Below are 72,089 nucleotides of genomic sequence, written 5' to 3'. Positions count from 1 at the left end.
ACATCTTAAGGTAGGTTTGGAAGTGGAGGAGGAAAATCTGGTTGTTCTAGTCTATATTGACCAAACATATGCCATCTACATGGAGATGATCCTGCTGAGGGAGTATCAGTTGCTATTAAATTTAAAGGCGGGGTCTCAAGTTTAATAATCTCTGGATTATTGCCCAAAGCAGGTATGAATTGGTATACAGACAGACGGTAAGATAACAGATGCCTCAAGGGCTAGTATGGGAAAGGCATGTTCTTTTTCATGGAACATCAGCAGCAGCACTAGGGCAGGAATAAACAATACCAATGGGATGGGGTGTACAGTACTTAGGGTAGGAGCAGACTCCAAGTGGAAACGGTAAATAGGGAAGACACAAAGATTTTTTTAATTTTCAGGTTTTCAACTTATTCTTTTGACAAGGTCAGATTGTCCTTGGTTTTTTTCAGAGAGGTTTGAAACGACACAAGGCTCCAACAAGCCTGGGTTTGAAAGATTTAGTGGGGCCGTTTTTGGTTACCCCAAACAGGTAATGTCTCTGGCCTAAGCCTTTCATCTCTTAAAAAACTGTCTAATCTGAGGGGAGAGGCCAGCTAGCTGTGTAGCCAGCCTTTGTTTTGATTAGAGTTAGTTGCAGCAAGAGATGTGTGAAAAAGGCTGTTGAACTCTCTCCTCTGATTTGAACCTGTAACCTTTTGTGTCATTTTTAATCTTTGTGCTAAGGGGTCTGTTTAAGGGGATTGTTGCAAGTATCTTTGGAACAGCATCATTAAGTTGGATAGTCTGTCAGGTCTGGATAGGTTAAGTTATCCGGTATTCTATTTTCTGTTCTTTGTGTTTTATTCCGTAATTTTGTAAATAACTTCTGCTTGTTTAAAACTTAGCAGTCCGACCAGCTTATTCACACCGGGAATATTCACTATAAAGTTATCAAAAACTAATAGCAAAGATACAGTCTGGGCTACCTACTTAAAAATGCTTTGAGGGGTTGGGCCTGGTCCATAACATATGCAATTAAAATGATATCTTGAACAAACCTAGATTACTGTTAAGTCTTTCATCTTTTAGAATGGGCTGCAAGTTTCTGTTCATAAATATGTAAACCCTAGAACTTCTTTCAAGTCACATTCTCGAGATAACTGAAGGTTTTATATAAAAAAAAGGTAACATCTCGGCTCAGACAATGTATTAAAGGTATGAAGTTAGAGTCTGTCTGTATCCCAATTTTAAGTCAGACTGGTTCTAAAGTTATAAAATGTTACATGGAATGACTGCCTGCATTGACTGTCTGCAGGTTATGTGCTTTTTGAGCAAAAATAGAATATATCTGCAAATACAATTCTGAAACTGCACATTCACCCCATAGGTTTATATGTGTGTGTTTGTGTGTGTGCATGTGAGGGAGGGTGAGTGAGTGTGTGTGTGTGTGCATGTGAGTGTGTGTAGGTGTGAGTGCGCATGAGAGAATGTGTGTTTGCGTGTCTGCATGCTTGGTGGAGTGTGTGCGTGAGTGTGATGGAGTATAAGCCTTTGAGAGGGTGTGTGCATGAGTGTGAGTGTGGGAGGTGTAAATGTATGTGTCAGAGACAGCGTGTGTATGAGAGAGTGTCTGCGTGAGTGTGTGCGTATGTAAGAGTGTGTGTGAGAGTGTATAGTGTAATGGCATTACCTGTATTGTGACATGGACCCAAGGTCCTGGTTGAGGCCATCCTTGGCTATCAGCCTCTGCTTGGCCACTCTGCATTGTTGCATGTCCCGAAATCCGCCTTGGAGGATGATCACCCGAAGATCCGAGGCCGAATGTCCCTGACGGTTGAAGTGTTCCTCAACTGGGAGGGTACATCCCTGCCTGGCGCTGATTATTTATTTTTGTGTCATCCATAAACTTGGCTTTTTACATGACTTCTGTCATCCAAGGCATTTAATATATTTCATAAATAATTGTGGCCCAGGTGCATCACTCCATTAGTTACATGCTGTCATCCTGAAATACCCCATTATCCCAACTCTGCCTTCTATCTGTTAGTCAAAAATCTCTTCATGCCAATATTCTTGCCAGACACCCTGCATTCTTACCTGATTAAGTGCACTGCCTTAACCTCTTGGAAATCTTTACTCTTTTGGAAATCCAAATATATTACATCTTCTGGTTCCCCTTAATCTATCCTGTTTATTTCATCCCCAAAGAACTGTAAAAAAATTTGTTAGGCATGCTTTCTCCTTCATGATGCTGTGCTGATTCTACTCAATTTTATTACTTATTTCTAAATTCTCTGCTATTACATCATTTATAATAGACTTCCAATGATAGATGTTAAGCTAACTGGTCTACAATTAGCTGTTTGTTGTCTCCCTCTCTGTCTGAATAAGGGTGTTGCATTGACAGTTTTCCAATCCCTGGGACTTTTGCTAAATATAGGGATTCTTGGAAGATTACTACTAGTGCTACCATTATCACTCGAGCTACTTTCTTTAAAATCTTAGAATGCAACCTATCAGGTAAAAGGGACATATCAACCAGACTATTTTTATATGACTTACTTAGTTTTTCGTAAAATAGTTTTTTTTCTTCTTCTTAGTTTTTTGGGGAGAATATTTCATTGGCTTTTTATGTTTCTCAATCCTTTGCTTTACCACTAATCTTCGCTATATTGTATTTTTTTTCTTTCAGATATATACCATCCATAACTTCCTTAGTTAACCATGGTCAGTTTTTCCATTCCTTAAGATTTCTTCCTCAGTGAAATATGTCTTTGCTGTGAGTCATGAACTATTTTCCTAAATATGTGCCATTGTTTCTCAACTATCCTTCCTCTTAAACTCCTTTACCAGTCAATTGCAACCAACTCGGCACTCATCCATGCGTAATTATCTTTACTTAAGTTTAGCTTATTGTTTCTGACATACATTTCTTCTCAAACTGAATACTAAATTTTGCCATATATATGGCCATTGTTCACTTGGGGATCTCCTCTTTGAAAACCTGCTTTTTTTTTTAACACACTGTGAGCTGCAAAATAGCCTGATCCCCAGTTGAATCCACAACATACTGTTCCAATAAACTGTTTTGAATATACTTTATAAATTCTTCCTCATGCCTACTTTTTCCAATTTGATTTTACCAATCCACATGAAGATTAAAGTTAACCTAATATCCTAAGCACAATCTAGTTCTCAAACAACATCACGAAACAGAAATTCCTGGATTCAAAACATTAATTCTGATTTTCAATCCTCAGATATTGCTAGACCTTTAGCACACTTCCTGCTGTTATTTCAGATGTTAAGCATTTATAATACTTGCTTTTGTGTCAGGAAAGCATGTATTTAGTGACAATTAACTCATTGTTTCTGGGAGCTTTCTGTGTGCAAATTGAGCTCCGAATTTGCTGTATTACAATTACATATCATTAATTGTAAAGAGGTGTATCACCTCATGAAGTCATTAAAAGCACCATGTAAATATTACTTTCTCTTTCTTGAGACATGGGTGATGGAGAATATCTGGAAGAAATAAATCAATATTCAACATAATTGAGAAAGGATACAGGAGCATGGAACAAACCAAACTTAGGGACAACATAAATGGCTATGGAATAATTAGAGTTATCAGATACAAAAAGATGGTTAAAAATAAATTAAAGAGAACTACAAACGAAACTGGATTAAGATAATCTGTACAGTTAAACATTGTAATAAAACTAGTGAACTGAAGATAACACTCCTATGTCTGGGCTCATTGCGTTCCAAATTGGTTAATGTGCAGGTGATTCTTTCATTTCTAATACATATGCAAATTAAATAGCATACAGATTTGACTATCATACCGTTCCAAAATGTTAATTTTGGCTCAGGTTGTCTTTTTTTTGTCTCACCTTGGTTTCATGTAATTGGGCCAACAATGGGTGGTCAGCTGATCACTGTGCACATTTAATTTTTTTACTTTTTAAAACCATTTCGGCCCATGATGGTGCATGGTATTAAAATCAGCTGATGGTTTTCAAAAAGTAATATTTTATCATGATGATGGCAACCACCATGTCCAGCAACATGGCTCCTCTTCACTGGGGAAATGCCAGTAGTTCCAGCAGCAGCCATCACTCCCAATGGTGCTGCTGGCTCTAAAACGTTGCTGGCCATTGGCTGGACATTCTGCCTTGAGCCAGTTTCTGGCCTGACAGCTTCTAAACCACTACAGGGCAAACCTGGCCTCGCAGCTTTGGACTCATCTCCAAAATTTCAACTATAAGTTTGTGTTCATCATCTGTGTATAAATTTCTGGCCAATGTTTCTACATATGGAGAAAAGCAAAAGTAGAGGACATCCATAGAAGATAGTCACCAAGAAACCCAGTAGGGAATTCAGAAAATTTCTTTTTCCAGAAAGTGATGAGAATATGGAGCCTTCTACCACTGCAAGTAATTGAGGTAGAAAGAATAGTGGTATTTCAGGGGATGGTAGATGAGCATATGAGGGTGAAAAGGATATAAGATTTGGCCACTTACATTAAATGACTAAGGAAGGTCAAGTGGAGTATAAACACTTACTTGGATTGGTTCCACCAAGCTGCCTTTTTCTGCATTATATATTGTATGTAATTCTATGCAAAATGAAATGTTGAGCACGAGATTGAGTTATTTAACCTGATGTATTCTATTTTAAACTACAGACAGATTTTCACTCTGTACAGATGCTAGATATATGAAGCCCAATTGAAAGAAACACTAACGATATTATAAAATTACGTACAACAGAATGAATTAATATTATAAAACTGTCTCTTTAATTTTAACAATTATGAATTATAACTTCAAAAATCAGCCTGCATTTCATTTTGGGAAATAATTTTAAAGATTTATTTCTTCATGGTCTGAAATGACATTTATTTTGTGTAAGTGAAAAAGAAGTGACACTGGTCTTATGTATGACTCCTGAAGGACTTGAACATATTGAGTATGTGAACAGGCGTTGAGACAAAAATGCAATTAAGTATATCTCTAAACCCCAAAAATACAGAGTCAATATACCATCACTGCCTCTCTGGTGTAAAACCTTAACAAATTTATTGCAATGTGTAATGCATGCTTGTATAGCATAGTTACTTCTTCTGCTTTACAAAAGCTGCTCCTATATTACAGTCCATCATCGCCTTCAGTCTAGAGCCATGGAATCTTCAGTGCAGAAGGAGTGCATTCTGTTCATTCATTTTCCTAGTGCTAACCATCTGCTCCCATTTCCTTGGTGTTCTACCAACACATTTCCAAGCTTCTATTTTCAAACACTACTCCAATCCTTTTAAAAGGTACAAATAGAACTCCCAACAAGTGTGCATTAAGTAACAGAGCCAACTGCAAACTTTCGGCCTTGAAATGTTAGGGGGAAGAAAGCAGCTGATAATTGGACAAGTGGCCATCAAATTTATTTGTCATCTTGAAGTAATCTATTCTGTCACTTTCGCTTGGTTTTAGAATACTGTCAATAGTTGAGCAGGAAAACCCTACAGCGAATCAGGCAAGCGGCAAGTACAGTTAGTTGGAACATAAGTTTCTTGGTAGACCAGGAATAGATGTGAAGCTGAAAATTGCAATGTCTCCATTGATGTGAAAGTGTTACAGAATCATAGTTTCCATAGATGGCCTCCGTTATAAATACGGATATAGAAATGTATACTGGAATTTTTTAAAAGGTTTATAAGATCCTTTTGCTTTGGCAATTTATTCAGTTCAAGGCAAAATGAAGGCGGCAATGTTGTCTGTCTTGACATCCACCTGGCAACAAGCCAGGGTTGTTGATTATTGGAGATGAAATGGAGCCCAGATTGTTTCAGTGGGAAGAAGGTAAAAACAAAGCAAAACAATTTTTCTTGTGTTTATTTGATGCATGCTACATATTTATGCCATTTAGCATTGTTTCAATAGGCAAATTAATTTTTCCTCTTTACTTTATCAAGTCAACATAATTTAAAAATATAAGATAGGGAGAGAACAACCTGAGAAACAGTGAGAAAAGTCATTAAATAAAAAGGACATCTACTAAAAGAAGTGTTTTCTCTGTGTTAGTGTATATTACCACTGTTGCCAAAGTGGGTAGACCATCTGCTGTGGCTCTCAAGTTAAAAAGATTAGGTGAAGAAAAAACAGACCTATATGATTTCTAGCACCCAAACTGATTCACAGATTAAGAAAATCCTTCACACACCATTCTTTGCTTTATCAAGCTGATAGAACAGTTAGCAATTAACCACTGTAATAGTACATTCTACAAAACTTCAAAACACTTTGAACTAAAATGGAAAGTTAAACTCAATGCACCAGTTCATATGAGTATGTAACCCTCTCCACAAAGCATACAGATGTTTTGCTCAGCAGTACCCAGTGTGTAATTAGCCACATCTTGTTGTGCAGTGCAACTGTCTAAGTGTTTTACATTTAATCTACGCAAAGAAAATCTTTAGCTCAGTTTGTTCAGAACTGGGTAATCTCAGGCATCCAAGACAGCAGTCAAGAATCCTCACGCATTCCGGACTGGTCACCAACCACAAATGTCATTCATGATTCCCTTCCAGGAGCTGTTGGTACAATTTGCAGAAGGGTTGGAGGTCGAGTAAACTTTCTTGCGGTACATGGGTGTTGGCAGTACAAAGAGGTTTGCCGACAACACCCTTATCAAATAATGCACCAATACTCTCAAACATATGTAACAACTTCTCACTTGACTGAGCTGGGTACCAGGATGTTTCTTGCTCCTGTGGGATTGTACCCTCATCATGCTCCCACCTCTTTGACAAGATTTTGATCATTCTTCCTCATGTCCCCTGCTTTGGTTTGACATCCAGGCCTCCCTCAAACTTCTAGGAGAAAGTGAGGGCTGCAGATGCTGGAGATCAGAGCTGGAAAAGCGCAGCAGGTCAGGCAGCATCCAAGGAACAGGAGAATCGACGTTTCAGGCATAAGTCCTTCTTCAGGAAGAGGGGCTTATGGCCAAAACGTCGATTCTCCTGTTCCTTGGATGCTGCCTGACCTGCTGCGCTTTTCCAGCAACACATTTTCAGCACCCTCAAACTTCTGCCATAAACATTGGAATTTCATTGTGTTACCATGAATATAAGTACAGGTTATTTTTGTTGTGCTATTTTACATGAAGAAAAGAAGAACAGAACAAGGAAGGGAGACAACCTTGATAATCCCCTTACGGCCTGATCTGTCCGTGGAAAACCCATCCAACTGTGATTCCAATTTGGCCTTCAGCAACAGTCACAAATTGTCACTTCCTTGTGTCACTGAACATTGCAGCTTTTGCTTGGTCACAAAATCCAGCACAAAATAAGCATATGAGAAAGTGAGGACTGCAGATGCTGGAGATCAGAGTCAAAACATGTGGTGCTGGAAAAGCACAGCTGGTCAGGCAGCATCTGAGGAGCAGTAGAGTCAACATTTCAAGCATAAGCTCTTTATTAGGAGATACCAAGCTAAATGTTTAAATCAAATTATATTATTTTGGATACGAAAGTTAGCTAATTACCCTTGTTGATTTCCTTAGTGTCCGTTCTCCACATATGTTTCCTAATGCCCGTACATGCAGTTAGTCTGTGTGAACTCCCGTTATGGTGCTGTGTCCTCATCACCACTCTCTTTTTATTCTGAGTTTAGGTCATTACTTTTTTTTTATTCCCTTGCTCCACTTAGATATCCAACATTAAAACCTCGTGGCCTGCTCCTTCCCTTGTTCTAATACTTCTCACTATCCCAGACCAGATTGTCCTCTGCATGGCTTCCAGCATCTGCTCCAGCCATAAAGCACCTTTCCTGAAAGCACACCAATTAACGTCAAGCAAAGCTAGACACTCATAATACTGGCCTCCTACTGGTACATCCGGCCAATGAACAGCAGTTAGTGCTGGCTAGAAGCAGAATATGAAGGTAGCATGAAGTAAGCATGTTGTATACGTTCCAATCAACAGGCACAATTTAAATCATGTCATGCAATACTCACTCTGTTTATTGTGGACGTCAACCTATTTAGCTCTTTATATATTTTCGTTCACCTTGAATAAGTCAGTAGTTCTGATGAAAACCTCCATAATGTCGATGAAGTATACTTGCAGTTAGCTCAACTATTCCACTTGATGGCATAGCTGTCACTCACATAAATGCTAATTTTATAATCTACATATTTTAAAACTCTATTGTTGACCAGTCTAATTTATTTCATTATTTGTCAGTGTTCCAATATTTTTAACCTTGCAATATTTCCTGGCCCTTTTCTAATAACCATTTCTCTCAAGAACACAGTCAACAGCAATGTTGGCATGGTTGTGTTTATTACCTGTTTGTAGGTGCCCTGAGAAGCTCCTGATGAACTCTTCTTATGATTATTTGTATCAACGAGTGTCCTCTTCAAAGGGTATTTGTGGTACGGGAGGGTTTGAGATATAAAAATAGACTGGAAAGACTGGGACATTTTTCACTGGAGCGAAGGAGGTTCAGTGGTAACCTTCTAGAGGTTTATAAAATCATGACGGGTATGGATAAGGTGAATAACAAGAGTCTTTTCCCCAGGGTGGGTAAGTTCAAAACCAGTTTTTAAGGTGAGAGGAGAAAATTTTCAAAAGGACATGATAGGCAATTATTTTACTCAGAAAGTGGTTCATGTGTGGAATGGACTGCCAGAGGAAGTGGTGGATACAGATAAAGTTACAGTGTTTAAGAGACATTCGGATAAGGGAAGGTTTGGAGGGATATGGGCCAAGTGCAGGCAAGTGAGACTAGTTTAGTTTGGGAACATGGTTAGCGTGGACTGGTTGGACTGAAGGGTCTGTTTCCTTGCTGTATGTCTCTCTGGCTCTGTGCATAATCAGACTGGGCAAAAGCTAAAGCTTCACGTCTTTAAGAAGTGTTCGTGTGCCAGCTGGTTTTTGGCAATCTGGCAACGTTGTCATTTTTATGAGGTTAACCTACAAGTAGCAAGGTTCTTTAAAATTAATTTCAAACTGTTCATGACATCTGGCTTGCTTCCCAAAGCCATAACCACTGGATAACATTTCTCTCTCTCTCTCTCATTTATTTTGTATTTAAACATGGTTTATTTTATGTACCCATGCTCAGTGTTTATAGGGATCGCATAGAGGAATTAACATGGCTCTTCGTCTTAAATCAATGAGCTTTGACAAAAGATGAATGAAGTTATTCTGCAACTAGCAATGAAAAATAATCCAAGGGAAAACTGCAGAGCATGATAGATCCTAGAAATTCTTTTTGGATATAACTGGGAAATGAGGAAATAAAGATTTGACAGATCACATAAGAACACCACCACACAAACATGACGAGGAATCACTTTCCAATTCAGTCTAGTGCAGAACAAAGTTTGAACTGGCATGTGCAAATTTCATTAAATAATTTCAAAAGTAAGTTTGACAAAATCCCAATTCAGCAACAAGTATGCAATACGAAACCTAATGGCAAAAAAGATGAAAATGTTCTGCATGAGTCCACGGGACAACATCAAATGAGAGGACGGGTTGTGACCAAATGATGTTTTTCTCATGGTTTAAACATTTTGTATTCGTGGGCATCAATACTACCCTCAGAACAGCCTCTTCTTTGAATAACAAGAGTCGCAAGTATTGGACATATGGAAAAATTCAATAATCCTGCTTTATTTCAAACCTGTGGTACCTCTGAGCATGACCTCCTCACTGATTTCCAGAAATACTAAGTTAAAATGATAGCATATATATATATATATAGAAACACGCTAACATTTTACAGCAGGGGTGTGACTTAAAACTCAGTTGCAGCTGAACCCTCGCCAATGACTATATTTTTCCACACTGTGAAGCTGCTACTGCTGAAAGATGCCCCAAAGTCAGAGGAAACAATTTGCTACTTTCTGTATTCTTATAGAGTAATGTTCAGGTTGCAGCAAGATTAGATTAGATTAGATTACTTACAGTGTGGAAACAGGCCCTTCGGCCCAACAAGTCCACACCGACCTGCCGAAGCACAACCCACCCAGACCCATTCCCTTACATTTACCCCTTCACCTAACACTACGGGCAATTTAGCATGGCCAATTCACCTAACTTGCACATTTTTTGGATTGTGGGAGGAAACCGAAGCACCCGGAGGAAACCCACGCAGACACGGGGAGAATGTGCAAACTCCACACAGTCAGTCGCCTGAGGCGGGAATTGGACCCGGGTCTCTGGCGCTGTGAGGCAACAGTGCTAACCACTGTGCCACCGTGCCGCCCACAGGCAAGATGCAGGCAAGATGCCCCCATGCAGATAAAAGGTTTAAAGTCTGCCATTAGCTTCTTGCTGAGATATCTCATTGACATTGCCATTGTTGGCGCACACACATGAGATTGAGGGCTCCTCAAGCAGTCAACCTGGGCACTGGCTGCTTTATGGGATTGGAGTCTGTCAACAACTACATCTCATTTATCCATTAAATTGGACTAGCATTTTGCAAATTACACCTAATTCTGACTGCATTTTCAACAAAAGAATCCTTGTCAAGAGGGTTCATCCAAAAATGATGAATAATCTTAATGAATATTATCAAACCAAACCGTTTATTCAAACCTTATCTAACTAGTCTGACTTTAACATCCATTCAGTGGGTATTTCACTTTGATGCTATACCTAGTAAATTGATAGTTTTCTATTTTGTTTTCAATCAGTTCTGAATTAATTGATGAAAAAGGATCAATTCCTATCCCAGCCCATTTATGGGTAACCCAGCTTTTGTTGATTTGTGTGTTTGGAAAAAAAAGCTAGTTGTGGAATTTCTGACATCTAGTCAAACATCTGCTCATATGAAGACAGCAGCCCGAGCAACTAATACCTCCTTCCAGTGAAACTGAAACAATTAGTGTGGTGAGAAACAGGGGAAGAAAACTGTAAAATGAAATTAAAGTTTAGAAAATCCAGTCAGTCAGGGTGGCCAGAGAAAGGGAGCATGCAGGTCCTATTGCTTTTTCTTGACAACTTCCACAACACATAAATTAGAAACAGAAGGATGCCATGTGGCCTATTATGCCTACTCTACTGTTGGATAATTCATGACTGATCTGGTTCTGGCCTCAATCCACTTTTCTGGCTACTCTTCGTAATCTCCAACTCCCTCGTCAATCAATAATCTAGCTACCTCTTCCGTAAAAATATTTAAGGACGCCTCCTCTATTACTTTCTTGGAAGAGAGTACTATGGCCTCAGACCATCTAATGAAAAACTATTCTCCTTCTCTCTGTCTTAAACGGCAGGCTACCTTTTTCAGTCTCTCCTACAGGGGAAAACAGCAGCATTTTCCCGACCAAGCTCACCATTTATTTTTCTAAGTTCTAAACATTACAGATCCAACCTCTCCAATTCTTCTTCATATAACAACCCCTCGTTCCAGCCGTGTGAGCCTTCTCTCAACTGCTTCTAATGCAATAATGCGCTTTCATAAATAGGAGATCAAAATGGTCAATAGCATTCTGTGTGTGGTCTCGCAAGAGCCCATACGGAAGTAGTGGAATGTACAAATAAAATCAAAATACTGCAGATGCTGGAAATGTGATACAAACACAGAGAATGCTGGAAATACTCAACAATTTTGGCAGTATCTACAGAGAGAGAAATTGGATTAACATTTTGAATCCAGTATCACTCTTTTTCAGAACAATGAAATAATGAAGTCCCATTAGCTACATGGTTAGAGAGAACTTGCTGGCACAAAGGCAAAGGATTTAGAAAATGGAAATGCTGAATATGTAAGCTGTTACATTTATTTTGCAAAATATATTTCTAAAAACAAAATTGCCCTTTACCAATCTCAATTGCTCGGGGATTACAGGTTACTAGGGCAAAGTCACCTCACAGAAGATGAAAATAATGAACACATGGTACTGGCTGCTGCTGAAAGCAAAAATGATGAACATCAGAGTATTTAGTGTAAGATTTAATAACAAAACTTTAAAAGCATATATTTCTGTTATGTTCCTCTAGAATATCTTGAAATTAATTTACTCCTGTCTGATTTTCATTTTGGCAACATCTTTCAAATCTACTGTATCCAACAGGAGCTGAAACATTTTCAGGTACAAAACTATATTCAATTGAAATTACAAATCATGAAACGTACTATGAGTGGGAACATATTATGAACAGTTTGCCATTTATAGAGTTTCTTGACAATATTCACACGGGGCCACTTAGAATTTTTTATTTCTGTATGGTAGATATAAATAGTGCAGTCACTTGGAGTAGACAGTTGACCAGTACTAGGATGCTAATATTTTTTTTCAAAGTTACATGAGGTACTGACATTTGGCTTTTTGTACAGCAATTGGGCTAAAGGTGCATATTTTCCATAAACATCACAACCAAGTCTTAATTTCTTAAATAGAAGAACATTGATTATAGACAAGAGGTGCCAATATTTCACTTGCTGTTTTTAAGCAGAGGCCTTGCTACCTAGGTCTCATGCTTCACAATGCTTCATGATGAATGCCAGGCTTCTTTCAGGCTCACATTACAAGTGATACTTTATTACATGTTACAAATCAGGAAAACAACTGCAAGCAGGCAATACATACAAAATAGAGAACATACAACTTCTGTACTAAAATAAAGACTTTCAGTTTCTCAGACACTGAAAAAATAAATTACAATTTGAATAAAAGCTATTTACATACCTTTTTTATTATTTTGCATTTAAACAATTTGGATTTTTCAGAGGGATTTTTGTATAGGGATTAAACTAGCTTTCTACACAGCAGACAATATTCTTTGACCAATTTACTCATCAGGAGAATAACAACCATAATTTTTGGAAATAACAGTAAAAGTCAACAGATAAGTTCATTGTCAATAAAATGGTGTGCTTGTTTGTATATTATGGAATGTTACAGAACAATGCGCAAACAAAACTTTCCAAATAAGTGTAATGAGCCAGTTTAAGTATGCTCCATTTTATATATGTCCAATAAAGTGAATCTAAAATCATTTCAAATGTAACCAACAAGTTGTGAATGTGAATAGTTATTTATTTCATTTTGGTATTAATTCTGCAATGGTTAATGGATAAAAATGCAACACAAACTAGTAACAGCTTTTTATGAAAAAGGGCTTGATTTACTAATTGGTTAAATAAATTCAAGTTCCAAAGAGGTATGGCTACGTGTGCAAAGAATGTGACAAACTTATTTGTAGTTGTTGGCATATTCTTGACAATAGTGACATTTGCAAGGCTGAATTTAACATTCAGCTGGGGCCTTAAATGGGTGGCATTACATTGCCAGTCTCTTTGAGGTAAAATTCAATAATTATCCTTCTCATTGAATTCAAACTATATTTTTTCCTACCATAATGTACAATTGCTCCATGGTTATGGTTGCATGAACTATACAAGGCTATTATATACTAGTGAGGGAGTACCCCAGTAAAATTACAGCTTTTTGTCATAAGGTTCCATTACAATCATGGTCAAGTATTCTAGTAAAAAATGTACTCTTTCAAATAACATAAATTCATATGGTAAAATAGCTGACTGGACTGAAAATGATTGTCAATAGAAATGTCATGTAAACTCGGGTAACAATACCTGAAGAACAGAGCTCTATTGTCGAAAAAAATTCTTGATATTATAGAGAAAAAACACTGTCTAGGGATGAATTCAAAATAGCATACTCTTACACAATTCAGTTTAAATTCATAAATTCCTTAGCTTCCACTATGTCAATGATACCTGAACCTCATGGAACTCACTTCAAGAAATCTCTTGACCTCTATGTACTATGGTTTACATTAAGCTCACAGTACAGTAAAGCTTTAACAATACACATGCTTGGTAAGAGAATGCTACTGAAGAATGGACATTTAATGGTCTTTTCCCTGATCTCATTCTAGCCAACTCTATTTCTTCAGTTGATTCATATATTCTTTAGTTGGGGAAATCAATTTTGTGTCAGTTTGCAAATCTGTAAAACTGAAGAATGTCATTCATGTTGATAAATTAAACAGGAATTTTATTTTGTACAGCTAAGTGAATCATGGCAATAGGAATGGAATAGCCCCTCAAGTTACTAAACTTGTCCATTGCCCAAAGCTAGAGAAATACTGCTCTCTAGTGGTCCTGTCTGTTTTTCATTATCAAATGCACCAAAATCATTAGCCATGGCAGTACCAGTGGTTATATCTGAACTTTCACCTCAACCAGTTCTTTCACTGAAGTATCAAATGTCTTCTTTTCAGTCTATATTTTAATACATTCCCTGATCTTTCAAACTATGTCCCAATGGTAAATAATGTGTTCCCAAGTCTATGCCAAATCTGGTATGAAATGGATTGAAGGGCTATCAAAAAATGATCCTGTGAGGAATTCAAGGAGCCTTCTTGTCGGCTACATAGAGGAATGCTTGCCTCTGCTCCGCAGCTCTTTACAAAGATATGTATTTGATTAAGTGCCTGACAGCATGATGTTAAAAGATATGAACCCATGGTACATAGGTCAACATGTTGGTGCTAAGTCGTACTGCCCCACTATACTGTCAGCCATTTCTAAAGTGTATAAATCTAGCTTAAAGAAATGTTCCTTTTAGTAACTCTATACTAAAGCACTTGTATATGTGTAGAGGGCTAAAAACCCATTAATGACCAATGGCCTGAGGCTTGTGACATCTGCAGGAAATTTTTCTTCCAAAATTTAGGTATAACTAGATGTTTTTACTTATGCCTTTGTTTAAGTTAAATAGTTATGAGAGCGAAAGTTTACATTAATCTGAAATGTTGGTCAGGCTCCGAAATATGGGGTTAATAGTCAGGGAGGAAGTAAACCAAAATAGTGAATCAGATCTTGCATCTGAACCCTTACAGTATGGTGCACTCAATGGATTGAGTAACTTTGCTTCTTTTATAGTTTACTGGGGGTACACTCAAACTTCTCCATTTTTATATGTATGAAATCTATTCACGTTATAGAAAAATTACTTAACATTAGACCCTCAGGTTATTCCTCCTGAAGAAATTAAGAATTATATCCACCTTGAAATTACTGCAAGCCTTATCTGTGTCTGTTGTGTAGTCACATGACCATAGTTGCATTTAGCAGCATTCTCTCTCAGTGCACTGAGTTCTCAACCCAGATGATATGTTCAACTGTCTGGATTGGAGCTTCAATACTTGACCTGGGGACACCAAGCTAAGAGTATAACCTCAGGACCAAAGCTGACACATTTCTTCTGAACGTGACCCAAGACTGGTACCAATATCCTGAGTAGTGGCTAACTGGAACTTGGGATAAACAGAAAACACAGACAGATGCTTAATTCAAAAGTGAAATACCACAGATGCCGGATGGCTGTAGTAAAAACAGTAAATGCTGGAAACACTCAGTAAGCCTGGCAGAATATGCTGCCAGACCGCTGAATATTTCCAATAATTTCTGTTTTTACTTAAGGATGGTTAACTCTGGTTTAAAAGAGACATGTTGAATGTATAAAAAAGTTTTGGATGTAACTATTATTCAAAAATTGTCATCCACACTATTTGATGTGAGATTAGTAGTCATTTCCTAAAGGAACTCACCAATTCTGGTAATGTTTCATTGGGGCTGTCCATCCTCTGATACATCTGAAATCTGGTAGCCATGTTATTAATGATTTTGTTCCATCTTTATTTAAGAACAACTAACTTGAAACAAAGCATCAGTCAATTGTAGAACCTTCCAGATCTGAGTTACTAAATACTTCAGTAGGGAATATCAAAGAACCAAGCCAATAGTGTGCTGCATCAAGTTATGTTCAATTTGGTCATGTTTTATATTGATTTTGCTTAAGGGCGATGTCTGAAGTATAAGATTGAGCACTTAGTTGAGATATAATATATAGCCACATCAATATTTGATTCCTCTACTTTGCCTTAAACATACAAACAAGAAACAAGATGAGACCATTAAGCTCTACGAGCTTGTTCCGCCATTCAATAAGATCATGGCTTAATTGAATTTAACCTCAACTCTACATTCCTGCATATCCCAATAATCTTTCATCACCTTGGTAATTAAGAATCTATCTATTCCTCCATTAAAAATATTTATAAATTCTGTATCCACTACCTTTTGAGGAAGGGAATTCCAAAGTTCTCAGAATTCCATTTCCCTCAGCTCTCTTAAGTGTCATATTTTTAAATTATGACCCCTAGTTCCAGATTCTTCCATGATGAAACATCGTTTCAACAATCTCCTGGTCAAGACCTCTCAGGATCTTGTTTCTTTCAATTAAATCAGCTCTGACTCTTCTAAACTCTTAGCCTGTTTAGCCTAGCCACATAGAGCTATCTGCTTATTCCAGTTATTAGCCTAGTGACAATTTATGCGTTGAAGAAGAATACTGTTCAACCACATTAGCTAAACTAACAGATGTACTCTTCCACATTTTAAGTGTGGTGTTTTCAGTGCTTCACCTGGCAAAGCTAGTGATGGGCAGTCAACCATCAAGGAAGCATTCTGTAGTGGGCAGGTAGAATTCATTTATTTGTTAAGGTAGGTTTTCATTGGTATCTGTGTTTGTGCTTGAACGAGATATCCTATGATCAAAGATAAATCATTGTATTATCTTAACCAAAATCACACACACCATTTTACTTTCATCAATGACAGTCAGTCTGTCCTAATGTGAGGGGTGATTACATACGCCTCCCATGGTAGCTTATGATCACATTTTTTTTGTGGGAGGAGTTTACCAAAGTAACATTTCCCTCAAAAGACTCCGGGCTATAATTATTGTTTGAAGAACAGTCAATTTTGTCAAGAGATTTTGGAGTGAGAGACTGAAATACTGAATGCTTGGCAGAAGTTTAAATTACATGGACTGTAAACCTGTTTATTATTGTTCAGATGTGAGTGGGGGGGAAAGAAATCGCCATTTTAGTGTTCTAAGTCACAGAGTATGACATCTTTACTGTGTTCCACAACCATGAACTTCACATTTCATCGGCAAGTATTGAATTTTTTTGCAAAGGAAAAAAAGCATTCAAATCATAGCACCACAGAACAGTTTCTTACACCAGAGTAGCATTATTAAAGAGGGCAATCACAAGCTGGCTGAATTTGTTGTAGAGGGGAATTGATAAAAGAAAAAGAATTCGGTTCATAGAGTCTTACAATTTGAAAGGGATTTCTTAAAAAAGAGGGTCTAATTTGGTGAATACAGCAAACAGTATTTAAAAAAAAGAAAATCAGTTTGAAGTGGGTTGCTGTGCTGAGTAATTTTACAGGAATCGTACCTGTAGGAGAGGACGAAGGAAAAAGAAAACTCTCACAGCAACCTTTTCTCCAATACTGCAAATACCTTCTTCCCAGAAAGAACAGCTCTTGGGGACTGAGTGAAACGTATAGAAGAGCTTTATCTGCACAGATGGTGTTACCAGCATTTCCTCTGATCTCAGCTTCCTTCTCTCAGTCTCACTGCAAATATCATTCACCCTGCTTTTAAGGATGGACATACACTTTCATGACTGGCAGCCATCGCTTGTGGATTTTACACGTGCCTTCCCAAATCCCATTTATAAATCACTGACAACAATACTGAATTCAACAAGTGGCTGCGAGAAGATAACCGGGGGAGGGGAGAAGAGAAGGTAAACACTTGGACCCGTTACTAATGCACAACACAGGTCCAAGGACTTTTACTGATGCTGGAAGCAAGGCACAACTTAGCTATCTTGTTTTGGCGAGTTGTAAGAAGCATTTGTTTTTAATCTGGCGAGTTGACAGTTTTGTTTAATAAATAAAAATTGTGAACTATACTATAATATAAACATTCATATTCTACATGCAAAGTCATATAATTTAAAGTAATAATTTATATATTCACATAGAAAGAGGAAAAGGGGATGGGGTAAGGAATCACGATTTGCCTAGTTTTCTGGATAATGCACAGAGGCAAGAGGTGTCTATCCTGATCCACCTCCAGCCTATATATTTATTGTTCTCTGTGCTCAGTGCCCTGACATAGGTCTGGCTGGTTTTACACTGTGAATTCCAATGTTTGTCATCGATGCCCCTGCAGCCATTCTTAACCGGTTTGGCCTCTCTGCACCGCGTCTCGTAAAAATACTGTTTGATGGCAGAGTTGCCGGTTTTAATCTCTCCCAGGACGGTCACCTGCTTCCCTCGGATGTCGATCGCCGCTGTTTTGTCCGTCACCCAGCGGCTCTCACTGTCACACACAGAGTATTCACCGCGATGTCCCCCCCTGCGCTCCGCGTACCGCTTCCTCCTGGCGGTTCTGTTGTCCACCTCCAGTCTCTCCGCAAAATCCTCGATTAAGTACAAAGGGGGCGGCTGCAAAGGTGGCCGATCGCTCAGCAGCACTCTGGGCGAATGGTAGCGTTTCTTCTGCCTTAGTAACTCATCATTGACCGAGACGATTGGCTGGAAGTCAGATATTGTATTCCCCATGGAGTCTGTGTCCCTCCGGGTGTCGCCCTTCTGTTTGCTCTCCTGGTACTTCCCCTTCAGCTCTTCACTCTGCTTGGAGAGTCGACCTTTCAGGATGTCCGCCTGGAGGATTTTGATGATGAGCGAGCTCACGGATTCCTCGGACGAACCTCTCTTGTCCATGGTTGTAGCCTGGATGCCACCGAGATAAGTGAGAAGCATGCCGTACAAGAGGACAGACATTACTTTGTTCACCTGTAAAATCTGGGGGGGCGGGGGGGGGGGGAAAGAAAAGGCAGGGTGTCAGTTAAGGTCCATCCAGAGAAATGGTGCAGACCACCAAGTCTTACAACACAGAACAGAAATCACACGCAGAGCATCACGACAAACGTCTGTCCTCCCCTGAGTTACACCACGCTTTTTAAGTTATTCTCACAGTTGGAGTTATGTTGTAAGGCCCGTTGTTCAAATCCCCCCTCTGCTGCACGACGTTCATTTTATGTACAAAGTTATAAATCACACACCTGGTTAGACTCCAACAGGTTTATTGGAGTACAAGCTTTCCGAGTGCTGGTCGTTGGTAAAGTAGTGAGTAGGGCAGGATCATAGGACACCGAATTTATAATAAAAGATCAAAGTGTCATACAACTGATGTGATGTATTGAACAAACCTAGATTGCTGTTAAGTCTTTAATCACTTACAATGGGTTGTAGGTTTCAATTCATTAATCTGCACGGTATTGCATCATTGGTTGTTTGTGTAACCAGCATTTATGCACTATTTGCATTTCGTCACATGTTTGACACAGAAAACTCTTGTCCTGAGGTAACAAACTCGTGATTTCAATGACCTTTTTTTAATATCGAAAAATCAACACCTTAGAGTCATAGAGACGTACAGAACGGAAACAGACCCTTCGGTCCAACCCGTCCGTGCCAACCAGTTATCCCAACCCAATCTAGTCCCACCTGCCAGCACCCAGCCCATATCCCTCCAAACCCTTCCTATTCATATACCCATCTAGGTGCCTTTTAAATGTTGCAATTGCACCAGCCTCCACCACTTCCTCCGGCAGCTCATTCCATGCACGTACCACCCTCTGCGTGAAGACGTTGCACCTTAAGACTATTTTATATCTTTCCCTTCTCACCCTAAACCTATGCCCTCTAGTTCTGGACTTCCCCACTGCAGGGAAAATACCTTGTCTATTTACCCTATCCATCCCCCTCATGATTTTATAAACCTCTATAAGGTCACCCCTCAGCCTCCTATGCCCCAGGGAAAACAGACCTAGTCTATTCAACCTCTCCCAAATCCTCCAACCCTGTCAACATCCTTGTAAGTCTTTTCTGAATCCTTTCAAGTTTCACAACATCTTTCCGATAGGAAGGAGACCAGAGTTGCACGCAATATTCCAAAAGTGGTCTAACCAATGTCCTGTACAGCTGCAACATGACCTCCCAACTCCTGTACTCAATACTCCGACCAATAAAGGAAAGCATACCAAATGCCTTCTTCATAACCTGATCTACCTGCAACTCCACATTCAAGGAGCTATAAACCTGCACTCCTTTCCACGTCCCAGTTTGATTATTTGCCTAAGCTATAAATAGTAGTTTTAACAAGAGCATAAATTATAAATTGTTCCCCAATGCTGGCACCGCTGTTAGGCCATGTAAATAAATTGCAGTTTGATGATCTAAAAGCAACCATCTCATGGTCAAGGAGTCATGATGCTGCCAGTGATTCTCCGACTTGTGTTTCCTTCAAATGTAACTTTCCAGTGATTCACAGAAACATCCTAACATTTATTGGATCAAACATTTTCTAAAGAGCTTGGACATCAGACTTTTTTTTTGCAGAAGAAATAGAGTAAAAATGAAAGTAATAGTTTCAGCACCTGACTTCAAAGCTTGCTGATAGAGGTGGAGGTGAAGGAAGAGGGAGGGAGTGTGAAATCCAGTCTGGAAAGAGATTTCTCTCCCATTGATTTCAATTGACTCCCTACCTTATACCAGGTGTGCAACGCTGTAGAACAGCTGTTGCCATGTTCCCAATGAAGGAATGACCATCCTGGACATTGCTACAAACAACCCAGCCACAAAATAATTGAAGCTTTTAATAACTAGAGTTTTCTTTTCCAGTCAAACATGTCTGTTTATATTGGAGATGGTAGGATTAACAAATATTGAACTTTTGATCAAATCACTGAGCTCACTGCAATTTCTGTGTGGAGTTTAATGTTTCAACGTAGTTTTAATTCTGTTCTGGTTGTTTATTCACATTGTAAGGGAGGCACATGTCCAAGAAAATAGCCAAATGTAAATTTACCAACTAACACAAAACCAACCAAATTGGTGCCGAGTGAAGGTCCTGTATTTCTTGTGACCCTTGTGAGCTGCTGAAGACCCAGGTGCACCTGGAGATGCCAAGTGAAGACACTGAGCCAATTTAGGATTTTAGGAAGAATATTGTTGCAATGTCACAACATGAGATTGTTGCAGAATCATCTGCATATAGGTAGTTATCAAGCTCCCTGCACAGGGCTTATTCCATGCACCTGCATGGATATGGAAAGATGTTATAATTTAATTGATTAATACCCATTTTCCAGCCTCCTGAGGATTGAATTTCAAGCCTATTATCGAGTAAAAGCACCTTCCAGGACAATAGGTGTGCTCAGCAGACACACTGACAGATATATATATATATATATATATATATATATATACACCTCATTTGCAAGTATGCATTACTTGCATGGCGGTATGTGAACGCCAAAGGAGTAAGTGACATATATGGGATAATATTTGTATTCCTCATGCAATTCCCTTCATCAATAAATGGACAATGTCTAATAATAGCAGGCAATCTATAATATTTCTGTGTGGTACGAAGAAATGAACATATGAATTGGGAGCAAGAACATGCTATTGGGTCCCACAACCGTGTTCTGCAATTTAGCAAAGTCATGGCTGATCTCATTACTTCACATTCCCAACTACCCTAAATAACCTTCCGCCCTATTGCTTCTCAATGGACTACCTAACTTTCTCTTAAATATATTCAAAGATTCTGCCTCCACCACCATTTAAGGATGAAAGATCCAAAGACTCATAATCCCACGGTGAGAACTCTTTTTATCTTGAACTTTGTTTTTAAACAGATAACCCCATATTTTTAAACAGTGACAATTTATTTTCATGGTAATTGCTTTCCATTTTTGTGGCTCAGTATAGTGGCAAGAGTGTTAGTTGGCGATGTCAAGATAACTTGATGTATCATGCGCCAGTCGGCTCGAGAAAATTTCTCAGTCCATCACAGGCTTCAACACGGGCATTCTGGATCACCAGAAGCTGCCAGCCAGTCAAAGCTGACACTTTCTGGGTGCCAAGGACTACTGGTTAAGGTTAACTACTCTTCAGGGGATTCAGTGGTGATCAGTGAATGGGGATATGGGGAGAAGGGATCAGAGGGACTGGAGGCAACTTGTAGGGAAATGGCTTCCTTAGTATTGGTGCCTCCAATACCCAGCCCCCAAACTGGTTGTCCTGGTTTCCACCTTTCTCACCTGAGTGAGGCAGGACACTGGGGGAGTGGAACGCGAAAGTGTGGTGGCATGGTGGCTCAGTGGTTACACTGCTGCCTCACAGCAGCAGAGACCCGGGTTTGATTCCTGCCTCAAGTGACTGCCTGTATGGAGTTTGCACGTTCTCCCCGTGTCTGTGTGGGTTTTCTCTGGGGCTCCAGTTTCCTCCAACAATCCAAAGATATGCAGGTCAGGTGAATTGGCCATGCTAAGTTGCCAAGTCAGGGGTATATGCAGGGTAAGGGTGGGGGTTACTCTCCAGAGGGTTGGTATGGCCTTGTTGGGACAAAGGGCCTGTTTCCATACTATAGGGAATCTAATGTAATATTATGTGGCCATTAATTGACCGCTTTAGGGCCTTAATTAGTCATGGTTCAAGATCTTTTCCCCCATAGATCTTGTTGCTCAGTACTTAATTGTTAAGGTGGCAAGAAGGAGGTGAGTATCTTACCAGGGCCAACTCCCCCAAATATTTTCCTTTCTCACCACCTCGCTTGTTTACCTTCAAGGAGGGAAATCTCTACCACATATTTCTAAGCAATAAATAATACTTGCTGGAGTTAGCAAATCATTTCAAGGAATGGCACCTCAGAAATTGCACCAAGTAGACCTTTACTATTCCATAACAGGTCAGGCAGAATATACAGTTAATAACTTATCCGAAAGATGTCAACACAGCACTCCCTCCGAAGAAAGCCGATGACGTCAGAAGGTTTTAAAATCTATCCACTAAGTACACGAAAACTTGTCAGAAGATTCATAAATAGCAGTTAAGTAATAAAACACTTAGTTTCAGCATATGTAAGCCAGGTAAAACCATGATGGAGAAGTAAGTGCATATAAATTGCTATAAAAAAATACTTTTCAGAAATATTTGATGCATTTTCTCTCTTATCAGATTTTAAAACATTTTTCAGGATAAACCTACTCTGTGATCACCTCTACCTTCAGAAAATGGATCTGTTTGAACAAACTTCTAGTCACCCTCCTAATTTTTCCTTCCTTACCTCAGGGGTCTAATTTTCTTTCCAGCTCGCTGAGGCTGCTTGTGCGGTATAAATACATCTTACTGTTGCTATTTGTTCGTGTTGTGCTTGATGATCTTCTGGGCCAAAGCTTACAGTAAAATCTCCTCTGTGTTTTGGAGATGCAGCTGACTCCCAGTTTTTTGCTTGCGACATAAGGGCATTTCTTACATCAACTCCCTTTAAAATCTTTCCAAAGCTGTATGTGTGTTGAATAATTTACCCTACAGAAGTTCAGAGACAGCTAAGTTTTGAAACAGCTTCATCAGTGCGTGCACTCAAATTTTGGGCCATGAGCTGAAAAGTTTGCAAGCGCATGGATAAAATGCTGCACGTAAGTGTCCCAATTGTGCAAAGCAGGAGGGTCAAAAATGAACAGTGCATAGCTTGAAAAGTAAAGCAGAGAAAACCTTTTTGCAATGTGTGTGGATCATCATGTGTGTGGGTTACATCATGATGTTGAAGTTGCACCTGACAGTAAATTAAATATATTTTCCTAATGAGCAGTTTGAGTATGGCATGATATTAAGATTGGGAGAGTGTTGTAAAACTGGCTCAGTTTAAGTTTTTTTTTGTTCCTTCACAGGATGAGAGTGTCTTTGGCGAGGCCAGCCTTCATTGCTCATCCCTAAACGCCCAGAGCCAGTTAAGTTCAACCACACTGCTGTGGATCTGGAGTCACGTGTTGGCCAGATCAGGTAAGGATGGCAGTTTCCTTCCCTAAAGGACATTAGTGACTCAAATGTCCTTTTTCTGACAATCAACAATGGATTCATGGTCACTATTAGACTCTTACTTCCAGGTTTTTAAAAATTGAACTCAAATTCCACCATCTGCAATGGCAGGATTTGAACCAGGTCCGCAGAACATTATCTGGGTTAACCATTCAGTGAAAATACCATTAGCCCATCATCATAGAAAGGGGTTTACCTAGCCACAAAGGGGCAGGTCCATTTATTTGATATTGATGGGAAACGGACTTAAAAAGAGATTCTCCACGCAGGAGAGACATACCAGGCCCACTGTCAAGGAAAGGCTGTCAGCATTCTCAAAGATCCATCCCACCTTGGCCATGTTTTTCTTCAACCTCTACCATTGGAGAGAAGGTACAGAAGCCTGAATATATGCACCAGCCAGTTTTGAAACAGTTTCTACCCTAATGTTGTTAGAATACTGAATGAACTCACAAACTCTTAACATTCGCCTGTACCTGTGTTTTTGTTTTTGCCGCTGTTTACCTATTATTTACTTATCTATGCTACTTAATTCTGTGATCTGCCTGTATTGCTCAGAAGACAAAACTTTTCACTGTGCCTCGGTACACTGCCCTTCTCCCACAGACCTTTGTCAGCCTTTTGACACACCATCAGGCACAATGCTTAGATTTTATTCAGAATTCTATACTGAAGATGTTGGAAATCTGAAATAAAACAGAAGGACTGGAAATTCCCTGCAGTAAGACAGCATTTGTGGACAGAAATGGAGTTAACATGAGCTGACCATTCTTCATAACTCATCTGTTACTGCTGCAGTTCTATACTTGTGAAAAATGAGTGAAAGGGAGATAGGATCATTTGTTATTTAAGACACAATCCCTGCAGTATATTACAGGCATGATACCAATCAATAATTTATACTAAGGGATTGGCATGCACTGGCACTTAATACCAACACAGCATACCAACTAAGGCCTTGAGCAAGGTAACATACTGACAAATTCCATGTACCAGGGCAAAAAACTCTAAAGAGCACATGTACTAACCAATGTCTTACACCTAACATCAACATAATTTAACAAACATACCCTACAGTGCCCCATACAATATTTACATACCTTTCTATACACTATACCACAATAAGGTATTTTTTATAGTATTCTCTCACTATTTACTTTTGACAGCAGTTATCGTCAAACACATTGTGAATCTCGAGTCACTTGTACGCCAAACCAGCTACAGCTGAGGGATTTACCTCACTAAAAGACATTGATTGGGTTGCCAGAACAAGCTGTGATATGGTTATCTTGTTGAGAGTTTAAAATCTCAGATTTATTTTCTAGTAATTGCATTCAAATCCACACAATGCTAGGTTATTGTCCAACAGGTTTAATTGGAAGCACTAGCTTTTGGAGGACTGCTCCTTCATCAGGTGGTTGTGGAATATAAGATTGTAAGACACAGAATTTATAGCACTGAATTCAGTTTTTCCTATAAATTCTGTGTCTTACAATCTTATACTCCACAACCACCTGTTGGACTAAAACCTGGCGTTGTGTGATTTTTAACTTTGTACAGCCCAGTCCATCACCGGCATCTCCAAATCAAATTCCAACAGCTACCTCAGTTGGATTTGAACTCATATCTGCACAGCAATAGTGTAGGTCACTGGTTGCAAGCCCAGCAGCATTATTACTACTTCATTGCTTCAATGAAGGAATGGCATACCTTATTTTAAGGAAATATCTCCACCAGCAAATTGTATCATTACACAGATGTTTTCAAGCATCTATCTAACATGAACTGCTGGTCCATAATAGGCACTCAGACTAACTTTAATTAGAAAAATAAAACTTATTTAAAGTGTCTCTGCCCCTTTAAGAGCTACTTTGTGTACGGTGCTGCCTTTTGCATGCCCTTCAGCACCGTCAATCAAGAATGATGGAGTATCACATACACATTCATTTGCATGCATGATCTATTTATTTGAATGCTACAAAGAAATGGCAGCAATGCACGCACATTAATCCTGAAAGGAAAGCTCACACATGGTATTCGTGCAAAGACCAGGTGAGATCACAGTTTAAGATTCTCGCGAGCTGAACATCCCCAGTCTGAACAAAAGGAGATATTTTCTTCCTAAATAGGTGCAACAGGTTAGATTTTTAATACACAGCAGCTGGGCTTTTCGTATGAAGTCTGCTTTTCAACTGGCTGCTTGAGGATACAACTTTTGTTGTAGCTTATACTGATGTACCCTCTTAACCCTTGCAGTGCTGCAAAGCAGCTCACTGTTCACGATTTCAGCATTCCTTGAGTGCGTATACATTGTGAACATTAGAGAGTGACCTTGCCACACCTATTAAAGGGGCCATGTGAATCTAGCAGCAGTTCATTGGCTGCTATGCTATTATTTACAATCAAAATATAAACCTTTCGAAGCATGAACTGCCAGTTCCAAAATGCGGGGACAGATTATATAGAAGAGAAAAGGCACATATTCAGAAAAAAGAAGTTAGAAAATATATGATCAATGCTCCTTTTAATTTCTCTTGTAATATGTGCCTGTTTATTGCACAGGGCTATGGCGTGCCTATTCATGACTGTTGCATAGTTGTGTATGTATGCAGCTTGGAGGTAATACTGATCGTGTACAGTGTCTTTATTACACTGTGAAGTGCATCCCAGATGAGGACTTCAATGAAACAGTCTATAGAAGAATGTTGATGGAAAAGCATGAAGCAGAACGCTTGGTGTGATGAGAAGTTTGTCCTAAAATTTGTTGTCAATATCAAGGAACAATAGCAAGGAGGAATTTTGCCCAGAGCATAGAACTGATCTTTTCCATTACATGGTACCCAACTCCATTTACATGCCTCTCTATCCAACCATGATGTAGCATGTGAATTCTGATGTCCATTCCATTTCAATACAACAGCAGCCAGTCTAAGTGTGAGTGCTCTTATGATGAGACTGGGACTGCTGCCAACATGATTGCACTGTGAGATGGTGCTGAGTAAGCCTGCTATGGCATCACCCTGTGAGAGGGTGTCAGTGGCTCCATGGAATTGGATCCTGTGTCCTGTCAGGAAAAAGGAATTCACCTTCCCACCTCTGCCACTTCGCTGGTCTCCTTACTAACGCTTGGTAAAAACAATGACTGCAGATGCTGGAAACCAGATTCTGGATTAGTGGTGCTGGAAGAGCACAGCAGTTCAAGCAACATCCGTGGAGCAGTAAAATCGACATTTTGGGCAAAAGCCTTTCATCAGGAATAAAGGCAGAGAGCCTGAAGCGTGGAGAGATAAGCTAGAGGAGGGTGGGGGTGGAGAGAAAGTAGCATAGAGTATAATAGGTGAGTGGGGGAGGGGATGAAGGTGATAGGTCAGGGAGGAGGGTGGAGTGGATAGGTGGAAAAAAAGATAGGCAGGTAGGACAAGTCATGGGGACAGTGCTGAGCTGGAAGTTTGGAACTAGGGTGAGGCGCGGGAAGGGGAAATGATCCTTACTAACGCTTGTCAGTCAATCGACCCACACAGTTTCCATCTATAACATGATGATAGGGCACACAGGTGGGCATGTAGTCAATTGGAGGTGTACTCCGGTGAAAATCAGTAACTTTCCAACAATCCTGCTACAACCATTGGGACAGCAGTGTATGCAAGCACTAGGACAGACTATGACTTAAGGAGATAGGAACTAAGAGAATGAATAAAAGTATACAGGTGGTTAGATTACTTATGTTTGTTAGCTTTGAATTACAGATTTACTTTAGAATGTTTATTATGTGGTGGTTTTTACTTATGCATTGTGACCGAGCAGACAGAATGATAGTCAGTGAGGAGGAAAGACAAAGTGTGGGACTATTGGAGAATATTGAATTGGACTTGAGTTTTCCTAGAACACAAGGGTGAGGACACTACACCAATTGATAAGACTGAAGGCATGACGGGAAATGTCAATAAGTACTGCAATGTCACAGCTGCTTTCCTGCCTGATTCTGAGAAAGACTTTGTTCTTATAATGAGTGAGAGCTTTTACAACTTTGAAGAGTTTGAAGGCACCAGTAGCACAGACAGTGCTCATCACAATAGCTCCACAGGAGCAAAGTGATCTGAAGAAAGATGCAACTCAGGTGTGCCATCCCTGTTGCACACAGAGTCATGGCATAAGATAAACATTCTCAAAATGTTGGAACATTCATGTCTCAGGATCTTATGCCAGATCATGTGCAGTCTTGTGGAACAAGACCCATTATCAAGTGAACCTGGTAACCAAGCTTTACCATGGCTGTCAAACCCTTCACTGCCCTCAAACTCTTGTCTCAGGATCTTTCCAGGGCTCTGTGGAGCCACTCGGAGGATCCTGCAGTCAGTGACCTACAAAGTTCTATGACAAGCAAGTGATGGTTTGATTGTCACGGCTGGCAATTAGGTGACATTTTTGCCTGTAATGATGTCAGTTGGAATGGGCTAACCCTCAGATTTGTTGTTCTAACTGGCTTCCCACAGGTGGCAATTAAGGCAGCCCCAGAACACCCAGGATTTCTCAACAACTGTAAGGACTTCCACTCTGTCGATGCACAACCACAAAAAAGACGTTAATTCTAGAGATTGGCAGGCAGCTGCCATGATGTGTCCATCCTACTGCAGTCCACCTTTCCTGATCACTTGGCAACATGAAGCAGATTTACAGCTGGATGCTTGAAGACAAGGAGTACCCACTTACGACAATGCTGGTGAACTCAACAAATGAGGCCCAGGACAAAAAAGAAAGGAAGAAAGACTTTTATTCATCAAGTAATTTTCACAATCACCGATGTCTCGAAGTATTTTACTACCAATGACGTGCTTTTAGAAGTGTAATTGCTGTAGTTACTATTGTAAATTGGAAAGACGGTAATTAATTTGAGCTCAGCAAATTTCGAGAAATAATCCCATGATAATGATTTGTGATGATATGATAAGATTATCTGTCTTTAGTTAAATTGATTGAGTGATAACATCTCAACTCCTTAAAATAATATCACAGGTTAATTTATATTCATCTGAACAGGAAAATGCCGCCTTTGTTTAATGTCCCACCCAAAACCAGCAGCTTCATTTGAGCAGTGCTGCTGGAAGTACCAGCATTTGTTATTCTCCAGAGCAGGACCTGATCCTGAAGTGTTGCTGTTCAGACATTGGCATACCACCAACAGACCACTGCTGACATTCCAGCGCAATACAATAAAAGTCATATTCCATGAAAGTGTGATTGCCTAAGTCACTGTCCATACTGAAGATGGATAGACATCAGCATAAACTCCTCCAGCAGCTGATACCACTCCCTGTAAACTTTTGTAACTGGAAAATACTATAGAAAGTGCCAAATGCTTTAAAAAAGGATAATAACTGCCTGAAGGAATCAACCAGCAATTAACATGCAGGTAGTTGGTGACCCTTTTAAATAATGGCAGCAGGGGATCCATTCAACTGCTTAAAGCATGTTCTGCTGTGTAAGTTAAGGAAGGGCATTAACTGGCAGTTTAAAAATTGCAGCACTGGTGTCAAATCACAATTGCATGCTGATTTGCAATGTGACCTGCCTGCACTACATAGTTCCAGCAGACATTCACTGCATGCACAGTAACTTCTGCACCAATATATCATCCGAAACAATTCATCCTTGAATGTGCTGAGACTCCACTTTGGGTCTGGGCCAAATGAGTCCAGCCTGCAAGCCTAAGGTCATGAGCAGCCCACATGCCCAACCAATCTGACTCCAAATGCTTAGGCATCTTTGCTTATAATTCAAATTTGTTGCTTTGATTGCATATTGCATACTTAAAATGTTATGGTTGGATGTTTGCAATATAAACTTTAATAATGGATGACTTTCATGCTGCAATGGTAAACGAGGTAAGGAGTGATATAAGTGATAAAAGTAGAAGGTTTTGTACACTGCGTTCAGGATTATTTTTTAGTTTGTCATATTGTCCATCAAGTAATACTTGACTTAATTCCAGACAATAAATTATCATTATTGGATAAAGTAAGGGTTGAGAATGTGTGGGGAAATAAATATATAATTAGTCTTATTTTACAAAAATTAAACAAAGAAAGGAAACAAATATAAAAAATAATGTGCTGAAAGAAGGCTATATTCAATGAGAAAGAAGAACATAAATTAGAACAAACAGCTATGCAGGCAGATCAGGTACAGATATGAGAAACATTGAATGAGATGATGTATTGGGCTCTGATGGTGTATATATCCACACTACAAAACTGTGGTGCAGCAAAGGATATTGCTTTTTAAAGGAGTTGTGAAAATAAAAAATGCCATCTGAATGAAAAATCCACAGCAAATAATTCAAAATAAAGCAGGCAAAGTTTCAAAGCTATCATAATGGAAGATAAAAATGATCACAAAGACTGAGACAGGTATCAAGAAGTACTGAAGACTTTTATAAACACAGGGAATACAAAAGAATAGTTGAACAACTGGTCAATTGTGATGAAAAAGAAAATCTCCTTGTGGCGAATAAGGAACAGTGTAATGGATACACTGCCTCAGTTTGCACAGGTCTGTCCAGTATTTCATGAGAATGATGGGGTACAAGGGGAAGGGATGGAACAATCGAATTGAATAACAATAGATAAGCCAGCACCATTGGAAATATTGTTGGAACACAAACTGGAAAGTGCAGCACATATTGGTAGAATCTTAATGCTGAGACAAATTAGAGGAAATAGGAGAGGTTGGACCACAATTATTACCTTTAGTACCTTAAGAACACTGTCAATGTAAAACCTCTGTTCAATAAGGAGAAAAGTGATAAGCTAGATCATTTCAGAGCAACCAGCCTTATGTTAAAACATAGGCAAAAGTGAGTATTGCAGATGCTGGAGATTAGAGTCAAGAGTGTGGTGCTGGAAAAGCACAGCATCCGAGAAGCAGGAAAATTGACATTTCTGGCAAAAGCCCTTCATCAGGAATGAGGCTGGGAGCCTCGGGGGTGGAGAGATAAATGGGAGGGGGGGTGGGGCTGGGGTGAAGGTAGCTGACAGTGCAATAGGTTATGTTATATTAAAACATGTTAAGATTCTGTGGGCTATAAAATAATATAAAACTACTACCTACCTGGAAATACATAGGCTAACTAAAGACTATTAACAAACATTCCAAAACATACGGCATGTCTGGTACATTTAATAACACTATTTTAAGAACTAATGGAATGTACTGATTTATGAAAAGCTATGGATACATGTAAGGGGTTTTGAAGAAGCCCTTTTGATGCTATATAGGAAATTGGTAAAATTTAAGGTCCATGGTCTCTAAAGAATGAAACAGTATCGATAAGACAATTGTTAAAGAGACGTAGACAGAAAATAATGGTTCATAATATTTTACACTCGGGAAGAATATATTATGCTGCATCCCAGTAGACAAGATAAGGACCATTGCGTTCTTTAGTGATTTAGGTTCAGATTTAAAGTGAAATGTTAGCATTTGTACACAATTTAAAAATAGGAGAGAGGGTCACCTATGAAGAAGCCAGTTAGCTGTGACAAGAAGTCACAGATAAAGTAAATTGGGCAGAAGAAAGTTTGTGTGCAAAACTGTAACACAACACACTCAAAGGAAAGCAGGAGAATCTCCATGTCAGTGGTCCTGCAGAAGGCAATGGCAAGCAATTACAGTATGTGGACCATAAATGGACCAATCTAAACAATGCTCATGGACCAACCCTCAGGAAAAAGTACAAGCAAAGATAGGTACATGATTACATTGATAAAGGCATCAAGGGTGGGACTAAATGGATAAATCCTGCAGAAAACTATGGCACACTCAATGGGCAACATTTGTTCCACCTGCAATGCAAAATTCTATTTTTGGAAGAAAGAATGATAGAAAATATCCATGAAATAATGACATTAATAGAAAAAGATGTCCTCACGGATTCAAATACACAAATCTTCAAAATGGAAAAGCAAAGTTGACAAAACTGTTTAAGGGTACATAAGCCTTTATAAACAGGGTCACAGACTACAAAAATAGAGAGATAATGCTGGCAATCAGGATAATGCTAAAGGTATATAAATTATTGATTAGGTTAGAATATTAGGACACAATTTGTGACATGATATCAATCAGTGCCTATCATTTAGAGTGATTCTTGGTTTAGGTTTTTTCATTCTTAACATAAGTTCCTGCAAGTGTGAACTTATAATGTTCTAGTGAGGGAAATGGATGTGGGGCTTGGGTGGAGCTTGAGTTACAGGGAAAACAATTATGTATCTCTTTAGATAGTCAGATTGATAAATCAATGGCACAGGAAACAAAGAAGTATAAACTAGAGTGGAGAAATTCAACATCGAATCAAGCACATAAAGAAAAAGGAAAAGTAAGATTGGACTAAGAAAAAAAGAAAAAACAGGAAAATATAAATTTTAATTTTTAAAATCTCCAACACTGATTTAAAGCCAAAATAATAAGACTCCATACAACTCTGAATTTTCAGTGTCAGAGAGCTTGGCTGGTAGTAATTAGCTTATAACATGCCATTAAAAGAACACTTTGAAATGGAAAAATCTTAACTACCCATGGTTAACTTAGTTGAAATCTACCCCCAAAACTGAAAGAAAACTTCACTCTATTCCATAGCAATTCAATGCTGAGGCAGCAACAAGGTAACTATTTTGATGGAGCTAATGTTAGGGTGATGCATTCTGATCAGGAAACTTTGGATACTTGAGTTTAACTATTAATCTGTCTGTTGCTTAATGTTGCTGTGTGTATTGTGTACAAATCAAGGTGAGGAATTAGATTCACCATCATTTTGACATACATGCCTCGGATATGTCAATTCTGAGCATCCTTTATTAGGAAGGAATGCAAAGCTTAAACAGATTAATGAAAACTGATTACTGAATTATTGACAGAGACTGTAGAAACTGGAACTCTTTTCATGAGAGTGAAAAAAATTAACAGAATCTCAAAGTTAGAAAAATTAATGGTAAGATAAATGAAAAAATTCCCATTCGCCACCAAACAACACAAATTTCAGAAGAACAAAGTGAGAGGTTTAGAGGATATTTCCCATACAGAAAGTGAAAGCAGCCATCAAAACAATGTTTAACTATTAAGTGAATAATTCCAAGAATGCGTGCAAGGATATATGAAGATACTTTATTTCACCTGGGAGCCACCAGCTGAACATAGAGGAAAACGGTAACATCATCTGTGGCCCATTTGTGTCAATATAATGATCAAAGGCTACAAAAGCCTGACAATAGGCAACAATACCAAGAACAATGAACCACAATGACACCACATAACCAATCGTATGTGGTATTGTAATACAGTCTGCCTCTCACGAATTGGTCTCTTAAGTCATTAAGTAGAGACCACCATAAGAAACTATCCCAAATCCAAAGTTAAAACTCACACAACACCAGGTTATAGTCCAACAGGTTTAATTGGAAGCACACTAGCTTTTGGAATGACGCTCCTTCATCAGGTGATTGTGATGAAGGAGCGTCGCTCTGAAAGCTAGTGCTTCCAATTAAACCTGTTGGACTATAACCCGGTGTTGTGTGATTTTCAACTTTGTACACCTCAGTCCAACACCGGCATCTCCAAATCATCCCAAATCCAAGTGGAGTTGATTTGCTGGATGACCATCATCCTACACAAATGGCAGGATGCCACCACTGCCCACTGATTAGGTTGGTAAAGGCACCAACAATGGAACTAAGTGGAAAAATCCTGTAGAAAGCTATGGCAAACTCAGGAGATATTATTCTGCTCTGCAAAATTCTATGTTTCTCTTTTGCCTCATTAGTGGTCAAATCTTAAAATAATTACATTTTCTGTGACTATTAGCAAACTGAAATGTATCAGAAACTCACAACATACATACTAATAAAGTCCAAGAAGACAAAATAAAATCAACACCCCTAAGCCAGGTAGTTCTCAATTCCATAAGCTGAAATTTATTTCTGAATTCTTCTCATAGTTAAATCTACATAACCCAGGTTTGCCATGGAGAAGAATTATAATCCTGAGAGTTAAATGAAATAATTGATCCATCTTAAACAACTTGTATCAGTATCACAAACTCCAACATGTAATGTATAGAATGGCAAGATCCAATTTTTTTTATGCTTTTAGGCCAATAATTTAAGTCAGTACATTTGTAAAATATTTGTATCCTATCCAATACATGAAATTATAAGATATAACTGATGATGACATATTCTTTAGCTTACATACTGTTAATGCAGATGGAGTTCAGTCCACTCACAGTGATCCTATTAAATCAATCCATATAATTATTCTCAATGCACATTAATGGGTCAATTATCTTCCTTTAACATATCTTCAAAGATGTTCTTTATCACCCAAATCTGACCAATTGTTTAGTCTGAATTCATTTAGTGACATTTCCTTAAGTTTTATGCCTTTTTTTTGTCTCAGCAATTCCTAACTGGATCAGTCCAAGGCATGATTAATGCCCTCCCCTCACAAGTTTTCTCTTGTACATTTGACAAGCTTTTAAAGCATAAGCTTGGAATTATTTAATCTCCAAGTTAGCTCATGTTCTCAATCACCACCCCCACCCCCAAGTTTTGGTACAATAAGCCTTGGCCCTTAGACTTTGAATTTTCAATTTTAAACAAGATAGTGCCAATTTGGATATTTTTATGCCATGCCCCTCATCCATTAAAAGTCAGTTATGTTTGCCTGAATAACCTCTCTGAAGTTTATTGTTAAGGCGAAGTTCTCTGGTTACTTGATATGTGTGCAGTATATCAGACAGGTAATGAGGACATTTGAAAAGGATTACAGCAGAGTACTAACAGAGACAAGAGAAGTAGCAGCTGGAAAGAATGTTGATTGCCCATAGCAAAATCCAAACAAGATTGAAGCTATTCCCTTGTCTTCTCTGAATCTCACGTGGCATAGCACTTCACATTCCAATCTCCTGTACCTTTTGGCCTCACTATTATCCACATAGTTCCTGTCTTTCAATGCACAGGATAAAACTGCATTTAATTTGTGCCACAGGCAGGGGCCTTGATGTAGCATGTCCTATATGAAGCTCTTATGCCCTGTGGACAGACCAGGATTGAGGTTTTGGTTAGGAGATTGTTTCTGGCCTAAGGATAGTGTTTGTGATGACAGTGCAACTGTTCTGTCAAATAACAACAGATGTACATTCACTGTAAAACAATAAATTGTATGTAAAATACCATTGATCATAAGTACTTTCTATCTTTACCAAATTAGGTTAAGCAACAATATCATAATCATAAGATTTCACTTTCATAGAAGATATATGAACTGAAGGGAAGGAATAAGATAAAAATAAGTAGGATGAAACCTGTAGCTCAGCACTCCAACTTTCACCTTGACACTCTGACACTCTGAATATCTGTAATGCAACCATTAAACAGTGTCACTCAAGACTGAATGGAATTGTAACTGGGAAGGTAAAGTAAATCAGAGGGGAATCAGAGAGGTTGAAGAAGGATTGCTCTTTATAAAAACTGCGAATCTCTGTGGCCATGAGTTGTTCAAGAATTCCGTGATTCTTGGATCACAGACAGAAAAAAACGTGGACAAATGAACAAGTAGCTTGTTTCAATATTTAGGTGGAGCTACCAGTGTTGGACTAGGATGGACAAAATCAGAAGTCACCTGATTTCATCTGACGAAAGAGCAGCGCTCTGAAAGCTTGTGATTTTGAATAAACCTGTTAGACTGTAACCTGGTGTTGTGTGACTTCTGACTTTGTCTCAATATTGATACTGTGGATTACTTAATCAACCTGAGAAGGCAATAATTCTTGGAGAGACAGCTTCTGTTGTTTCTGCATGCAACATTGCTAGCCTCTGAAATGAAAACCACAAGTCATATAATCACCAGATTTAATTTCCAGGATCCCTCAGGAACCTTGTCACTAGGTCTAAAATGTAGGATATGTTTTCTTTTCTTAAAAAAATTAAACACTCATCCAAGCAAAGTAGAGACTACCACAACAGGTGGTAAATGTAATGAAAGTGCAACGACCTAAGTTCATGAAAAACAATGTAATCACTATTAGATGGATAGGAGCAGCTTGAATTATAATTGACAATAGGGCAGTACTAGAGGTGTTTAAACCCCACAGTAGGAATAGGAACACCGACAGTCTGCTACGGAAGCAAGAACTGGCCAATGGACTCCAAAGATTCACAGAAATGTTATGATGCAGAAAAAGGGTGCCACAGTTAATCAACCATAAATGCACCATATTATATGCAGTAAATGCATGGTTCTGGTGGTTCTTCTCTTCATAGGTACTGCCAAATTATGTAAATCAAATGCAAAACCCTTAGAGCTTCAGAATCAATATGCTGTGTGATCTGAAGATGAAATAAAATTATGGTCAACTATTACATTCTTGGATCAAAACCTATTTACAAAGTTCAATGCTGTGAGTTTGTGACAGTACAGGCATCTGCCACAAGTTTAACCTAATGTTTAATGCCTATTTTCCTCAACTTATCATGTCAGTCATATTCCAAAAGGTTTTTCAGGAGTGCTATTAGAAAAACGAACAGTCAGATGCATTTTGTTTAGTTACTTGTATACAATTTGAATATTCATCGCATAGATCCCTTCTGGTAATAAAAGGCAATGGTAGTGTTCTTACCTCTGGACCAGGAGGCCTGGATGCAAGTCCCACCTCCTCCAGAGGTGTGTAACAACATCTCTGAACCAATTGATTAAAAAAATAAGTCAAATGCAAGTGCATCAATGATATGTGCTAAAAGAAAATTCTAGAAAAATTAACGGGACTCAGTAGTAATAAATACCTTGGAACTGGTGATTTTTTTTTGGGACATTAAATGCACTAGTGATAGCGAATCTTCTCTAATTTCCTAAATTCTAGAACATTTCACTGAAAAAGAAGACAAACAAAACTCTGCTATTTAAGAAAGGAGGAAGTGGGAAAATGGAGATGGATAGGCCTGTTAGCCAGCAACACTGCAGGTAGGCAAAATGCTCAAATCTATTAAGAAAGTGGCAGCTGGATACATAGAAATCATAATATGACTGAGAAACTTCAATGCTACTTTATGAAAGGGAACTTAAATTTGCTAAAACTGTTAGAACTTTTTGAAGGGATGTCGAATGAGCTGGATATGAGATAATCAGCAGACGTAATTTATTTAAGTTCTCAAAACTCATTTTAAGTGACTAGACGTGATGTTATGACATAAACATAGGGCCCACGGGAGTGCAAGAACTTTATTAGCTTTGTTTAAGCATTGATTTTAAGCAGAAAACAGATTAACTGTAACTAGTGGGTTACTACAAGGCTCAATACTTAGGCTTCAACTGTTTACAATCTAAATTAACGGCTTTGAAGTGGAAGTTAATCATCAGATATCGAAGTTTGCCAATGATACAAAGTTATATGAGAGAGAAAGCAATGGATAGGATTCATTGAAGCTCCAAAGGATTGTAGAGATGTACAGCATGGAAACAGATCCTTCAGTCCAACCTATCCATGCCGACCCATCCCAACCCAATCTAGTCCCACCTGCCAGCACCCGATCCATATCCCTCCAAACCTTCCTATTCATATACCCTCAAAATGCCTCTTAAATGTTGCAATTGTACCTGCCTCCACCACATCCTCTGGCAGCTCATTCCATACACGTACCACCCTCTGGATGAAAAAGTTGACCCTTAGGTCTCTTTTATATCTTTCCACTCTCACCCTAAACCTGTGCCCTCTAGTTCTGGATTCCCCGACCCCAGGGAAAAGACTTTGTCTATTTATCCTATCCATGCCCCTCATAATTTTGTAAACCTCTATAAGGTCACTCCTCTGCCTCCGACCCTCGAGGGAAAACAGCCCCAGCCTGTTCAGCCTCTCCCTATAGCTCAAATCCTCCAACCTTGGCAACATCCTTGTAAATCTTTTCTGAATCCTTTCAAAAGTTTCACAACATCTTTCCGATAGGAAGGAGACCAGAATTGCATGCAATATTCCAACAGTGGCCTAACCAATGTCCTGTACATTTGCAACATGACCTCCCAACTCCTGTACTCAATACTCTGACCGATAAAGGAAAGCATACCAAACACCTTCTTCACTATCATAATTACCTGAAACTCCACTTTCAAGGAACTATGAAACTGCACTCCAAGGTCTCTTTGTTCACCAACACTCCCTAGGACCTTACCATTAAGTGTATAAGTCCTGCTAAGATTTGCTTTTCCAAAATGCAGCACCTCACATTTATCTGAATTAAACTCCGTCTGCCCATTGGCCAATCTGGTCCAGATCCTGTTGTAATCTGAGGTAACCCTCTTCGCTGTCCACTGCACCTCCAATTTTGGTGTCATCTGCAAACTTACTAACTGTACCTCTTATGCTCGCATCCAAATCATTTATGTAAATGACAAAACGTTGTGGACCCAGCACCGATCCTTGTGACACTCCATTAATCACAGGCCTCCAGTCTGAAAGACCACCCTCCACCATCACCTTCTGTCTTCTACCTTTGAGCCAGTTCCATATCCAAATGGCGATTTCTCCCTGTATTCCTTGAGACCTAACCTTGCTAATCAGTCTCCCATGGGGAACCTTGTCGAACGCCTTACTGAAGTCCATATAGATCACATCTACTGCTCTGCCCTCCTCAATCTTCTTTGTTACTTCTTCAAAAAACTCAATCAAGTTTATGAGACATGATTTCCCACGCACAAAGCCATGTTGACCATCCCGAATCAGTCCTTGCCTTTCCAAATACATGTATATCCTGTCCCTCAGGATTCTCTCCCCCAACAACTTGCCCACCACCGAGGTCAGGCTCACCGGTCTATAGTTCCCTGGCTTGTCTTTACTGCCCTTTTTAAACAGTGGCACCACGTTTGCCATCCTCCAGTCTTCCGGCGCCTAAAGTTATTCACTTTAGTAGGAAAACCAGAGAAAGCAAATGGCTAAGTGAGAGGGTGGGAAACATTTGCATCCCAAGAAACTGGGTTGTCCTTGTATATGTTTCATAGAATGTTTGCAGGCAACTGGGGCAAGCAAATAATATGTCAAAGGATTTTGACTATAAGAGTAAAGGGATATTACCATAATTAGGCAGGATTTAGATAAGGCCTTATCTGGAAACTGCTGTACAGTTTCTTTGTAAGAAAGAACTTACTTGTCCAAAGGAAAGTACAACCAGATTCACTAAACTGGTTTCTGGAAGGGAGGTATTTTCTCTAAGAAGTGATTGAAAAGGCCTACATTCCTTGGATTTTAGAAGAATGTGAAGCAACATGGTGTGCTTGCAATCTTTAGATTCTTAAGGCACTTGGCAGGATAGATATTAAGAAAATGTTTATTCTCATTTGGGGTATCTAGAACAAGGGGTCAGAGTCTCAAATCAGGTTAGCCATTTAAGACTGATATGAGGAGACATTTCTTCACTAAAAGGATGGTTACTTCTTGAAATTCTCTAGCCAAGAGAGCTGTGGATGCCCAGCTGTTAAGTAGGGTAAGGCATCAATCACTTTTTTTTGGCGCTAAGGGTATTAAGAGATATGGGAATAGTGCAGGAAGTTGGATTTGAGTTAGATCATCTATGACCGGTGTTGACAGGTGTCACAGGTTTAAAGAGCCAATTGGCTTGCTCCTACTTCTGAAGTTTGTACATTCTGGAATTTGAGGAATACTGCACAACTCAAAAGTTTCTGTCAGCTTTGTCAGATGACCACATTTTTGATTTGCATAATCTAAACTAATATACACTGAAGGATGGTATAACAGTTGATACAGTAGTATACACCATTATGTTGATCTTAATGCTATCCCTGGTAGTCAATTCAACTGTGTAGAAGTTCTGAGCAGTGTTGAATTTGACTTCTGTATTCTATATTATGAATTTGCTGCAGGAACTGGCAGAAACCTATGATTTCTTCTTTGCTGAGCTGCAACTTCCTGCCATTAACTCAAAGTAACTGGCACATCTATGATTTTCAAAATACATTTTGTAGAGAGATGTGTTGCAACTTTTGTTCCCTAAGATCTCAATGATTTTCTTCAATGTCTTTTCCATTAGTTTTTCAGCAAATACATGATAAATCTGAGGATTGTGATTCAGCATTCAAAACTGATTAAGCCAACATTATTTTCACCCTATTTACCTCTAAGATTTTTCAGCCCATGTACAAGCTCTTCTAATGAGGCTTAAGTAAAATTATACATATGTTAGAAAGATTGGATTGATATATCATGACATAAATTTTCTCAGCACATTTCTCAACCTAGTACTCCACAACTAATTAATTGTTTTTTGATATAAGAACAAAACATTTCTCGCAACACTCAGCAAATCAGACAGCATCAATGGAAAGAGAAATGGTTAATGCTTCATGTCTGAAAACAACAAATACTAGAGATCACAGCAGGTCAGAGAGCATTAATGGAGAGAGAGCAAACTAACATTTCGAGTCTAAATGACTCTTCATCAGAGCTGCACTGAAGTGCAGAGAGGGCAGCATTTATGCTATAGTTGCGGTGGGGTAGGGTGTAGAGCGCTGGGGGAGAAAAGAAGCTGAAAGTTCAGATTAAGTGATTGGAATGTGAGAATGGCAGAACAATGGTGTATTTAACTGACAGACTTGAAAGCTCCATGTCAATCATTTGATGAAAAACGAACAATCCTAAATGTTAATTACATTTTTCTATCCACGGATGTTGGCAGTTGTATGCATTTGCTGTTTTGATTCCAGGTTTTCAGCATCTACTTTACTTTGCCATTCCTTAGTTAGTGTTTTTGCAATTGTTACTGCATTTGCTGTTGTTCTTTAAGGTAAATATGGTGGACACTCAGCATGCAGCATGTTCCCATAATAATATGTGATACACAGCTAATTAATCTGTTTTAATCATGAAAGTGGAGGATATACATTAGTCACAACACCTAGAATGCTCTCTACTCTTCACTAAATAAGTGGCCCGAAAGGATGGAATTTAGACTACTTTGGTCTTGCAACTTTCAATTTAGTGACTTGAGCATCACAGCCAAATGAGTACATCAGGTGTACTCTCTACCTTGGCATTGTACCACCACTTGAGCAAGATTAACATCTCATTTGAAACTTGGTGCCTCTGACAATTCAGTGCAGTTGTCTGTTAGTACAAATTATAGTTTCAGCTAAGGTGTACACTAACTGAGAAGCATGCAGTTAACATATAACATTCTCAGGAGAAAGTGAGGACTGCAGATGCTGGAGATCAGAGCTGAAAAATGTGTTGCTGGAAAAGCACAGCAGGTCAGGCAGCATCCAAGGAGCAGGAGAATCGACGTTTCGGGCATAAGCTTCAGGAGCCATCCTGAAGAAGCTTTCCTGAAGAAGGGCTTATGCCCGAAACGTCGATTCTCCTGCTCCTTGGATGCTGCCTCACCTGCTGCGCTTTTCCAGCAACACATTTTTCAGATATAACATTCTCACTCCAATAATGCTAGGTCAATAATTTCATCGAATCGTAGAATGGTAGCACATCTAAAGAATTACTCCATTTCATCATGCAAGTGTTAACTCTTTGCTAGAACTGCCCTCTTTTCCTGTTCAAATGTATATCATGTCCACTTTCAAACTTACAATTTAATTGACCTCCAATACTTTTTGACAGTGTAGTTCAGATCATACCAACTCACTGTGTGAAAATTTTCACTTCGTCCCTAATCCTTTTTAGCCAATTGTCTTAAATTGATCCTCTCTGGTTTGACTTACCTGCTACTGAATATAACACCATTTCTCCTAATGGCACAAAAAATCCTTCATGTGTAACATTGCTACTAATTCTACCCTAACCTTTTCTGCTTCAAGGAGGACAATTCTTGAGGCAGAAATGGTGGCAATATTACTGGATCAGTAATGCGGAGGCCCAGACCGAAGGCTTAGAGACAATGGGGTCAGTTCAAAAATCAGGAATTTTTTTTAAACAAAAGGACCAGAGTTGATGAGCATGAAACTATTGTCATTAAAACTTATCTAGTTCATTCATTCTCAGCAAATAAAATTGGCTGTCATCATCTGGTCTGACCTGTGTGTGACTCCACTCCCAGGAAAATGTGATTGGCTCTTGATGGCCCTATGAAATGGTCAGCTATTCACTCTCATCAAAGTCAGTTAAGCATGAACAACACATGCTGGCTGACGCTAAGTTATGTCCCATTGAAACATTTAAAAGTCCCAATTTCTCTGGTCCCTCCAGACAATGGTTGTCCCTCATGCCTGGTACCATTCTAGTAAAACTCCCTGCATTCCGTCATTGGTCAGTCATGTAGCACAATACCCAATGATGCCTCTCCAGGGAGTTAACTGAGTGCGAGTAGTGAAAAAGTAGATTTTTAAACTCTTGAATCTGGGCAGGGCTCAGAAAACAAAAGTTGGTGTCCATAGGGACACCATCATTTAAACTTAAAAATCCATGAAATTTAAGGAGTGGAACTTGCATCTGATAGAAAGATTCATCAGCAAGTTAAATAGATTTCAGCCTATTTTGCAACAATTTAGCATGTGTTTGGAATATTCTGTATGATGACTGAGAGCATGTTTGGAGATGTGCTGTAAAATGATGGAAATCAAGTCAAGACTGCGTGCTGAGCAGGATTGGAAGACTTTGCTCAGTTCATTGGCACTGGAATTGTGCAGAAAAGAGGTGATAGGTTAGTACAGAGAATATTTAACGGAATTGTATTCAAGGATTAAACAACGTTATTTTGGCCTCTGAGCAATTGCCCAAATGGAACTGAAGATCATGTGTCATTAATGTTGGAGAACAAAAATGTACTCATTTTTGTTACAGATCCAAACCAGAAATGAGCTGATTGGTCGAGAGGTGTCGCTCTTATCCATAGAAACACTCTTTCCTACTCAAAATCCAACTTTGAATGAATTTTCTCAAATTAGGAATCCAAATATTCTCTTACGGATTAAACCATTGATGTAGTTTATGCAAGTGATAAATTCTTAAAGCGAAAGACACTTCTTGTCTGAGTGGTCGACGCAGCTTGGAGTCTCATTCATTTTTTATTATCATCTTTGCTGAAGTATTTGGCGATTCATGCTCAAATGAAGGGAGGAGGAAGCAGTCCAAGTCTGCAGGAATAGCTTTGTGGAATCGTATCTGCTTTTCAGCGAAATCACTCAAAAGCAATTGTACAATATCGCGAAAAAACAAAGTTGGGGCACCTTTACAGTGTTATTTGATTTTTCCTGATGGACTCGCCTTCTGTGTACGAAGGAACTATCAAGCATGCGTAACCCTCGGGATTCCCCACCAGTACAGGGGAGAACATTCCGCTCTGCATCATGGAGGTTAGTGTGCTTTTGGTCAGGGAGCACAGTGTGCCCAGAGCCTGTCAGGTCGTGTGGCCTCCCTGCCCTCAGCTCATCCACACCTCTCCAGTTAGATGTATTGACATCTCCCAAACTGCACTTGTAAATGATTTGAGGGTTGTCTATTCAGACCCTGAATTACCACAGTGCAGCTGGGGTGGGGGCTTAGGGGTGGAGTGGGTGTAGGGGGAGGAATTCTGGAGGAAGATTTGCACAAGATAGCAGAACAGAGTTGTGTGTGTGTTTGTGTGTGTTTGTGTCTGTTTTCAATGCAAAGGGAGTTTTGTTTTTTGTTTTGCAGACTGAAAGCCTGAAGTTCCCTCTGCCTCGCATGTAGGACAGCGGGTAATAAAGGGCCAAGTCCGCTCTCTGTCCCTTTTGATCCACTGGCCCTTTCTCTCTGGCAGATTCGGTGCTTAGGGTCTCATCTGGGCAACGAACTAGTTTTTGTTTCGCAATGTAAGGACAGAACATGTTCGCTCACTTAGAGTCACAGTCACAGAGATGTACAGCATGGAAACAGACCCTTCGGTCCAACTCGTCCATGCCAACCAGATATCCCAACACAATCTAGTACCATTTGCCAGCACTTGGCCCAAATCCCTCTTCCTATTCACATACCCATCCAGATGCCTTTTAAATGTTGCAATTGTACCAGCCTCCACCACTTCCTCTGGCAGCTCACTATATACACTTACCACCCTCTGTGTGAAAATGTTGCCCCTTAGGTCTCTTTGATATCTTTCCCCTCTCACCCTAGACCTAAACCCTCTAGTTCTGGACTCCCCCACCCCAGGGAAAAGACTTTGCCTATTTATCCTATCCATGCCCCTCATGATTTTCTAAACCCCAGAGCTCGCTCTGAGTTCGCTCTGCCCAGTTTCGAGCTTTCACTTGACCCGGGTGGGGAGGTAGAACCTCAGGAGTCCCACACTGTCAATGTCACCCCTAAACCTGATTCCTGGTCCATTGAAATCCCCCCTCCTCCCGTCCATAAGAAACGCACCGCAATGCACACACTCCGGCCATAGCCAGCTGAGCAGGGAGACAAAATTGGGTGCTTTACCTCCTGACGCCAAGGGACCAGGTTTTGACCAGTGTGGTCAGTCCGATTTCGCCTTGTCCCTCTCTCCCAAAGCTATCACGAAAACCGCAGTATATAATCTCCTGGCTGACCTCAGTCCTCATTTAAAAGTGTCTGATTGTGTTTGTGGAGAGCTGTGAGCTGGTGACTGTCAGGAGCTGTCACCCCACTGCAGTGCTCACGACTGGCCGGGATGCCGGCAGGTCCTGGCTCCGCTGAAAGCGGCTCTCTCTCGAGTCTCCCCTTATACCTGCCAGTGAGTGCTCCTCTCTCATCGCAATCAGACAGCGGCGTGAGGGGCGAGTCAGTCAACCTGTGACTCCGGCACATGGCACCGACAGCACATGTGGCACGGTGGTAGTGACCCTTCCACTGGGACAGGTGGTTGGGTGCAAGTGCCCTCCGGCAGCCGGAGATGCGTGAGCAGGTGAATGGACTGGGGTGGGAGGGGAGAGGTGAGGTCAAACTGGAGCTCTGAGAGACACTCCCCTCCCCACCTGGGAAGTGAGAAACGGGCACATCATTAGAACAGCCTGGGGGTAAGTCTGGTACAGGAGGGCAAGGCTTGAACCGTGCCCAGAGGGGGAGCCTGTGGTATGATACTCCTGTCATGGAAGTAGTCAGGGGAGATGAGGTGCAAAGTCTCCCTCTGCCTGAGCGGAACCATCACAGTTTACTGACACCATATACCTGCCAGTTCTGAGGTGACTGAGCTCGCCCTGCCGGGGAGGGTTAACACCTGGACCTAAACTCGCTTGGAAGGTACTCCTGAGGATGTACCCTTTCCTCCAATGTTTCCATCTCCACCAAAGTCTGAGTTACTAGCACAGAGTCCGACCACAAAATCACCGCAGTGTGTTCGGAAGCCTCTAAAGACAGGGGGTGCTTGCTCAGGCGTGTCTAATTTAGGATGAATTGTCCGAAATACGATATGCAATTATTCCAGCTCTCCTCAGACAAATAAAAACCTGCCTGTGAAAGGGTTGCCACCATATGTGTGACTGCTGACTGCAGTTCACGGCACTTTCAAACGCAGGGGCCCATCAATCAATGTTAAAGCGTGGACGGAGTTCGACCCGAGAACCGACAGAGTCCGACAATGTTCCAGATACACGTCAAAACTGATCGAGCACTTTGTTGTAACAAAAAATGTAAACCACATTTAACGCGCAAACAAACAAGGGCTGGTCTGGGAAAGGGTGTGTGTGGGGGGGGGGGGGGGGGGGGGAGTGGGATCCGAAACACGCTCTCTCTGCCGGCGGTGGCTTTGGGTGCCTGGGGGTCAGAGGCTCGGTCACACCAACTTTCACTTTCAAAGGCTGCTTCCTTCTACATGCCCCGCTCTCTGTCTCTCCCCCCCACCTCCTCCTCTTCCCCCCCCCCCTCTTCCCCCCCCCCCCCCCTCTCCCCCCCCCCCCCCCCGGTACCCCCACCTCCTCCTCCCCCCCCCGGTTGCAGCTCAGTTTCAATCCAAGGCGCGATGCTGCTGAGTGAGACTGCGATCTGGGCTGTTTACACAGTTCATTAAAACCACCGCCTTAAAAAAAAACCCTGCCCCGTTTGTATTCCTATAGCGATTGCATAATGTAAAGTTGCAGAAAGGCATGGTCCTGAAGCCTGCCTCAACATTTGCTCCGTGTCTGTTTTGTTACGACACATTACTTTTTTTCCTCTCTTTCTTATATAGTTGTTTGCACTCAAATCGACTTCAGCGCCTGGGACGGAGTTGGTGGGGGGAGGGTGTCAGTATTTGCCAGAAACCTTCCCTCCAGGGGTTTCCCTCATACCTTCTACACCAGCCTCACTCTCAGCAGAGGCCCTGATTAACTCACGGCGTGTTCTCTGGGGATTGGAACACTTTGGTTCCCTGTGCCTGTGTGTGTGTGTGTGTGTGCCTGGCTCTGTGTGTGTGCCTGGGTCTGTGTGTGTGTGTGTCTGTCTGTCTGTGTCAGTAGAGTGTGTGTGTCAGTGTGTGTGTCTTGGTATGTGTGTTTCTGTATGTCTGTCTGTGTCTGTGTGTGTGTCTAGGTTTGTGTGTATGTCTCTATGTGTCTGTGTATGTGTATTTCTGTCTGTGTGTGTTTGTGTCTATGTGTATGTCTGTGTCTATCTCTGTGCGTTTGTGTGTCTGTGTCGATCTGTGTGTGTCTATCTGTGTGTCTGTGTGTCTGTGTCTATCTGTCTATCTCTGTGTTTGTGTGTGTCTGTGTCTATCTGTGTCTGTGTCTCTGTGTGTCTGTGTGTGTGTTTGTGTGTCTCTGTGTGTCTGTGTCTGTATCTATCTGTCTCTGTGTGTCTGTGCGTCTGTTTGTGTGTGTTTGTTTGTGTGTGTGTGTGTGTTTGGGGTAGGTTGTGGTGATGGCACAGACCTTGTTATGTCTAAGCCCTCCAAGACCCCGGAATTCTAGAGAGCAGCGTTTCCCTCCCGGACGCCTATCTCCCTGCAGCCAGCCCCAGCAAAAGCCGTTTCCCACTTTCCTCCTGTTACTTTTATTTTAGCCCTGAGCTCAAACGACCCCCCCCCCCCCCTTTCCCTTTCCCTTTCCAGCTGCACTTTCTCCTGTTCTTAACCCCCAGCCCCCAGCAGAGGCAAAAACCCTGCAGTCTGAGGAGAAACTGGAGCTCCCTTTAATGCAAACCGTATGGTTCCCCCTTCCGCACGAACTACCTTCTATATATTCCAGACGTCTCCAAGAATTCGCATCGTAAAACTCCACCGTGCAAATGTATGAAGGAATAAATATTGGCTCACTTTGAAGCCCTGTGTTTTGTTAAAAAAAAAACTTTGCCCCAGTCTACAGTACAGAGTTAAAACCCATAGAAGGAACCTCCTTACCGTAACAGAAGTGACCATGGCATCCGTATGTTCCCGTAGATACGCGTCGACATGAAGGTGTAAATATTGACAGGATTATATATATATATATGTGTGTTCTTCTTTTAAAAAAACTTCAATTCTCTGAGCCGGAGCTAAACTGGCGACAGCTCATCTTCTCGATGAGTCTCAGTGACTGGATGAGTGTGTGAGTGAGTGAATGTGTGTGTGTGTGTGAGAGAGAGAGAGAGAATGTGCAGCTCCCAAGTAGCCAGTCAGATGCCTCTATGCTCTGAGCATTAACACACAAGCTGCCGTGACCTCTCCTCCCGTTTAGCAGCGACTCCGACGCCAGTGACAAGCTGCCTCCAAGTGGTACTGTCCTGGGTACTGATCGGCCGCACTGACCCCCTCCGGAGGCGAACAGCCAGCGGCTCTTTCTCGAGCAGCTTGACCCATCCCCGAGCTGCGGTGGGATTGCCGGCTCGGCTGAGGATCAAGCGGCGTGCCTTCTCCCGGAGTTCCGAAGGTGCATCTGGAACCCAGTGCTGGAGAAATGCGGGCTTTTTTTAAAGAAAAAAATGGTTTCAGCAACCACACAATGAGAGAAACATGCAGCTGCTCAGCGAACTGCTGTCAACTCGCACATGAATCTCTGCGTCATTAACTTTATACCACAACGCTGAAGGCTATAGGGTTTGAGCCAAATCTTTCACACAAACTATTATCCACTGGCATGCTGCTCGCTCTCGTTCTCAAGATATTCTTCTCTGGCTTTCTTCCTGTATCTGTCTGTCTCCTCCTCTCGGGTTCTTGCTATCTGGCTCTCTCTCTCTGGTTCTCTCCCTATCTGGGAGTGTGTCTTTCTCTCTTCCTCTTTCTTCCTGGCTCCCTCTCTTTCCCAATCTTTGCTTCTGGCTCTTTCCCATCACTGTTATTCTGTTTGTTTTTCTCTCTCTTTGACCTTCTCCCCACCCCTGTCTCTATCTGACCCTCCCCATATACCTGGCTCTCTCTCTCTCTCTCTCTTTTCCTCCACTGGCTCTCCCACTATCTCTCTCTCTCTCTCTATTTTTTCTCTCTCTCTCTTCATCTGTCTCTCATTATCTTTGGATCTCTATTACTTTTTCCCTACCTGTACATCTCTCTCTTTCTTTCTCTGGCTCTCCTTATCTCTGTCTCTCCATTTCTGTCAATTTCTCTCTATTTCTCTCTGCCCCTCTTGTCAATCTCCCTATCTCTCTCTGGCTCTATTTCCATCTCTTTCTTGTTGAATCCACCCCCTCCCCCCATGCCTCTCTTTCTCCTTGTTTTTTTTTCCTCTATCTTTGTGTCTCTTTTTCTTTCTCGCTTTGGCTCCCATGCTTTCTTTCTCTCTCTCTCTCTTTATCTCTCTCTCTCTCTCCATATGTCTCTTACTTCCTGTCTCCCTTCTGAACTGTTTCTCACTGTCTGAATCTCCCCTTATCTCTCTCTATCAATTTCTCTTTGTTCCTCTGCTTATCTGCCCTCTCCCTGGCTGCTTCCCTATTTCTCTTTGTGTATCTGGTTCTCCTCATCTCTATCTCTGTTTCTTTTTCTCTGTTCTTCTGTTGATCTCCCCTGATTCTCTCTGGCTCTCTCCAAATCTCTCTCCCTGCCTTGTCCTCTCTGGTTTTCTTCCTCTCTCTCACTCTTTCTCTGGCTCTCTTGCTCCAGATCTCTCCTTGAGTCTCTCTCTTTGACCCTCTCTCCCTCAATATTTGTGTATCTGTCTTCTGCTGTCTGACTCTCTCCTTGTCTCTAGCTTTCTTCCTCTCGCTTTCTCTCTCTCTTTCTCTCTAGCACTCTCATTCTCTCACTCTCCCCCTCCCTTGCTTATTCTCTCAGGGCCTCTCTCTTTCTGAGTCTCTTGGTCCCTCTTTAAATGTCTCACCCTCTCTCTCTGATGAATGATGAAGGACTTCTGTCCAAAATGTTGATTTTCCTGCTCCTCGGATGCTGCCTGACCTGCTGTGCTCTTCCAGCACCACACTCTCAACAAAAAAATGTAGGAGTAGCATTAGGCCTTTCAGTCTATTGAAGTAAAAGTGAGGACTGCAGACATTGGAAACCAGAGTCTAGATCAGAGTGGTGCTGGAAAAGCACAGCAGGTCAGGCAGCATCCGAGGAGCAGGAAAATCAATGTTTCAGGTAAAAGCCCTTCATCAGGAGTAGAGGCAGGAAGCCTCCTGAGTGGAGAAATAAATTGGGGGGAGGGGGGAAGGTGCTGGGGAAAAGGCAGCAAAGAGTACAATAGGTAAATGGGGGTGGGGATGGAGGTGATAGGTCAGAGGGGAGAGTGGAGTGGATAGGTGGGCAGGGAGATTGGCAGATAGGACAGGTCATGAGGATGGTGCTGAGCTGGAAGGTTGGAACTGGGGTAAGGTGGGGGGAGGGGAAATGAGGAAACTGGTGAAGTCTACATTGATGCCCTGGGGTTGAAGTGTTCTGAGACAGAAAATGAGGCGTTCTTCCTCCAGGCGTCGGGTGGCGACGGAGTGATGGTGAAGGAGGCCCAGACCTGCATGTCCTCGGCAGAGTGGGAGGGGGAGTTGAAATGTTGGGCCACGGGGTGGTGGGGTTGATTGGTGTGGGTGTCCCAGAGATGTTCCCTAAAGCGCTCCGCGAGGAGGCCTCCAGTCTCCCCAATGTAGAGGAGACTGCATCGGGAGCAGCAGATACAATAAATGACATTGATGGATGTGCAGGTGAAACTTTAATGGATGTGGAAAGCTCCTGTATCACCATCCAATGAGATCAAAGTTGATTCCCTGAATGATTAGAAACCTGCCTATTTCCACCTTGAATAGGGTTAACAACTAAGCTGCTACAGCCCAACAGATTTATCACAATGAGAGCAGAAATTCTTCTTCAACTCTATCTTAAATAGGCTACCCTTACCCAGATTATGCAGTCTGGTCCGCGATTCACTCACAGGGGAAACAACATTCCTGCATCTGCTCTGTCAAACCCCAGAGGAATCTTACATTTCAATAAGGTCTTCTGTCATTTTTTCTAAAGATGAGTGCATCTGTTGGAGGCCCAACCTGCTCAACATGTTCTCGTAATAAACTCTATCCATACTCAGGATCAACTTAGTTTTTTTTTCTGCACTGTCTCCAATTCCTGGATGTCCTTAATTGGTCAAGGGGACCAAAACTGTTCATAATATTCTCAATGTGGTCCAACTAATGCCTTGTCCAGTTTTAGCAAGACTTCCCTATTTTTATTGGAAAAGTTCAGCCGCTCTGGCAGCATCTGTGGGGAGAAGTCAGGAAGCGTCACTCGACCCAAACCGTTAACACTGATTTCTTTCTACAGATGCTATCAGACCTGCTGAATTTTTCCAGCAATTTTAGTTTTTGTTTCTGATTTGCAGCCACCAAATTTCTTTGGGTTTTTATTCCCTATTTTTATACTCCATTCCCTTTGAAATAAAGGCCAACATTCCACTTACCTTCTCCATCACGTACTGAATTTGTATGATCGCTCTTTGTAACTTATGCACGAGGCTCCGACAACTTCCTGCAATCTTTCTCCATTTAAGCAATATACAGCCCCTCTATTCATCCTGCCAATGTACATTATTTCCACAGCCAAACTCTCTCAGGAGCCTATGTTCACTTGGCCTTTTATATGTATTTAAAGAAGCTCTTATTGCCTGATCTGGCATTATTTGTGAGATTACCGTCAGAGTTTATTTTCTCCCTGTATATATTTTTTTGGTCATCTTTTGGTTTTTAAAATATTCTCAATTCCCAATTCCCAACATTCCCACAGCCACTAAACTTTGCCTTATTGTTTTTGTCTTTCAACTAAATGCTATCTTTATCTTCCTTGGTAAACCATGGTTGGTTTACCACTGTTCAAGAATCCTACATCCTTGCTGGAATAATATTTTTTAGGGAGAAATGAATTATTTTCTTAAATGCCTGCCATTGTTCCTCATCAATCTTTTTTGCTAAACTCATTTCCCAGTTCACACAAACCAACTCTGCCCTCATTACTTTGTAATTACCCTTACTTAGGTTTAGCAGAATTGTTTTCAAGCCAACTTTCTTGCTCTGAAACTGAATGCTAAATGTGACATGAAAAACCCCCCAGAAATTACTGTTGAAACACAGCAGGTCTGGCAGAACTTCATAGAATCTCTGTAGTGCAGAAAGAGGCCATTTGGCCCATTCAGACTACACTAACTCTCCAAAGAGCATCCCACCTTGTCTGGTCTCCCCACTCCATCCCTGCAACCCAAATTTCTCATGGCTAACCCACCTGACCCACTCATCCCTAGACACTACAAGCATAGAGCTCTTAAGGATAGTGGAATCAAGGGTTATGGGGATAAGGCAGAAACAGGATACTGATTGAGGATGATCAGCCATGATCATAATGAATGGTGGTGCTGGCTCAAAGGGCAGAATGACCTAATCCTGCACCTAATGTCTATTGTCTAATGCAACATGTCCATCTACCTAACCTGCATGTCTTTGGGCTGTGGGAGGAAACCAGACTATGCAGAGGAAACCCATGCAGGCATGTGGAGCGTGTGCAAACGCCAAACAGACAGTTGCACGAAGGTAGAATTGAACCCAGATCCCTCGCACTGTGAGGCAATGGTGCTAACCACTGAACTAGCATTCTACCGTGTTATGGCCACTATTTCGTAGGAAATCATTAACTCTGAAATCATTTATTGAATATGGCTCATTACAGATTACAGAGAAAGTGAGGACTGTAGATGCTAGAGATCAGAGTCGAGAGTGTGGTGCTGGAAAAGCGCAACAGGTCAGGCTGTATCTGAGGAGCAGAATAATCGCAGTTAAGGCTTAAGCCTGATTCCAGCACCACGCTCTCGACTCATTTCACATTACCAGCTGTAAAGTAAGCTGATCACTGATTGGATCCACAACATATTGTTTTAGGAAACTGTCTTAAATACAGAGTGCAAATTCTTCCTCAACGCCATGTTGCTATCTCTAATAAGTTGTTTTTCCGAAGCCACATGAAAATTACTTACATCTGTGATCAATGACTGGTCCCAGTATGGTTTAAGTGAAGCCTATCCAACAGGAATACCTTCCTTCCATTCCAGTATTAGTGCCAATGCCCGGTAACTGAAAGCTGTTCCTCTCATGAAATTGGATTCAAAATTAGCTCTTTGGTAAAAGATAGAGGGTAGTGATAGAAGGCTGTTTGTGTGACCGGAGTCCAGTGTCCAATGGATTATCGCAGGGTTCAGTCCCTTATTGTGCATAATATATAAAAATGGTATAGATAAAAATGGTGGGTGGAGTGTCGGGTATTGGTGGTGTTATGACACGGCAGTGAACCCCTCTGTTAATTAAATCAAACACCCAGAAAAGCTCACTTCTTAAAATATGAGTGATAGAGAACTCCCAAATTCCATTATTTAAAGAAAATACTATCAATTTATTCTTTAACTCTAAAAGTGAACATGAAACAAAAACTATTCACAACCCTAAGCCCCCTTTCTCTTATCTGCTTATTATCTGCCTCTAACTCTATAACAATATACTGTTCCATTAAACACTTATTAAATTTATGTCAATTAATTCTGAAACCATACAGCAGCTGTCATCATCGGTGTTTGTCTCTTCCAGCTAAAGATCATCATGAGTTGCCTTCTTGCTTTTTACTGAGAATATGTTCACATGAAAAGACTTTGATAGAAAGTGTTTAGTGATAGTTACTCTCTCGTTGGCAGTTATTCTGTCTGACTTTCAAACTGCCTGCCTTTTTTATCCACCCTCAACATCAGATCGTCTCATTGGTTCGATGTTGGCAAAAACAATAAATTCAAACTCAATTGGGATTTAGTATCCTGGAGCATAATTTAAACTGATTGGTTAAATTTGAATTGTTGTCAAAACAGAAACCAATTCAGGTATCTATTTCACAGCCAAACGTTACATATTTTCAATTTTTCAGTACACTCTGAGACTGCTAGTTAGTTATATGATAGGTACTTGTAAGCTCGCCATTCAGAACAGCATTCTTAAAGGTACAGTCCATGCCTTCAATTTCATAACAGTGGTGATAAATACATTTGGAAATGGCACAAATGTTATCTGGATGGTTAATAGTGAGGAAGAATGTCTTAGGTGACAAGAAGATACCGATGGGTTGGTCAGATGGACAAATCAATAGCAGAGGGAAGTTAACTGATAAATGTGAGGGGGATGCAATTTGAAAGGAGTAACAAGACAAAGGAGTACTCAATGAATGAAAGGCACTAGGAAAGTCAGAGGAACAGAAGGCTCTTGGGGAGCTTGTCCACAGATCCCCAAAGGTAAAAGGACAGTTTAATTGTGAAGTTATGAAGGCATACAGGACAATTGCCTTTTCAGCCATGACACTGATTATAAGGGCAGGGAAATTATATTGGAGTTGTACAAAATCTTGGTTAGGCAACAATTAGAGTATTGTATTCAGTTCTGGCCATTACACAGTGGATGGATGCAATTGCATTGGATCATTCAAATTGGTCTGTGATCAGGGACAGGGGAGTGTAACTGGAGGTGAGGGACCGTGGGTACGGTGGGAGAGCAGGTGTTATTGTCTTTGAGGAGTCTTGGCCCCTACAATTGTCCAACAGTTACAAGGTGTTTACAAGCTGTAATAATGAAAGTGCGGACTGCAGTGAGTTTCAATGAACTGACTATGGTACCATTGTAAGGAGAGCTGCTCAAATAGAGGATGGAAATGGGAAGTAGTAGGGATGGCATAATTATTGGGTTAAATACTGTTCTCTGCATCTTTGAGGATGTGCCTTGAAAACTATGCCAGGGAAAGAGCTGAAGAGGAATTTGCAAAGGAAGGGCAGGATCCAGTTGTCAGGTACAGAGGCATTAATGGCATGAACAGGGCTAGAAAGGAGGTTCTGCTGAAAGATTTGCAACAGTTACAAACAAAATTGAAAAGCAGAACCAAGATAATAATGTTAATATTACCAAATGAAAATGGGAAACATATCTCAAAGTAAATAAGTCAAGGAATTCAATTCATGGCTCAAGTATGGGTGCCCTGTCCATGCCTTTATAGTCTTATCCACCTTAATCAGGTCCCCCCTCAGCTTTCTCTGCTCTCAAGAAAGTAAACTGAACCCATCCTGCCTCTCTTCACAATTAAAATATTCCATCCAAGCAGCATCGCAGATATGATTGCCGCGTCTTTCACTCAGATAAAGTCTCCACTCACACCAACTGACCTTCTGACTGAAACCAGAAACAGCTTCACTTGATGGAGGTAGACAGGCAGGAGGCTGGAAGAACACAGCAAGCCAGGCAGCATCGGGAGCTGAAGAAGTTGATGCTTCAGATGTAACCTTTCTTCAGGACAGGGGCTGGGTGGAAGGGGAGCTGCAGATAAAGGGAATGGCGGGAGCAGGTAGGTGAAGTGGGAATTGGTGAAGCCAGGTGGAGGGTATGACCTGGTTGGCCAATGGGAGGAATGAATCTAGTAGGTGGCTGGGAGGAGTGGAAGGGAGGGGGAGGGGCTGGGAAGGGAGTCGGGGGATGGGAAGGGCGGTTATTTGAGATTGGAGAACTAAATGTTGAGACCTCTGGGCTGTAGGCTGTCCAGGCAGAAGATGAGGTGTTGTTCCTCCAATTTGCGGTTTGGTTCGTTGTGGTATTGGAGGAGGAAAAGATGCAAATCCTGCTGGCACACCTTCCCCCTCACCTCCATCCAGGCCCCAAACAGTCCTTCCAGGTGAGACAGAGGTTCACCTGCTTCTCCTCCAGCCTAGTTTACTGCATCAGGTGCTCCCGATGTGATCTTCTCTACATTAGAGAGACCAAACGTAAACTTGGGGAACGGTTTGCCGAGCATCGCAGCTGGGCCCGCAGTGACCTCCCAGTCACTGCCCCTTTTAATTCCCCTTCCCATTCCCTTTCCGACATGACCATCCTTGGCCTCCTCCATTGCCACAACAAACCAAACCGCAAATTGGAGGAACAACATCTCATCCTCCGCCTGGGCATACTACAGCCCGGAAGACTCAACACTGAGTTCACCCATTTCAAATAATCTCCCACCCCATCCCCTGACCCCCTTCTAGCCCCTCCCTCTCCCTACCACTAACCAGATTAATTCCTCCCATTGACCAACCAGGTCGTACCTTCTACCTGTCTTCACTTATCCCCACTTCACTACCCTGCCTCCACCACCTCTTTGATTTGCAGCTCCCCCTATACCCACCTTCAATCATGAAGAAGGTTACACCCGAAGCATTGACTTCTCCACCTCCTGATACTGCCTGGCTTGCTGTGTTCTTCCAGACTCCTGTCTGTCTACTTTAGGTTCCAGCATCTGCAATTTTTTTTCTCTCTTACGTGATGGAGGAGCAGTGCTCTGAAAGCTTGTGATTTCAAATAAACCCGATGGACTATGACCTGGCATTGTGTGTCTTCTGACTTTGTCTGCCCCAGTCCAACACGGGCGCCTCTACACCAGAAATGGTAACAGAAAAGGTTTGCATCTTCACCCGATCCACTTTAACCAGAAATTCCAGGCTCTTGTAAGCCAGCTTGCATCAGGGTATTAATGTAATGTATTTCAAAACACCACCGTGACATTTTGTGCAACACAAATTTGAGCATTCACCGTCTTATGACAATCCTGTTGATAATTTGCATCTTGATTTCCATTAAATTCTGAAGTACCAGCTTGCATATAGCAAACAGTTTAAGATCCTTTGACCTTTGCAACAGCAGTGGAACTCCATTTGGGCAAAATCAAAATTTGGAGGCAACAGATGAGATTATCAATAAACCAAAGGACCAATCAGTGTATTGTATCAAGAGGTCCACTTTATGGGGATTGTCACCTGTCCAGCATAATAGATGTTTCCATTTTCTGCCCAAGTTACAGTTTTCAGCAGGAGCCTCTTAGAGAAATTTACTGAACATCTGTCCAGATACAGATGACTTTAAACACTTCAACTTCCAAACAGGAATTGCAGTTATAATCCCTGTTACATTGATTTCAATCATCTTCAGACATCCATTCCTGAACAAAGAAAAAAATAATGTGGAACACCAAAAGCAGGTTATTAATTTGGATCATATTCATGTGAATCGTTCTTTGAAGCCAACAGTCTGCAGATGACACCAAAAGTGGTGATATAGTGAGCAGTGAAGCAGGTTATCTAAGAGTGCAATGGGGTCTTGTTCAACTGGGCTGGTGGGCCAAGGAGTAGAGTTTGATTCATATAAGCAAGAGGTGTTGCATTTTGGTCAGCCAAACCAGGGCAGGACCTACATAGTTTCAGAGCGACCTAGGCGTGCAGATACGTAGTTCTTGAAAATGGTGTCATAAGTAGACAGGGTGGGAAAGAAGGTGCTTGGCATGTTTGCCTTCGTCAGTCAAAGCATTAAGTACAGAAGTTGAAATGTCGTGTTACAGCTGTACAAGATATTGGTAAGGCCATATTTGGAATACTGAGTTCAATTCCAGTCGCCTTGCTATAGGAAGGATGTTGTTCAACTGGAAAGGATGCAAAAAAGATTTGCAGCAATGTTACTGAGACTGGAAGGTTTGAGTTATCAGCAGAAGCTGGGATTTTTTTCCCAGAAGTGTAGGAGGCTGAGGGGTGACCTTAGAGAAATTTATGAAACCATGAGTGGCGTAGATAGTGTGAGTAGTCAAGGTCTTTTCCCCAAGGTAGGAGAGGGCAAAACAGGAGGGCATAGGTTTAACACACAAGGAAAAAGATTTAAAAGGGACCTGAGGGGCAATGTTTTCACACAGAAGGAGGTGCATGCATAGAGCAAGCTGCCAGAGGAAGTGGTAGAAGTGGATACAATTAACACATTTAAAAGACATTTGGACAGGTACATGGATAGGGAAGGTCTAGAGGGACATAGGCTATATGCAGGCAAATGGGGTTAGATCGGTTTAGGAAATGTGGCCAGCACGGCCAGGTTGGGCTAAAGGGTCTGTTTCCGTGCTGTATGACTCAATGAGTCGAAGGGAGTTTCTTATGATCTCTTGTGACTATAAAGATGACAACCCCAACTGATGGCCCCCTGCTAACAGCAAGCCACACCTTCCTGTGGATTAGTGCCAAACTGTAGACACAATTTGTGCTTAAAATCTACCATGGTGGATGAGTGAACGCTCTCATGTGTACCAATCTGCATTCAAATGTTAGCATGCCTTAAAGTTTACTGCTGAAGGACTATCCCCTACTTACTTCTATGCTGCATCTTCTCTATCTCCAAACCACTTAAAAAGGAAGCAAGTATATAAAATGACTCTCACTTACAATGAAAAGGCACCAAAAGTATCAAATCTCAAACACGCTGCCAAGCTAAGGTTTGTAAAACTGACTGTTCACCTCCCGATATCAATGTTCCCAATAACCTCCACTATAACGGTTGCAACATCCAAACACCATCTCTTCGTGAACATTACAAAGGTTAGTCAGTATATTTTTAAACTTTTATTTTTTTGAACTCACCTCTTACTGGTATTTCTAATCTGTGTGTCTGTATTGAGTCTCTACTTATTCTCACCCTTAATAATGAATGAATAATTATTAATTCAAGAAAGTCTTGTTAAATTGGCTCTTTTCAAAACAGAAGTTCATTTGGACCTGGGACAAAGGTATTCCCCAAGGGATTTCTGCAATGATCCTTGTAGATGGTGCACATTGCTGCGCTTTGCATTGATGGTGGGGCAAGTGAATGTTCGTGGATATGATACTAGTCAAGTAGGCTGCTTTGTTTTGGATGGTGTGCCTATATGTTGTCAGAGCTGCACTCCTCCAGGCAAGTGGGGAGTATTCTGTCATATCCCTGGCTTGTGACTTATAGATAATGAACAGACTTTGGGGAGTCAAGGGATGAGTTACTCACTGCAAGCTTTCTAACCTCTGATCTGCCCCTATCACCAGAGTATTTAAATGGTTAGTCTATTTCAAAGACCAGTGTTAGTCTTCACCATATTAAAATTGTCTCAGTCTTTCAAATTCTATCTGCCTGTGGTGGGTCTCAATCCTCGAATCCTTGTCTGCAGAATATGACCTGGGTCTCTGAGATACTCGTCCAGCAGTGATACCAATACCCCATTATCTACTCTTTAACTGAGACATTTGGATAAAGTGGCATATCCTGCTATCAGATTATACAGTTAGTTCTTCTAGAATGTGATGGTTACATTCTTGTGCAACCCCACATTGTAGAAAAATCACACTTTAGAAACAGCGCTTAAAGTGTTGGCAATGTAATCGGGTTACAGCCAACACAAGTTTTAAAAGTTCACACTTTAGAAGCAGTGTCCTGAATTTGTTAATTGCATTACAGCGGATTCACGCTAAGAAACACACATTATAGCAGAAGACCTGTATTCCATAATGCTGAAAAATAGGACTTAGAGTCATAGAGTCATAGAGATGTACAGCATGGAAACAGACCCTTCGGTCCAACCTGTCCATGCTGACCAGATATCCCAACCCAATCTAGTCCCACCTGCCAGCACCCGGCCCATATCCCTCCAAACCCTTCCTATTCATATAACCATCCAAATGCCTCTTAAAAGTTGCAATTGTACCAGCCTCCACTCAATCCTCTGGCAGCTCATTTCATACATGTATCACGCTCTGCGTGAAAAATTGCCCCTAAGGTCTCTTTTATATCTTTCCCCTCTCACCCTAAACCTATGCCCTCTAGTTCTGGACTCCCTGAACCCAGGGAAAAGACTCTATCTATTTATCCTATCCATGCCCCTCATAATTTTGTAAACCTCTATAAGATCGCCCCTCAGCCTCCGACGCTCCAGGGAAAGCAGCCACAGCCTGTTCAGCCTCTCCCTGTAGCTCAGATCCTCCAACCCTGGTAACATCCTTGTGAATCTTTTCTGATCTCTTTCAAGTTTCACAACACCTTTCCGATAGGAAGGAGAGCAGAATTGCAATATTCCAACAGTGGCCTAACCAATGTCTTGTATAGCCGCAACATGATCTCCCAACTCCTGTACTCAATACTCTGACCAATAAAGGAAAGCATACCAAACGCCTTCTTCACTATCCTATCTACCTGTAACTCCCCTTTCAAGGAGCTATGAACCTGCACTCCAAGGTCTCTTTGTTCAGCAACACTCTCTAGGACCTTACCATTAAGTGTATAAGTCCTGCTAAGTTTTGCTTTCCCAAAATGCAGCACCTTGCATTTATCTGAATTAAACTCCATCTGCCACTTCTCAGCCCATTGGCCCATCTGGTCAAGATCCTGTTGTAAGCTGAGGTAACCCTCTTCGCTGTCCACTACACCTCCCGTTTTGGTGTCATCTGCAAACTTACTAACTGTACCTCTTATGCTCACATCCAAATCATTTATGTAAATGACAAAAAGTAGTGGACCCAGCACCGATCCTTGTGGCACTCCAGTGGTCAGAGGCCTACAGTCTGAAAAACAACCCTCCACCACCACCCTCTGTCTTCTACTTTTGAGCCAGTTGTGTATCCAAATGGCTAGTTCTCCCTGTATTCAATGAGATCTAACCTTGCTAATCAGTCTCCCATGGGGAACCTTGTCGAACACCTTACTGAAGTCCATTAAGATCACATCTACTGCTCTGCCCTCATCAATCCTCTTTGTTACTTCTTCAAAAAACTCAATCAAGTTTGTGAGACATGATTTCCCTCGCACAAAGCTATGTTGACTATCCTGAATCAGTCCTTGTCCAAGTACATGTACATCCTGTCCCTCAGGATTCCCTCCAACAACTTGCCCACCACCGAGGTCAGGCTCACCGGTCTATAGTTCCCTGGCTTGTCTTTACTGCCCTTCTTAAATAGTGGCACCACGTTTGCCAACCTCCAGTCTTCCAGCACCTCACCTGTGACTATCGATGATACAAATATCTCCGCAAGAGGCCCAGCAATCACTTCTCTAACTTCCCACAGAGTTCTCGGGTACATCTGATCAGGTCCTGGGGATTTATCAACTTTTAGCTGTTCCAAGACATCCAGCACTTCCTCCTCTGTAATCTGGATTTTGTTGATTATAGGATTATAATGATTATACCAACAGGAAGTGCATAAAATATTTTTTCCACCTATAATGATGATAGCTTGCAGGTCTGATTAACTGAAACTGTGCTACTTATGCATTGTTCTTTCAAGGCATTATGTTTAACCTATTGGCTACTGGTATATATTGGTCAAAGAACAGAAGCATAACCAACTTCAAGGAGTAAGTAAAGCACAGAAAGTTTTACTTATGGTATGATATCAGTAGAGACCAGTAACCTTTTGAAAAAAGCAACATATTCAAAATCTCAGTTATTTGTTTAAAAAGTAAAACAACAAGATTCCACCATTTAAAACAGAACATTTTCACCTCTCAAGAGTCAGCAAAGTAAAACATAGATTATATCTATTCTATACTCTAACATCCAGAATTATCATAAGTTTAATGCAAGGCAACAGGCACATTGTGGAGAGGCACAAACTGTAACTTGCATCTTGGATCAGCAGTGCACTGAGTGAGTCCTTTAAATTCTGTCTTCCTTATGAGGATGTTTAGATCTTCTCCTTCGAGGAGCTAATCTGATCCTCAGCTGATGGCAGTGAACATCTGACATCCATGAGTATGATATCCACCGTGTTTTCTGAAATACCTTAACTCAATTTGGATAGGGTAGACCCAAAAAATACTACTTGGCTGTAACAGAAGAAACTGCAACGACTTAATTTCAGCTTCTGGATTTGGACAATCTTCTTCAGTTTTCTTCATCTTTTTTGTACTGCATCAATGGACTCAACAATTGCTATTGTTCAACGTGGACTGATTTGTGTCCTTTTATACGTTTCAACAAAGTTTCGGTATCAATTTCCTACCCTCAGTTTCTGTTTGCCTTTTTTTCAGGACATGGAACTTCAGTTTCATTTCTGGGTTTACCTTTTCTGTTTCCCTTTCAGCTTAAGTTTTTGAGGTACGGTCTGCCTTGTTCCACTTCCTTCCCAAAATAATGCTTTTTAGAGGCATTCTGGGCTATTACGTCAGTGAAGAGATTTTTCTCCGAGATATAGAATTACTTTAGTAAACCAACCTCTCACTTCATGGAATTCATTTATTGTAGTTTGTTTCCTGGATAAATGGGATTGTTAAGCTGTCACAAAAAACCTGCGGTCTTTTCTCCTCCTATTGCGTACCTTTTCATTTTCACAAACATTTCCAAGAAGTGGATTGGTAGACACAAACATTTTAATCTTCAATGGTTGTCACACACAAGACCTATCATTCCCCAGTCTATGCACATTATTGATGGCTTTATCAGCTGTTGAGTCTTGCTTAACCCTTCACCCATTGCAATTGATTTTATGACAAGATTTCTGAAGTACATTGGGAATGCTTTGTTTGTTTATATAGCACCTAATTTTTCCAATCTTGAGAAGGATGTCACAAATTGGCAGCAAACCTCATTGCTCTCACCAAGTCTGGTAATTAATGGAGTTGGAGATGATTAGATCAGATTAGATTACATTATATTACAGTGTGGAAACAGGTCCTTCGGCCCAACAAGTCCACACCGACCCGCCGAAGCATAACCCATCCATACCCCTACATTTACCCCTTACCTAACACTACGGGCAATTTAGCACGGCCAATTCACCTAACCTGCACATCTTTTGGACTGTGGGAGGAAACCGGAGCACCCGGAGGAAACCCACGCAGACACAGGGAGAACATGCAAACTCCACACAGTCAGTCGCCTGAGGCGGGAAATAAACCCGGGTCCCTGGCGCTGTGAGGCAGCAGTGCTAACCACTGTGCCACCGTGCCGCCCACAAATGGGAGCGCCAGTGATTGTTTCGATATGTCATTATTTGATTAGATTCCCTACAGTGTGGAAACAGGCCCTTTGGCCCCACATGTCCACACCGACCCTCCGAAGAGCAACCCACCCAGACCCATTTCCCACTGACTAATGTACCTAACACAGGCAATTTAGCATGGCCAATTAATCTGACCTGCACATCTTTGGACTGTGGGAGGAAACTGGAGCACCCAAAGGAAACCCACGCAAACACGGGGAGAATGTGCAAACTCCACACAGACAGTCTCCCGAGGCTGGAATCGAACCTGGGTCCCTGGTGCTGTGAGGCAGTAGTGCTAACCCTAATTTCAGGCCTGTCAAGTCTGGGAACAGAGGTGGATGGAACAAAAAAATGTAACAGGTCAACCAACATGCCAGATTCCAGACCCCATTTCTCTAGTGGGTCATTTGAGCCAATATGGGTTCAGGTTACAAGAAGGCTTCTTGCCTCCTACACGCAGGAAGGCAATTAGATTCATTAGAAGCCATGCAAAGCAAGGATTAACAAGGTTAACTGGGATTTTCCAAATTTCCCTCCTGGAAATCAGCACCCAGGCTGAGGTACTACCATTCCAGACATAGCCTGCAGGCCCCCTCCACTTTCCTGGTTGCATTTGTAGCTAACAACTGCCTTACAGAGGTGCTCTCACTCCCCTTATTGGTGGCCTGGTTGTTCTGTGTACCTTTTAATTAAAGGATTTCAGAAGTAGTTGAAAGTTGTTCTTCTTATGGAAAGGACAACTTAACTACTGCGTCCTTCTTAGCTACTTTTACTGTAGCCAGGAGATCTCTGAAGCTAGCCTGTTTCTGATTCTCCAACTTTGAAACAGTACCCTCAACTGGACAGAGAACTTAATTGGAACAAATTGTGTAAGCCTATGTATGCATCATACTATCCTTTCTCTTTTTGCATAAAAATGTCAGAATCAGTGCGGTCTGTAACAGAACCTTCCAGAACTAAGGCTTTCGAATGTCATACTGTGATCACATCACAATTGGACATGCTTGTGATATTGAGTTGGAGTCATCAGATAATGTGCAAATTAAAGGGACATTATGTTGAAATCCCAAAGAGTTACTGTTTGTCCTAGGGTGAATACATGACCTAGAAACAGTCCTTGCTCTTGTTTGCTGTCCCCAAGCTGAATGTCCAGCCCCTTGTTTCAACATTTTGCCTCGAAGACATGAAAACGCAAAAACACCTTTTGATGGTAAAAATGTCAGCTGTTGTATTTTTAAGGACAAGTTGAAATGTTTTAGCTTAGTTTCTGTAAAGGTTTCATAGCTGATGGGTGTTGCTCATTGTCTCTTAGAACAGGACTTTGTTCCTTTATCAACCAGATGCATCATTAATCTTTAATTTTCTGTTTAATTCCACCTTATCATTTTCCATCCCTTCCCACTGATTCTGCACTCTGGTCTAGGTGAAACAAAGTGCTGGACAAATCTATGCTGTTTGTCCTGCTATATGCTTGTTTAATGGGATGTTTCTTTCCAAATTATAATGGGAATATTCTGCAATTGTGCTGAGGTAAAATACAGTTAACTGCAAGGGAAGACTCAAGGACATTATCATCAGATCTACTAGAAATTAGTTGGAATTGAAATTGATTGAAGTTGAGAGGCAAAGTACTGCCAATATTATCTTCACAGGCCAAGGGCATCTCTGGCTAATGCAGTTTTAGTGCCTATCCCTAATTACCCTTGAGAGGGTGGTGATGAGCTGCTTTTCTGACTGAGCCCCTGCAGTCTGTCTATTGCAAATAACTGTCTACTTTGTTGCTGTTGTAGAAATATTCTTCTTTTGAAGTAAGGCAAAGAGTTTTGATTCCTGAATATCCTACATATTGCCAGTCACAATGCAGATCCTCTGACCTATGACCTTTGTCCTGGCTTCAACCCCAGATGCTCCTCTTTCATCATCTGTGCCTGATACATCATGTGATGACTCCACATTTATGTCACAAGCTACATCCCCAAGGTATTTATTTCTATGCATGTCCGATTGTGATTTGATCAGAGTATGATATGGAGAAGCCCTCATATTGAAAGGTTTTGGTATGGTGTCCTGACTTCTGACAGCTCCATATAAAACGAGAAAGCACATGATGAAGGCATACATAGCTTTTCACAATTAGTTGCACTTTTTACAGTGCTTGTCATTGTCATCAATGATAAAACATGATTTAAGATGTGATGGCATGTACTAACTCCTGCAAAGGGAGGTGGAACCATCGTGTTTGTGCATTCACAGCTATGGGAATAGCCAGCTGTGGCCTTGTCCTGTCATCATATCTAATTTACACAACAACAGTCTCTACACTCAAGCTAATTTATTATTTGATATGGTTTGAGATATTTTGACATTGTGATAAGGTGGTAAGGAAACTCAAGTAATTCTTTCATCCCTTTATTTCATATCTGGCCATGTGCCCATTTCTTTACCTCATCGACACCTGGCTATCACCTAAGCCCATCTGCAAACTTGCTGCACTGCATTGTGAATTTATTCATGCACTTCAACACCTTTTTCAGAACGATACAATTGCAATCTTTGATTTTAGATGCAGCATGTCAACAGATCAAAGAAGAACCAATCTTGCTTAAATTCACAACAGCACCTGCATATTGGCACATTTGGCGACTCCTGATAATGGTATTAAATGACTCATATTTGGTCTTTCTAAAACAAATTCCACTTGACATTTCAATGACTCAGTCAGGACTTAAAGGGTGCAATTGCCTTTCGCAGTGCAGTGCAGTGTAACACAGGTCAGTGGAAGGTGAGGTGCAGTGTAATTTGCTGTGAACTGTGTTGTACAAGAGAATGGTTTTGAAAATGTTAATACTGAAGACAGCTTTAAGCTCCACCCAGTCTGATCACATTATAAGTATTTGGGTGAGGATTTTGAAGAGGACATAGCTATTATCATATGTCTCCCAAACGTCTTAACAACAATGTGTTATGAATGTAATTGCTATAAATTATACACTATCTCTTAGATAAGACAAAATCCTTTTCTTGTTAAAACACACAGAGGTCAACAATCCTCAACCAAAACACCTACCAATCCTTGTTGTGTGATGAAGAAGTGTTTTGGAAGAATAATAATACATCTAGACCTCCTGAATTTTTGAAAGCAGTGACAAGGGAGGATTTGGGAAAGTGGTAAATGAATGTATAGATATTAATTCTGGGTAAAATTTTTGGAGTATTGATTCTGAAGGGTTAATGCTGAAGATTGCACTAACCTCAGTCCAATCTGATGATGTAATACGGACTTGGCTGGGGCAAAAAAAGAACAGTTTAGGATCTCAAAGGGGACAGACCAGTAATCCTAGGTCTCACAACAGTCTTGACAACAATATCTACTTTAGTAATGTAACTGGTACTTAGTTGCTATGTTGCAATAAATTATATTGTGTCATTGTGAGCACCCCCTACAAGATGTTGCACCTTTTGTTCTCCAAAATCTATACTCAAAAGTATAGCTACTCCACATGCCTGTTGCCTCTTCCTGGGCTCTCCAGTCCCTTCACCCTCTAAAAATCACAGGACTTCCTGAATCTGACAGCCATCGTTTTGTACTTCCTGTGCCTGCTTGTAGTGCCAGTCTCTTGAGGCTTTGGCATTCCTGAGAATGCCAAGGATGGAACATCCTGCCACCTAAGCAGCAGAGGTCAGACTCTGAGCCATTATAGACTTCTCCCAGCATGCTTTACTGTGAGCAAACTTCTGAAAGGTTAGCCTATTCAGAAATGACATACCTTCGGCAGGGGAGGAGGGGTGGGACCGGGTAGTAGAAATGTTGAGCAGCAATAAGTTCACCTCCCTCACCCTCCCACTTCCTGGGTTATTTTCCATGGACATCAGAAGAATTTGTGGCTGTTAACAAAAGTAAGATGGGAGAAAGAATCAATTCATAAGTAAATTGCCACTTACAATGAGTAATTTTAGGTCTTTCATCTCCTGAGGAAGGGCTTGTGCCCGAAACGTCGATTCTCCTGTTCCTTGGATGCTGCCTGACCTGCTGCGCTTTTCCAGCAACACATTTTCAGGTCTTTCATCTCAACCTATTTTAATTCACTGGTGAGGATGGTAAAATAAAATATTGTTTTGCAGAGCAAGTAGTGTGCATTTCATGTGCGAGTTAAAACATATACTATGGTGACAAAATAATGTGTTACATTAAGTAAAGTAGGAAAAGACACCACCTAACCTTTTGATCATCAGATAATAATCCGATATTGACTAACAAATTGAGCCAAATGAACAAAAATCTATCCCTTGAAAGAAACCTAAATGAAAACGTACAAAGAAAAATTATATCTGACCTGTTATCAGTCAGTCACACTAACTATGATTGAGAGTTGCAGCAATATGCCCCAAGTAATACAATATCTTGGCCTGCAAATACCAGGGGTGTTATAACAATGACAATGAGCACTCTCTGGCAGTGGATCAGGAGCTGCTAAAGTGTGCATTGCTGCCCTTTTCTCAATGAGCTTTCGGTAATTAAAAACAAACACAAACTGCTTCTGTAGTCAGATCAACGCCCAAAAATGCCATCCAACAATGAGTAAACATTACACAGTGTGTAATACCACAGTATGACAAGTCTGTTCTTAATGACCAATTGCAGGCATCCATTTATGTTGAATTCTCTTTCAGTCTATGGAAAATTTAAAAAGCCTGCCAGGGGAAATCAGTATGTTGAGAGTACCTAATGGCTGACATTCAAACCACTTGGATTTCTTCTTCCGAGTCAGTGCTCTTGCCTTCAAATTCCCTCCATAGTTTTCTTCCACTGTATCTCTGCTGTTTTTCCCAGCTCTGCATCTCAGATATCCTTAAACCCTGGTCTTTTAGCTCTTAATTCACTTCCTTCCCTAAAAGTCACTATTGGAACCTTTGTCTAGCATGTCCTTTTTTCTGAAGCTGTCTCCCCAGTCGTCAATAATTTGTCATCTTTCTTCCTTTCCAGCTGCAAAAACATCTTCAAAACCGAGCTCTTTGATCACCCCGATCCCCTCTGCCTGCATTTCCTACACATTACGAGCAATGCCTTACAGAGTGCCTTGAGGATTTCTTTTATGAGAAGCTGGTCATATAAATGTCAGGTATTGTTGTTGTAAATCTTTAGACTTTACACAAAAAAGGGAAAATGAATGAATAAACACGTGCTGGCATTTTCATCAGTGGCAACTTGTATTTTCTTATTGCATATATCCTTCTGAAGCAAAAGGTTGTGAGTTCAAGTTCAAATGTGATGTTCAACCAAAGCCCAGTCTTCCCTCTTAGGTGAAAGTGAAAGTAATTGTAAGAGTAAGTAAGTTGTACCTGGTGTCCAGGCTTATTTTATTTCTTCTCTACCATAACTAAAGCTGATTATATTCAATACCACATGGTCTGCATTCCAATAGTCTAGTCTTCAAAAGTGCATCATTGATTGGAAGATGGCAGCCACTCAAAGCTGTTCTCTGTTCAACTATTTACCGTGTACGATGTGATTCTTCTTGAGCAGACCATCAGGGATTTAATTTCCCTCTGATCCTGAGTTGGGGGGGGGGCAGGTGTTAATAGCATTTTAGCCAGGTATTAATTGTATTCAGATGGTGACTATTGCTCCGAGACTCAAATGTGCTCTCAACATCGTTCTTTCTATAGAGGAAGTTTAAAGAAGGTTTCTTTTTTGTAGGTGAAAGTGAGGACTGCAGATGCTGGAGATCAGAACTTAAAAATGTGTTGCTGGAAAAGCGCAGCAGGCCAGGCAGCATCAAAGAAACAGGAGAATCGATGTTTCGGGCATAAGCCCTTCTTCCTCATGACCAACTCTATTCCCATCTCAGCACACATGTTCACCAGAGCAACGTGTTATTCACTGGATATCCGCCAGAGGATTGCTGTTCATTGGTCCATCGTAAACTTTAAAAGCCTGTGGTGAACCTAGACAAGCACTGTTAGTCCAGAGCTGCCTTGCACAATCCCTAATATCTACCCTGGACATGACAGACAGGGGGAATTGATACCCTGCTTGTTGGGCAGGGAGCTTGAGGTGTTACTGGATGGAATGGTGCATATGTGGGTTGTCCTCTTTGTCCAGCACCAGCGATGAAAGCTATGCCACCGGAGCAGTCTCAGCCATCTGTAGGAAGAAGGTTAATATCCATCACCACTCTGCCAGGATAGGTTCCACCATTTCTCTCTGATACTTTCTCAAGTACCCACTGTGACTTCCATACTGAGAATTATCAATGTCTAGCTCATTTGGTGTGTTTGTTACGATGGGAAACTGAAATATTAATGAGGTAAATTAATCAGATATGAAGCTATAATCTCTCTTAATTAGTGCCTAATGAGAAATTTGTCTTGTCATGTAATTAAAGCATTAAAGATGACGAGTGATGCTCCTTGTGTCAAGATGGACTTTCCTGAACATTTTGTTCAATTCTTCAACAAATTTTGCCATAGCCCATGTCACTCAGGCAACTGTAAGATCCGGCCATTGGTATTTTGGGACATATTCTCTGATCAAAATACTATTAGACCATAAGCTATAGGAGCTGACAGAGGTCACTAAGTCTGCTCCGCCAGTCAGTGAAATCATGGCTGATTCTGGTTATCTTCACCTCTACTTTCCTGCCTATTCCCCAAAAGCCATGACTTTGTGAACTTTGGCATGATCAATGCTTATTGTTGTTTCCGTGATTTCCCTGATACATTGAACTGCTCAGTGACTTTGGCCCTGGTACAGTTCCCTCAGCTCTAAATTCAAGACACTTTCTTCTCTGTAACTTTCACAGATTTCACTTCAGAAAATAAATGGTTTTTCCTTAGTATGTTTATACTCACACAGAAAAAGGCTCATTTTCTGGTTAGGAGCAAAATTGTCAAGTCATTTCTATGGTTGACTGTTCACCATGAAGGAAGATGTGGCTATACCACACATCTTCACCAATACATGCAGGAAAGCAATAATTGTGTTCATGAAATATTCCAGTGACATAAATACTTTCTGCCCAGAAACAGAATCAAATCATTAAGTTTTACACTTTACAATGAACTGAGAAAGCCTTCAAATGATCCACAACCAACCATATCACTACTTGAGGATTATCAGACTACTGTTAGTTAGTCTGGAATCTCCTTGACGTAAGGACCTAGTGATTGTAAGGTCAGTCCTGCATGGTGGAGTAGAGAGATTGAGGAGCTAGCAATAATGGAGGAGTGGACAGCAATCAGCTTTAGGTTAGTCCTCAAATGGAGTACAATAGGATGGTCAGGAGTTCTGAAGATGAAGATGTGTTCCATGAAGCTATTGTATCATAAATATAAATTAATCAAAATGATTGAGGGCTGGGAATGATGGATGTGCACAATGTTAAGCAAGAACTAATTTTGATTATGAGTTTCAGATTCGTGAAGTTTCATGGAGACCAAGTCAGAGGAAAGCAATCTATTCCGGAGATGAGAAAAATGTACGTTCTTATCTCTGCAAAGTAACAAGAGTGACTTGAGTTTACGTTGGAAATATTCCAGGGATGAGAGCTTGCAATCTTGATAATGAGCTGGATGTGGGTTAGAAACATCAGCCAACTTTGGGCTCAAGCAGCATACTTGGTCCAGTTCATGCAGATGGCTGGGAGAATAATGGACAAGAGAAAAAAATAAGCTGAAGACAACAACAAAAGAGACTGGTTTTGTTTTGCCAATGTGAGCTGAAGATTATTTCAGCTGTGTCATTAGGTCAGATGTCCAATAACACTATTGAGTTTTGGTTTGCAGGTGATAAATATGAGGGAACCTCAAAAGGAACTTTATGGGACTGCACAGAGAACTTGGGAGGCATCAGCAATAATACAATGCAAGCCACCTCCATGAAATATTCAACAGAGCAGAACACACAGGGAGTATAGAATTATAGATATTCTCTGTTTATTACATTGCAGCAATGTACTATGGCAGAAAAACAGCTTCTACATCACTCGTAAAGAAATAGATACATATTGAAAAGGAAATATCAGTCTTTCCATACCAAACCATTTTAAAAGGATTTTTATTTAGCTAAAGAAATGTTTGTGTGTTTGGACTTCTCACTTCAAGTGGACAGCATTTTGCAGCATTCATTGTTAATTGCTTCAATGAAACCATTGGCTCAAATAGTGTATTATTGGGGATGGAGACTCAACCTGAAACAAATTAACCAACTGAGAAATGGTAATGAAATAACTTTTAGTACAGTTGCCCTCTGCATGAGGCCATCTTGATGGCAATTAAAGGTATTAGAAGATGCTGGGAGTAAGACTAAAATTGATTGTGATGAATACCAATATGTTTCTCTGTCCACTCGACGCACCTTTTTCAACACGATTCGTTGTGACCTGGCTATCAACACTGAAATAAATGAAATGAAACTTATAAAGAATTACAATTGGTGCTTCAGGAAGTAAACATTACTATCCAGCACCACAATAGCAGACACCAGAGCAAATATAAAATTCTATATAAATATTTTTATTAAGTGCATTCTATAATCTACTCTGTCGAGTTGAATTGAATACATATTTGAAAATATATCCTACACACAGGTATGTAGTACTAGGTCCTTATATCAAGGAGGTTCCAGCCTAACTAACAGTAGTCTGATAATTCCCAAGCAGTGATTTGGTTGTGTATCAGTTGAAGGCTTTCTCAGTTCATTATGAAGTGTAAACCTTGCTGACATCTCCAAAGAGGGAAACTAGTTCTTGGATCAGGTTGGGAAGGAAGGAAATCTTAGTCTTGTCCTTCAGCTGGAACCTTGCATTTGCATGATGATCTGAATTTATAAACCATTAGTAATCTTAAAACTTTGGTTGAGCTTGAGTTATCTTGCTCAAGATAACAAGTATGATTTTGGCTGTCCAAGGGTTGCTAGTGCAAGTTTCTGGGGGTATGAAATAGGTATGTGCTAGAGATGTGCCAGACATTTCTACCAGCTTGCACTGTATAAATGATGCACCCTTCCCACCGACTTTGCAAACTGTAGTGGAAGTTATTATCAGAAGCTGTCCAAGATTTATTACTGATATTGTGGCCTGAAAGGTTTCGGGGCCATATTCAGATTGTTTAGGCGATTTGAATGTTGGACATACTTTAATAAGGAAGTGCAGGTCCTGGGCCTCCTCCACCATCACTCGTTCACCACCTGACGCCTGGAGGAAGAATGCCTCATCTTCTGCCTCAGAACACTTCAACCCCAGGGCATCAATGTGGACTTCACCAGTTTCCTCATTTCCCCTCCTCCCACCTTACCCCATTTCCAACCTTCCATCTTAGCACCATCCTCATGACCTGTCCTGTCAATCTCCCTTCCCACCTATCTGCTCCACCCTCCTCTCTGACCTATCACCTTCATCCCCACCTCCATCCACCTATTGTACTCTTGGCTAACTTGATAACACTACGTAAGGCGATAACTCAGTCAAGTGCTTTCATTGCTGGTCTGGAATTCTCGGCCTCCAGATTGTTGTTAGTGACAAGCGTAAGTGGAATAATCTATTAGACTGGGAGTCAAAATTTTAATAGAGTCCCAAGGTCTGCTCTCACGCAGATTGCTGGTCCCACTTTGGGCTTCCCAACATCATGATTAGACTAGGCTAAGGTGAAGATAATGCTATATCAAGCTGACCCATTCCCTGTTCCTCAATGGCAGAAGGTGCATCAGCATGTGGATATGATGGAGTCACTCTTTGAAGTATGAGCTCCATTTTCAGAGCTGTATTATGAAGTTCAAAGAAGTATGGAGCTATCTGAGTTAGGGGGAATGATGGTAATGTAGTGGCAATGTCACTGAATGATTAATTCAGAGACTCAGCTAAATGTCCTGAGGCAGTGAATTCAAATCCCACCATGGTAAATAGTGGAATTTAATTTCATTTCATAAAGTCTGGAGTTAAAACCTTGTCTCCATTATTGTGACCATAACACCAATATTCATTTTGTCATAAAGACTCATTTGGTTCACTAATGTTCATTAGAGAATAAAATCTGGCATCCATAACTGATCTGGCCTGCATGTGACTCCAGACTCACAGCAATGTGGTTGACTTTTAATTCTCTCTGAAATGGCCAAGGAAGCCACTCAGTTCAAGGTCCCCTGAAATAATGGAAAAACATGCAAAAGCAAACCACTTCCTTTCTTTGAGA

The 72,089-nt window shown here is 40.9% G+C and overlaps 1 protein-coding gene across 1 annotated transcript; it reads right to left on the bottom strand.

Moving 5' to 3' along the window:
• Nucleotides 1-11,746: 11,746 nt before the first annotated feature.
• On the bottom strand, nucleotides 11,747-47,486 carry ntf3 (neurotrophin 3). Its single transcript, XM_043713576.2, has 2 exons — nucleotides 47,057-47,486; nucleotides 11,747-18,677 (listed from the first exon to the last, which is right to left on the bottom strand). The coding sequence occupies exons 1-2, from the start codon at nucleotides 47,072-47,074 to the stop codon at nucleotides 17,880-17,882; spliced, it is 816 nt and encodes a 271-aa protein (XP_043569511.2). The 5' UTR covers nucleotides 47,075-47,486; the 3' UTR covers nucleotides 11,747-17,879.
• Between the last annotated feature and the right edge of the window lie 24,603 nt (nucleotides 47,487-72,089).

Source organism: Chiloscyllium plagiosum, unplaced genomic scaffold, assembly GCF_037043375.1.
Source record: "Chiloscyllium plagiosum isolate Xiang-an unplaced genomic scaffold, Cpla_swu_hap1 HiC_scaffold_23, whole genome shotgun sequence".
Taxonomy (NCBI): domain Eukaryota; kingdom Metazoa; phylum Chordata; class Chondrichthyes; order Orectolobiformes; family Hemiscylliidae; genus Chiloscyllium; species Chiloscyllium plagiosum.
This window is presented reverse-complemented; position numbering and strand designations above follow the sequence as displayed.